We start from the raw sequence: 72,089 nt of genomic DNA, 5'->3' as shown, positions 1-72,089 counted from the left end.
TCACCTGCATCATCTCATTTTATCTTATAAATAACCCTGTGAACTAAGTGTCATGATTTTCATCTTTATGCTTGAGAAAACCGAGGGTTAGAGGAGTAATTAACAGGAGAGGGGCACCTGGGTGGCTCAGTCAGTTAAGCGTCTGCCTTCGGCTCAGGTCCTGGGTCGAGTCCCGCATCAGGCTCCCTGCTCAGTGGGGAGCCTGCTTCTCCTTCTCCATCTGCCTCTCCACCAGCTCTTGCTCTCTCTCTCTCAAATAAATAAATAAAATCTTTTTAAAAAGTAAACAAAGAAGTAATTAACAGGAGAATCCACACCAGGTTGTGTCTGACCATGCTGCCTTTCTTTGACTCCTCCAATAAATGTCAATCTATGGCCACAAGTTCCCACAAAGGGCTTTTTTGGAGCAATCTCTGCCAAGCGTAGCCTAGGTTTCAATAATGTTTTTCCCTCCAGAACAATTCTATGGTCCCTGACATCTCTTAAAGGCTTTAAGAGCTCACCTGAGGTCTCTTGGGGGACCTGGAATGACGGTGGGGGCTACGAGTGGACAAGGCAGTGCGGTGCCCCAAGCAACTAAGCTACAGCTTCCCTGGGCTTCAGAGGACCCTGTATCCTTGTTATCTCACTGTTTCTCTGCAGCTCACACCTGCAGCACCCTCTCCTATGTCCTCTTAGAGCCCATAAGTTGCCCTCCAGCCATCCTAGGTATTCCATTCCTCAAAGCCTCTCTTGCTTCTGTATTGCTCAGCACATCTCAGCCAGCAGTTGGGAAAGCAATCACTTACTGCGAAGTGCTATCTCCCTGAGAGAATTTCCCATATGGGAAACAGCCAGTGGAGAGGGGTCTTCCTTAATCACACCAAACCTGTTCTTTCATCCGTGGGCAGAGAGCTTTCAGACTCAAAGCAACATCTCCACTTCTTCTTCCTCTAATAACTTCCCGGTCTAGGGCAGAAGCTTTTCTATCATCAGTGGTCAATGAGTTTACAATCGTGCCTGCCCATGGAAGAGAGGCAGCAGCCTTGCCTCACCTTGACAGGGCAAAGTAATCCCCATTACAGTTAGATAGACGGTAGTAGTTGCAAGCTAGTATACAGATTTGCCTGTATCTGAATCCAACCTGCACAGTTCGCTAGCTGTGGTACCTTGGGCAAATTACTTACCTTCCCTGTGACTGGGTGTATGCATCTTTAAATAAGGTAACTAGTATATATGGAATGGCAATGAGAATTAAAACTTCTAGATATTTAAAGTGCTTAGAACAGTTCCTAGTGCACACAAAAGCAATATAAGGATTAGATATTTAGATATTAGAATTTTTAAAATTAGATATGGATTAGATATTTAGATATTAGAATTTTTAAAATTACCTACTTTTAAAAGTATCTGCTCTATACTAGGTTCTTACATCTAAAATTCAGATGCCATCTAGAGTTATACTGACCCTTCAGATGCACATAATAAGTGACTTAGATCTACCTTTCCATGGATTAGAGAAAAAATTAGTAACCTTCCCAAGAGTTCTTTGAATTCCCAAGGGTACTTTACATTTCTTGATTAGCTCAGGCTCTAAACACCAGCTTCTTCAGAATTATTCTGTGTGGGATTGTTTTGTTGTTCTGCAATAAATTGCGTGACTGTGTCCCACAAATGTTTAACTCAAATTAATATCCCCCAAACGTATCAATGCATTCATGTGTGTAGCAACCTTTACTGAACCTTTGGGGAAAGACAGGGTTTACATTACAACAACCCAATCAATTTTAAATTCAGTGTCAGTCATCCCTGATTTTTTCCTTATAAGGTCTTTGACCATGTCCACATGTTCGGATCGGGCCTCCTGCCAGGTTCCTTAATCCTGTTCTCTCATCCTTTTCCCTACTATCTCTTCTCGTCCAGCTTTCACCCCCAGATTGCCTCAGACTCCAAATTCCTCTTGTTTCATTATGCAGACAAACCCACTGGGCTCTCTCCAGCCCATGACTTTTTTTAAAACCTGGCTAAACTTCTGCCATACAAAGCCCTTGCTGAAGATGTGACATTATCCTTTTTGAGAACTTCATTAAATTATTGGTCAAAGATTAAATTCATCCTTGCTCTGCATTTCTATGAGGATGGGAAACAGAGAGACGATGGTTAGTCAATGTGCATTATCTCAATTAGTTCTCACAGCAATGCTGCAAGGTAGGTCTGACTTTCCCTATTTTATAACTAGAAAAACTGAGGAACATGCCCATGGTCAGGTAGCCAGAAAGGGTGAGCAGAGTCAAGATCACATAAGTCTGGCTTGGAATCCTTTGCTGTTTTTACACCACACTGCCTCATATGTTGTGCTAGGCCTTGGGAATCTGAAGGGTTCCAAGGTAACGGCAGAGATCAGAGGAGCCAAATGCAGCTCCTTCCTGGGCCCTTCATCTTGGACAGGATGATCTTGGCTGCCATCTTGGCAAGTGTCCATGATACACTGCCTAGACCTGAGCCCAGGCTTCCAGGTGGGATCTGACAAGCACACAGGACAGCAGGACCCTCCACTTCATTCTTTACCCTGGATTTCTAGTGATACAACCTGAGGTCCCTTTGGCTCCTTGAACCTACATTTCATTGCTGATTCATTCTGAATTTTCAGCCAACAGAAATGCCTAAAACAGGGGCGCCTTGGTGGCTCAAATGGTTAAGGTCTGCTTTTGGCTAAGATCAAGATCTCCAGGTCCTGGGATGGAGCCCCATGTTGGGCTACCAGCTCAGCAGGGAGTCTGCTTCTCCCTCTCCCCCTGCATCTCCCCCTGCTTGTGCGCTCTCTGTCTCTCTCTCTCAAATGACTAAATAAAACCTTTAAAAAAAATGCCTAAAACAAAATTCTTCCTTGAGGTCTTCTAGGGTGAATCCTTGTTTTACCACTTCCTGTGAGAACTCGGACAATTCACCTCTTTTTTAGGCCCCAGTTTCCACAATTTCTCTAAAAAAGACAATAATTTTATTTACCTTATAAAGTTGTTAGAAGAATTAAATGAATTAATGCATGCAAAGTGCTAACCCAGTACTTGAAACACTGTAAACTTCAATAAATATTAGCTGTGATAATAATAATAATTATAAACACCTATCCTCTCTCCCACCTCCAGAAAAATCTTATCTGTGCATTGCTGCATCTCCCCCATCTCCACACAAGCCTGCATACATGAGCATGCGCACGTTATTGGAAGGCACCCTCCTAAAGAAGGAGGCCTGGCCTTAGAAACCCTGGATTCAATTTAATCACATGCTAGCTGTGTCTCCAGATGTTCAATCTCTCTTAGCTACAGTTTCTTCCTGTGCAAAATGGAAACCATAATTTTGTACTCACTTAACTCACAGATTCGTCATAAAGATTACATAAAGTAGAAATGTAAAGAAGCTTGGCATTTATTGATACCTTATTTCCATTCTGCTGATAAAATATGTCAGTAGATTTTTTTAACTAAGTGCAGGATTTTATACTAATCCCCAAACATACAGATTCATTTAGGATTTATCAGATTAATATCATTCTTTTTAAAAAAGATTTTATTTATTTATTTATTTATTTATTTATTTATTTATTTATTTATTTATGGGGGGGAGAGGGAGAGAAAGAATCTCAAGCAGACTCACGCTGAGCATGGAGCCTGACTTGGGGCACAAGCCCACTACCCTGATATCATGACCCGAATGGAGATCAAGCATTGGACACCCAACTGACTGAGCTATCCAGGTGCCCCCAGATTAACATCATTCTAAGTGATTTCTCTATATTCTGCCTTCACATTTTTTTCTCATGTGATGCATTTATTCTCATGTTTTAAATGAAAGCACTGGAACCCTATCCCCACTAGTCACAAATTTTCTTTTATTATTCAGAACAAATCTGCACCAACTGGCTGCCTGATACACTGTGCTGGGGGCAATGGCCGACTCGAAGAAATATAATTTGGGGTGGGTGCCCTCAAGTCTACTAGTATATTGGAGAAAAAACTTCATACTTAATCTTAAATGTTAATGTCTTGAAATGGTTACAAAACCTTTCAAAGAAATCTCAAAGTGTCCCATCAAGGAACAATCTTGTATCTTTGATGGTGATTCTCTTCAACAGTCTTCCCTCCTGGCTCTATTAAATGGAGGAGACATGACATTGTGGAACTGAAAATCTTAGGATCCATCACCTAACTTTAATACTGAAGGTCCTGGGGGATCATCCAGACGAACCCCTACATCTAACAGGAAAAGGTGCAGTGATCCTGAGAAAGCAAAGGACTTAATCCAAATCACTCCAATCGGTGGCAGAACCTGGGCGAACCCAGGCTGGCCTTGACTCGTTCGGGGTTGTTACAAAACGGTAGGAATCTAAGTGGGAAGAGAGTGGGACAGGCCACAGGCAGAAGAGGTACATTTTGCACACATCTGGTTCTCATACCTCCTCCTAGACCTTGTTTCCTCCCCCTCAATGGGTGGAACGTCAGGGGGAGAACCCCTGGAGAAGAGATAACAGGACCCCTGAAAAGCGTCACCGGGGGTTGTGTGGCTGGGCCCTCACAACCTTGCCAGACGGGAGAGTGGTTTCTGAGCGTACGGAAGCCCTTCCCTCCCCCCAGCGCCGCCGCGCTCGCCCGGCCCGGTGCCCGACAGTAACCCCGAGGCCCCCTGCAGCCTCGGCGATCTCCAATGTAGCCATTTGGGAAGAGAAAAAAAATAGAGAACGTGCTCCTTTTCTCTTTAAACCTGGTAGTTAGGTCGGGGCCCCTCCCTTGCTGAAATAAGAACTTGAACTTTGCGCCCACGTGGCTTTTCCGCGAGCGTGCGCTCCCTTCGGCAGCCCGGGGCTCCTTTCCTAACCGCCTTTTGGGGGAAGAGGATGTGGGAAGATGGCATCACTGAATAGGGGCCAGCTGTGGGAGAAGGGGGGGGTGAAGTCAACCGATGGGGAAAGGGGTAACGAGAAGTAATGGGGCGTCCGAGACGTAGAGATGTGTGGGGGTGACTGCTCAGGGTGCCATGGTCGCCCCGGCGGGCCTGAGATTGTGCCCAGCCCCACCAGACCCAGAAATTAGGGCACATCCGCAAGGCCCACACCCTTTATTTCAGAGGATAACCGAAACCACCAAAAAATAACCGCTCTGGACTTGGACGACCCGCCGGAGCCTCGAGCGAGCTATGCGCAGGCGCACACGGCTCAGCGTCTGCCCTCGAGTTACCCTGCGCCGCTGGCCGGGCGAACTAGGTGAAAGGTAACTAGCAGGCACTGCTCCGGGCGACAGCCAAAGCGCGCGTGCGCGGTTGGGCGGGTGCGGGCCCTGGCAGCTCGCTCCGACTTCCCCAAGTTTCTCCAAGTCTGCACTTCAGCGAGCGGTGGGAGTGACGCGGCAGGGAAGGGGCAGTGCAGGAGGCGCTGGGGTGGGGGACAGGGGCAGACTTGGAAAATTATTGTCCCTCAGTCCTCCATGGGAGGTCCCGGGATGATGCGGGGAGAGAACCACTTACTGAGTGCCATTTGTGTGCCCGACTAGGTGCGGGGCGTGTCACTGCGTTAATTCTGGCAACCCTCTGAAAGAGGCTATATGGCCTCACATTTACGGAAGAGAAACCGAGGCGCTGCGGTTTCATGTAACTTGCCCAAGGTCATTCAGTCTATAAAGGGCAGTTTCCACAAATGGTCCCTGATACGAGATTTGTTTGCTTTGCCCTAGTGCTAATAACTGACATGTACAGTGCATTTTACAAGGCACCTCTTAGCCATTATTCAGTCTTTACCTGAAAGCCACACGTTAAGTAATATTACTATCTCTCTTTTGTAGATGGACAAACTGAGACTCAATGAAGTTGTTCTAAGATCACACATAGACTAGCAGAGTTGAGATTTTATGCTTCACTTTAGAGGGATCAAGAAAGATCAGGTCCCTCCACCTCCTATCCCATAGAACAAGCTCGAGGGGATGAGTGGCCCAGGACATGAGGAAGACAAAGATGTTCTCATCACTGCAGGTTTCCTTTGATTGTAGGTTTCCATTACACAATTACAAAGTGACCACTCCTTCTAGGAGATATTTGAGTTGTTAGCTCATTGAGGGCAGGGACAGAGTGCCCTGCTCATAGTTTGTTGAACTTGTTTGTTGGTGAGTTTATAACTAAATGAACACATAATCAACCTCAGACTACCCCAGGGGGAAGCGGCAACTGTGTCTGGCACTGGGTGAAGTGATTACTTTCTTGTGACTTTTCCCCGATGAGGGCTCTTGCATTCATTCAGCAAACATCCTTAGCACCCACTCTATTGTGCGCTGAACTGGAAAACAAGATGGGAGCTTTAAAAGGCAGGAATGCCTTGCGTCTCCTGAAAACTCCATTCTGAGTCCTAGACATCTGGGAGTTTGCCCACCTCCATGCATGTGAAAGCCACAGGGTCTCCTGTGAGGGCAAGAAATACACTAGTCAGGGAGGGGCGTGGGACCAAATCACACTCCTCCCTCCCTCGGTGCCCAAGCTATTCCTCAGAATCACAAAACAAAATCAGCTCTGCTCCTCTCCTGAGGAGCCCTTGGAAATGGGCAACTACCAAAAGGGAAATGCAAGGGAAGCAGAAAAAGCTGCAGAGCGGCGGATCAGCCCCCTCCCACCCTCATCTCCTTCCAAGAATCCCTTCTTCCCTTGAGTGTCCAGTCAGGGAATTGGAATGTCACTGCCTGTGCCCCAAGACTCTGCTGCTGCTCAGGCTGATAAAGACAAAGGCTGCAATTGGACTGTCTTTGCCCGAATGTAACCCTCCCTGCCTTGTAGCCTCCCTGAGGTGACCAGGGGAGATCACGTGCTGCCCGAAACTATCAAGATGCTTCTGCAAGCTGCCTGCCTAGTGGTGTTGGCAGAAAGAAAGCTGCTTAGGTACTAACACTATCAATCTGTTGAGAGTCCCCGTGCTGACACACTGGGCGTTCTGATACATACTTTTACTTGAGTTCCCATAGGATCCCCCACAGCCCTATGCAGTAAGTCTTGCGATCCCCATTTTGTAAAGGATAAAACCTAGGCTCCTGAAGGGGTGATTTTCCCACATCACACACCAAGTAAAAGGACTGGCTAAAACTCAACACTCACTGCTCTATGTGTTTAGAACCCAGCACCCCAGTGGGGCAGGTACTTGGAGCTGGCTGGGAAACTGTCCCTAGGATACTTACCTTCTTCCCTAATTATCCCAGAGACATTTCAGTAAAAATGTAGAACAAGTGAAATTCCATGCCTTATACAAAGTTAAATAATAAGTGACCTGATAGAGGAATGAATGAATGGATAGATGAAGGTGGAGAATGAGATGTGACTAAAGTGCCTGGAATTGCGGTCAGCACATAGTAGACACTCAATAAATATTTCCTCAATGAATCTGTAAAAGAGAAAGAAGAAATAAAAATATAAAGAATGGAAGAATTTCAGTGTGAGTTGCTGATATTTTAGGAAAACAATTTCCCAACCTGAAGCTCACAGATAAAGTTTATAGTCCTGTTGGAATTTTAAAAGCTCCTTATTGAATTATCGCTGAAAAGTTTACTGGCCCCAGAAGGTTATCAGTAAATACACAAAAAGTGGATGCAGTTAAGCCCTGGTCCACAATCCCCTTCCTATTGAATTACCTCTTATGGTGCTTCTTGGGTGTGATTTGTGCTGCTGGTTTTTATCAGTTGGAAAGGCCTTTCATTCCATTCACTAAGTGCTAGTACATACTCTTTATGAAGCACTACGTATGTTACAAAGTGCATAAGATATGGTCCTTGCTCCCAAGTGAGGAAAACATGAGATTTGGAGTCAAACATCCTCGGTCTGAGTCCCTGCTCTTCTCAGGTGTGTACTTCTGCATATTATTTAACCTCAGCCATCCTCAGCTTTCCCATATGTAAAAGGGGCATAAAATGACCTCACAGATAGCAAGAAAATTTAATAATATACAAAGAAGGAGGAATTAATATGAGGCAAATGCTATTAGTTTAACTTTATTCAGAGAGAACATGGGGAATGTGGTGCCAGGCACCAAACCTAGCTCTCTTCAGGGAAGGGGAACCGAAACCTTAAGACCTAAGAAGGATTTTGGACTGGAGGCTGTCCAGGCAGCATGGAGCATGGAGGAGCAGAGTCTTACTGACCAGGAACACTGTAGGAACTAGGTAAGTGCCTCTTGGGCCTTAGCCTTGGGCCACATTTCTATTGAGATATGGATATGTCACTTGAATCTGATGGCTGCAGAAAGGAGCATCCCAGAGAAGCTGAATCCTACGAGAACTCTGCTGCCATTTCCCTGAACGCATGGCAGCCAGCATTTGTTCAATCTCTGCTGGATGCTAGACCCTAAGAATTCAGAGCAGGCCTGATACAAATATAAAATTTGTAAACACAGAATGACCTGAAGGTTTAAGAGGGCAGAAACCTAGCCCACTGGGGAACGAGAAATTCCCGAGGAGGTAGCCTTTGGCTGAGACATGAAGGATGGGGCAGATTTTGCCTATGAGAGGAAAAAAGAAAACAGGTTTATACCTTTTGACAAACAAGTAAACAAAAACAAGCAGAATTCCACTTTAGCCACACTAAATGTTTTCTTTGATTTAGTCACAGAATTTAGAGGGAAAGGAAGAAAGCATGAGGATATGCATCTTGGTCATCTTGGAAGGCAAGGGAGTAGTTAAGGCTTTACAGCTTTGACTTGTTTACCAGCTCTGTGGCCTTGGCTCATTACCTTCTCTCGAGCCTGTAGCCTTGTTGATAAAATAAGAACTCTCATACCTAACTGTCGGCATTGTTGTGGGGCTTAGACGAGATGGTGAAGGTAAAGTATCCACTACCATACATACCAAGAACTTGATAAACTCTGGAGAAATGGCAACTTCTTTCTCCTCCACCACCAGATGGAAGGTCAGGGCTGAACTCCTTTATTTGCATTTAGCCACACAGCCTCTTTGAAAACAACAGGCTCAAGAAACACTTCCAGACATCCTCCTAAACTCAGAAATGTCTGCTTTCTCTTTATCCGTAGAAAAACTTGTGTAAATGTCCATCCCTCGGGAACGTAGCAACTCTGTTAATTAAGCATAACCCTATTCTGTCTGAAGACAGTAATTACCCTTCTCCATAGATGTCCTGCCTTGAGAATTCCTCTGCTCCAGGGCTAACCTGTCAGAGCCCAGCCCCCTTCGGGTGGAGATGCAGAAGGGCTGGGATCTCAGAATCTGTCCACAGAGGACAAACTCTGGTCCCCCTGGAAAGTTGTCGTAAATAATTAGTGTGAGTCCTGTTTCTTTCCCTAGCCTCATGGTGGTTCCAAGGACAACAATACAGAGGAAAGCCAAGTCTCTGAGGAATTTCCTGAATAATCCAAAATGCTCAAGTGTCAAGGAATTTCCCCACACAGCATCCAAGTCTAACCCATTCTGAATTTTGTCCCACTTCACACTTGAATACACTGTAGTAGGTACACAGAAAATTTTAATTCCCAGTTGTTGTTTTTCTTTTCCAGAGTTAAGTCACTGGGAAAAACTGTCAAGGCTATAAAAAAGAAACAGGAAGTTTAAATTCCACCTAAATTCATCTCAGTAGCTTTATGTTCCTCTGGGGGAACCAGCGGCCAGTCATTTCAGGAGCTTAGAAGGGGACCCAGGTGACTGGGATCCTAACCCTGTTTCTACCTCTAAGCCGACTCGCAGCCTAAGCTAAGTTATGTCCGTTCTCCGAATCTCATTTCCCACACCTGTCAATTTAAAGGTTGGCACTAGTCAACTTTTAGGTTCCTTTCCAATTATCAGTCACCTCTGATAAGTATTCATCCCCGAATTTTTGTTCATTCAGGTAAGTTCATGGTTTGCTTTGTTGCAATAATGATGTCATAATATAGTTTCAAGTTTATTTCTATGGCAGAATTTATTTATTTACTTATTTTTTGAGGGGGGGAGGGGCAGAAGGAGAGGGAAAGGGACAATCTTAAGCAGGCTCCATACCCAGTACAGAACCCAACACGAGGCTCTATCTCACAACCCTGAGACCATGACCTGAGCCAAAACTGAGAGTCAGACACTTAACTGACTGAGCCACCCAGATGCCCCATTGCAGAATTTATTTTAAAATCACTATCGGTTACTTTAGTCTAATAAGGATAGACTTTATTAAGGGTGTCACAGGGTTACTTAAATGTCTCAGTTATTCTTTAGTGCATTTCCTAGAGGAGGTTATATGCTATACTGACATTGATAATTTGGTATCCAAATTGTGGAGATATTCCTTACAGATATCAAGGGGCTTCTGTTATTCCAAATGAAATGGAATTTTTTTTAAGATTTTATTTTTCATTTGAGAGAGAGAGGCAGAGAGAGCACAAGCGGGGGAGGGGCAGAGGAGGAGGGAGAATCAGACTCCCCACTGAGCTGGGAGCCAGACATGGGGCTTGATCCCAGGACCTGGAGATCACAACTTGAGCCAAAGGCAGATGCTCAACCATCTGAGCCAACCAGGTGCCCCTGAAATGGAATTAAATATTCGATGCTTTCAGTGTGCACAGAACCCAGGACAGTGAGCGCTTCTGAGGTCCCCATCCTATGTCCATTTCACACCACATGATCTGGATGCATTTGTGACCTTTATGAACAGGCTTCTAATTAGCCTGATAAATGTTTGCACAGTCCCACAGTCTAGAAGTTCCAGGTTCCAGTGCCAGGTCTGGCCCTGAGTAGCTGGGAGTCCTCACGCAACTCACTTCTCTGGGTTTCAAGTTCCTCCCCTCCCTTCAAAGGATAAGTTTATTCACAAATAGCAATTACCAACCTGGGATCCTAGAACCTTATTGGAATTTGAAGGTAGTAATGAGTATTCACAAGCTAAAATACTTTCAATATTTTATTAATAACCTTATATAGATTTAGGTTTGACAGGATAAGAAAGGGGGCCCTTTTCTTTGTTTGGACTGTGATGATGCAGAAATCCTCACAACTCTTCCAGGTATATACTGTTGTTATGAATTTACAGATAAGGAAACTGAGGCACAGAGAGTTAAGCAATTTGCTCAAGGTTACACAGCTAGTTAGTGGTAGAAGGAAGATTAAACCCAGGTAATCTGATTCCAGAATCAATAACCACACTGCTTACTGCTAATTCTAATTATGTCATACTAATTAGGAGCTCTGACTGGCAACAGTTATGTCTTTAATAGAAAAAATTAAATATTATTAATTAATAATTAAATACAGTTTGGTATGCAAACATTTTCCAGAACCTGAAGTATTCAGAAAAAAAGCACTTTCAAATGTTTGAAAAGAATGGAAATGTTTGACCAGCACTGAATTAGATAATACCCAAGTTCCCTTCTGGTTCTAATGTCTCTGAGACTGAGGAGGAAATATGGACATTAAAGAAAAACAACTCCATAAAACATCACTCAGACTGGAGCATTTATATCCCAAGAGTAATCAAAACACTATTTCTTTGTTAAATGGTGCAGACAAGTTTAATTTTAAAAACCAGTAATCAAATGAGAGTCAGTGGACTTGACTATTAAGAAATTTTAAAGTCAAAAGCAAAAGGGCCTTAGAACTGCAATTTCATGGTTGATTTTTACCACATTAGTATTATGCTGGAGAATAATCACATAGAGTTCTTACATAGTGCTTATCAAAACATCTGACCTGCTTTATAAACATTCTCCTCATTCCCCACAGCAATTCTGCAAGTTTGGTGATCAGGATAAATACAGTCAACTTAGAGTACTTAATAGTAAGAAAAGGAGAAAAAAGAGAGAGAGAGAGAGAGAAAGAGAGCCAAAGGCAGGATCTGCCTTGTATCTCTCTCTCAGCCATTTCTAGCATAAAGCTGGCACATGACAGAAGCTCAGTCAACATTTGTCCAATGGCTGAAAAATTCACTACGGGGCTACTAGATCCTGACAAAATCTCTATTCAGCTGCCCTGTGTCTGTAATGTAAGTTTAATATAATATAATGCCAACCAATGCAATTAATCTTAAATAGCTGTATGTAGTGCAGTGTAATTGAGGCTAAGGTCAACAACTTTTTAAAAACTCTGTGACCATGGAATATTACTCAGCCATCAGAAAGGATGAATACCCACCATTTATATTGACATGGATGGAAATGGAGGGGATTATGCTGAGTGAAATAAGTCAGGCAGAGAAAGACGATTATCATATGTGGAACATAAGGAATAGCACAGAGGATCATAGGGGAAGGGAGGGAAAACTGAATGGGAAGAAATCAGAGAGGGAGACAAACCATAAGAGACTCTGGACTCCAGGAACCAAACTGAGGGTTACAGAAGGGAGGGGGTGGGAGGATGGGGTAACCAGGTGATGGGTATTAAAAAAATTTTTTTTCAAAGGTTTTATAAAAAAATAAAATAAAAAAATATAAACTCTGTGACCTTAGGAGCTATAATCTTATAATTATATTCCGAGTTTACTTTATCTTCTCATCAGTTCTAATCCTTGCCTTGCTCAAAGTTTGTATTATATTTTGCACATGTATAATGAGTCATGTTCTTATCCTGACATTCTTGATAAAATAGAGAGGATCTGAAGTCAAGTTGTGAATTAACGTTTTTTATTCAGAGGTAGGTGAATGACTTCTGGTAACCCTGACTGATTTTAACATTGGGAGCAACCCCACCCTCCAATTCATTGCGCAATGGGGGAAGTGGTTTGCTGGGCAGGCCTACACAAAAAAGGCAAAAACTGTATTGTACATTAAATGTGTGAGTCATATCCCTTGCTTCCTGCTCAAGAAGAATTGTATCTTAAATAAGTGATGGAATGCATGGGCCAGACACTGTTGCAGTTTCAGAGGTGAATAAGATGCAGTTCCAGCAATCATATGACTGGGGGCTGCATGAGGAAGCTGGAGGGTAAGCCAAAAAGAAAAAAAAAATGCTCACAAATAACTATGATTCAAGGCAGAATGTGATGAGAACACTCAATTCCCATAGAGAGAAAAATTATTTCTAGTTAGAGGATCAAAAGATTTCATAAGAGATATGTCAATAGAACTGGAATTCCCCATTCTATAAGAATCTCTTGAGCTTTGCTATTCCCGAGACTCTGTACCTGGCACTGGGGATTCAGAGATAAAACCAGCACATTTGTGCTCATGGAAAAGCCTTCAGTCTAGCCAGGAAAGAGAAACTTGTGAAAAGAAAAGTCTCAACCCACCCTGGCAAAAGTTCTTTTAGGAAAAAGAAGAAAAAGCCACTGGAGCACAGAGGACTAAGCAACTGGTTCTGCCTGGGGACTGTGTCACAAAAAAAGGGGGTAAATAAGAGTTTGTAAGAGAACGGACATATGACTCACATAGTGAAGCAGGTGCTTTGCCTGAGGCCTTACACGCATCCATGTCCTTGATTCTCACAATAACCCCTGAGGCACTTACTATTTTCCCCACTTTACGGATGGAAAAACTACAGCTGAGTTTCAGTAAATTGAACATTGCCTAAAGTCATACAACGGGTAAGCAAAGAAGCAATGAAAATTGAACTCTGGGCTTTGATAGCTATCTCCAACTGCCCAAAAGAAAAGGGAAGAAAGCTAGAAGTACAAAGGAATTTGTTTTAATAGCTTGATCACAGGCCAGGAAGCAGAACAGCCAAGATCTTCTTGGGAAAATAAGACAGGGCAGCTTTTCCAGAGTGTAGGCTTCCTAATAATTCAGAATATAGTTGTACCAGAATATGGAAACCCTTCCTTGAGACTGGATGTTTGTTTCCAACATTGTGCCATTAAAAGGAGCTAATAGCACTAACACAGAAAATGGGGACAGGAAGTAATGGGGAAGATGAAGGTGGCTTTTTAGATGTAGTAAAAAACAAGACCTCCCTCTGAAGAGGTCGGTGGGCATTTAAAGTAATTAAGCTTGGTAGGAAGCCAGAATATTTTAAAGATATTGATAAGAAATTTTTTTTACATGTTGCTGTCCAGTTTTCCCAACACCATTTGTTGAAAAGACTGTCTTTTTCCCATTGGATATTCTTTCCTGCTTTATCAAAGACTGATTGATCACATGGTTGTCAGTTCATTTCTGGGTTTTCTATTATGTTCCATTGATCTATGTGTCTATTTTTGTGCCAGCATCATACTGTTTTCATGACTACAGCTTTGTAATATAATTTGAAGTCTGGAACTGTGATGCCACCAGCTTTGCTTTTTTTTTTCAAGGTTGCTTTGCTATTTGGGACCTTCTGTGGTTCCATACAAATTTTAGGATTGTTTATTCTAGCTCTGTGAACAATGCTGTTGGTATTTTGATAGGGATTGCATTGAACGTGTAGATTGCTTTGGGTAGTATAGACATTTTAAGAATTTTTGTTCTTCTAATCCATGACCATGGAATGTCTTTCCATTTCTGTGTGTTGTCTTTAATTTCTTTCATCAGTGTTTTACAGTTTTCAGAGTACATGTGTTTCACCTCTTTGGTTAGGTTTATTCCTAAGTATCTTATGGTTTTTGGTGCAGTTGTAAATGGGATTGATTCCTTGATTTCTCTCTCTACTGCTTCATTATTGGTGTAGAGAAATGCAACAGATTTCTGTATGTTGATTTTGTATCCTGCAAGTTTACTGAATTCGTGTATCAGTTCTAGCAACTTTTTGGTGGAGTCTTTTGGGTTTTCTGTGTAGAGTATAATGTCATCTGCAAATAGTAAAAGTTTTACTTCTTCCTTGCTGACTTGGATGCCTTTTATTTCATTTTGTTATCTGATTGCTGAGGCTAGGACTTTCGGTACGATATTGAATAGAACTGGTGAGAGTGGATATCCCTGTCATGTGAAAAGCTCTCAGTTTTTCCCCATTGAGGATGATATTAGCTGTGGGTTTTTCATATATGGCCTTTATCATGTTGAGGTATAACCCTACTTTGTTGAGGGTTTTTATCACGAACAGATCTTGTACTTTGTCAAATGCTTTTCCTGCATCTATTGAAAGGATCATATGGTTCTTATCCTATCTTTTATTAATGTGGTGTATCACACTGATTGATTTGCAACAAGCAAAAGAATGAAACTGGACCACTTTCTTCCCCTATACACAAAAATAAATTCGAAATGGATTAAAGACCAGGGTGCCTGGGTGGCTCAGTCAGTTCAGTGCCCGGCTCTTTTTTTTTTTTTTTTTTAAGATTTTATTTATTTATTTGACAGATAGAGACAGCCAGCGAGAGAGGGAACACAAGCAGGGGGAGTGGGAGAGGAAGAAGCAGGCTCCTAGCGGAGAAGCCTGATGTGGGGCTCGATCCCATAACTCTGGGATCACGCCCTGAGCCGAAGGCAGATGCTTAACCGCTGTGCCACCCAGCACCCAGGTGCCCCCAGTGCCCGACTCCTGATCTCAGCTCAGGTTTTGATCTCAGGGCCATGAGTTCAAGCCCTGTGTTGGAGCCTACTTAAAAAAAAATGGAGTAAAGACCTAAATATGAGACAGGAAACCATGAAAATCCTAAAGGAGAACATAGGCAGTAACCCCTTTGACATCAGCCATAGCAACCTCTTACTAGATATGTCTCCTGAGGTAAGGGAAACAAAACCAAAAATAAATTATTCGGACATCATCAAAATAAAAAAACTTCTGCACAGTGAAGGAAACAATCAATAAAACTAAAAGGCAATCTATGGAATGGGAGAAGATATTTGCAAATGACATATCTGATAAAGGGTCAGTATCCAAAGTATATAAAGAACTGATACAACTCAACACCCAAAAAATGAATAATCGAGTTAAAATGGGCAGAAGACATGAATGGACATTTTCCCAAAGACATACAGATGGCCAACAGACACATGAAAAGATGCTCAACATCACTGATTATCAGAGAGATACAAATCAAAACTATGAGATATCACCTCACACCTGTCACAATGGCTAAAATCAACAACACAAGAAACAATAGGTGTTGGTGAGGAAGTGGAGAGAGGGGAACTTTCTTGCACTGCTAGTTGGAATGAAACTGGTACAGCCACTCTGGAAAACAGTATGGAGTTAAAAAGTTAAAAATAGAACTGCCTTACAATCCAGCAATTGCACTACTAGGAATTTATCCAAAGAATACAAAAATACTAATTCAAAAGGATACATGCACCCTAATGTTCATATCAACATTATCCACAATAGACAAATTATGGAACCAGCCCAAAGTCCAACAACCAAGGAATGGATAAAGAAGATGTGGTATATATCTACAATGGACTGTTACTCAGCCATAAAAAAGAATGAAATCTTGCCATCTGCAAAGATGTGGATGGCTAGAGAGTATTATGTTAAGCGAAATAAGTCAATCGGAGAAAGAAGACTTCTATGTGATTTCACTCATATGTGGAATTTAAGAAACAAAACAAATGATCATGGGGAAAAAAAGAGAGAGGCAAACCAAGAAACAGACTCTTAACTATAGAGAGCAAACTGATGATCACCAGAAGGGAGGACGGTGGGGGGATGGGTTAAATAAGTGATGGGCCTTAAGGAGTGCACTTGCTGTGAGAAGCACCAGGTATTGTATGTAAGTGCTGAGTCACTAAACTGTACATCTGAAACTAACATTACACTATATATTAAGTAACTAGAATTTAAATTGAAACTTTAAATAAATAAATAAATAAATTTAGATTTTAGAAAGCTAATTTCAGGTATATGCTATATATTACGTAACACCCCTACCCAGTAAGGTCTGGAGCAGCTCCCCATAATCAAACACACTATTTCTGCAGTGAAATATATGCATATTCATACCAAGTGAGAGAAATAAAGACAATAGTTTCACATCATTTCATGTCTAACACCTTGCTGCCAAATAAAAATGATTTTTTTTTAATTTTCAGACCTTTGGGTATTTCAGAATTGCAGATTCTGTGGTCCTGAATTTGAGCCCATTTTCAGGTACAAATGTTAAAAGTTCAAGTCAAAAAGCCATCTATTATAATAGTGTAAAGCAAATGTGTTCAAGTACATCAACCTGTGAGTACAAATGTGGTCACATTATCATTCATACCTAATATTCACCAGCCCCAAAGCCATTTATAGTCCAGTGGGATTTCTAGTACAATAGAAAACTCCTCAGATACTTCTGGAAACTCCCAAGGTGGGCAGAGAGTATCCACAGCACCATTCTAGGGACTTACTAGTACAGTAGCTGAGTCAGGAATTTTCAGCTAGAATGAGCATGCAGATGCCCTCCTCTGAGATGACCTGCTGTCCTAATCTGCAACTGTTCTATGTTCCTGGAATGAGAGCCCATTCCCAACACCCTTGTCTTCCCTTCTTCCTCACTGCCAGGCCTGGCAATGGATTCTAACCAACAATGCTTTTGTGAAATGAGAAGTAAAATGTGATCCCTTCCTGTGATAAGCACTGTGAGAGGATGGCTCACACATGAATGACTTCTAAAGTATTACAGAGCTTGCTACAAGGACTCTTCCAGCTTGTCCTCACAATCCCTTTTTTCTACAAATTGTACTCATGGTTCAGGATAGATTATTTAGTGTATTCTTTTCCTGTTGTTGCTATAACAACAACCAACCACTAACTTAGTGGCTTAAAGCAATACAAACTATCGTCTTATAATTCTAGAGGTCAGAATTTGAGACGGCTCTTATGAGCTAAAACCAAGGTGTCCACAGGGCTTTGCTCCTTTCTAGAGGCTCTAGAGGAGAATATTTCTTTGCCTTTTCCACCAGCTAGAGGCTCTCTTCATTCCTTGGCTCATGGTTCCTTCTTCCATTTTCAAAGCACATCACTCCAACCTCTGTTTCCATTGTCCCATCTCCTCTCTCTGACGTCAGCCTTCATGCCTCCCTAAGAAATCTTGGATTTCATATTCCTCTCTCTCATTAATCTTCCCATGTTGATATCCTTAATTTAGTCACATCTGCAAAGTCTCTTTTGCCACATAAGGTAATTACATTTGCAGGTGCTGAGGACTGACATGTGAACATCTTTGGAAGGTCATTATACTGACTGCCACATGCTGTACCTAGAACCATCCTTCATGCACCCTCTCTGCTAGCCTACCTTGCCTCCCTAGACTAGACTCTCCCCCAGCAGGCACCATGCACCCTACAATCTCCCCTTTAATTAGTCTACCTTTCTACCCGTCACCATCTCCAATTTATCAGAAATATGTAGTTGAACTTAGGAAAGAGAACAACATAATTTCCCAGTTAAATCTTTTCAAATTTTATTAGGATCCTCTTCAAGTTTCCTTTGATTCGCATCATGTTTTTACATTTGATGGGATGAATGAGGACCCTTGGCTCTCTCAAACAACAACGCAGAAAAGACACTTTTATTTTGTCAAACACTTTCCAATTTTCAACTGACCCTCCTGATCCAATTCTCAACTGACAAAAACCTAATTAAACATATAAGGCAAGATTTTATTTCCATTTTACAGTTAAGAAAACTGAGGCTCTGAAACATCAAGTCCTTTGATCAAGACTATATTGCAGGATAAATATATATATCAAGACGTTATCCTCTCCATCAAGTCACAAGGAGCCAAAAGAAAAAAGAAAATCACCCCAAAAAAGGTCAAATTATGGAAATATAAAATATAATATGCATATGTGTGCTTATATTTTTATTGTACATGTAACACAGTCATGATAGCTTTAAGACAATAGGAAAATTGGAGAAGTGTGACCTCTCAGGGCCCTCTTCCTTCCCCCAGTTTGTCTTTCCTCCTCCTCCTCCCAGACCCACAACCATTTTCTAGCCCTAGAACCTTTCCCTCATCTTGTTCTTGATTACTGAGAATCCTTTAGAAAAGCTCTGTCCAACAGCAATATTATGTGAGCCACATATATAATTTTAATTTTTCCTGTCCCACATTTTAAAAAGTGAAAATAAGCAGGTAAAACTGATTTCGGTAATGTATTTTTAACCCAATATATCCAAAGAATTATCAATTCAACACATAATCAATAGTAAAATTGCTAATGAAATACTTATATTCTCTTTTCATTCTAAGTCCTCATTCAAAATCCAATGTATATTTTATATTTACAGCATATAAGTTGAGCTAGCTGCACTTCAAATGCTCAATAGCCACATGTAGCTAATGGCTACCATATTAGATACTGCAGTTCTAGGACCCAACACACTGCAATTGTACCTCTTTTGTCTGTTTCAATCTGACTTTTACTCTGACCTTTCCAGTTAAAACTCTAGTTGCCTTTTATCCAGTTATGGAATGAATAAGTTATGGGAATTAAAGGCACAACATAGGGAATATAGTCAATGATATCGTAATAGCGCTGTGTGGTAACAGATGGTAGCTACGCTTCCGATGAGCATAGTGTAATGCACAGAGGAGTTGAGTCACTATATTGTACACCTGAAACTAATGTAACACTGTGTGTCAACTATACTCAAATAAAAAAAAAATTTAACTCTAGTTGCCGTTTATCTAAGACATCTACTAGTGGCTCTAACAAAAGTAATGTAATAAGCGTGTGTTTATAATCTTCTCTTTGGATAAAAGAACTGTGTTCTTTTCCATTTAGTTTCTCCATCTTTCTTGGCTAAGCCAGTTCCTGTGTTTCGAGATGCAGAATCTATAGAATGGGTAGAGATGTACGACTAAGAAGCAGAGAAAGAAATTAACAAGATCTCAAGTTGAATTATTTAAGAGCTGGGATATAATGTGAAGGGACATAAAACAGACCTTGAGGACATTAGGCTAAGTGACATAAACCAGTCACAGAAGGACAAATACTGCATGATTCTATTTATATGAGGTATCTAAAGTAGTCAGATTCATAGAAGAGAGTAGAATAGTGATTGTCAGGGGAAACTGAGTAGTTACTGTTGGTAAAGCTTGAATTATACAAAATGAAAAAGTTCTAGAGATATGCTGTACAACATTATAGTTAACAATAATGGTCTGTATGCTTAAAAACTGTTGGTGGGAATGCAAGCTGGTACAGCCACTTTGGAAAACAGTGTGGAGGTCCCTTAAAAAGTTAAAAATTGGGCTACCCTATGACCCAGCAATTGCACTACTGGGTATTTACCCCAAAGATACAGACGTAGTGAAGAGAAGGGCCATATGCACCACAATGTTCATAGCAGCATTGTCCACAATAGCTAAATTGTGGAAGAAGCCGAGATGCCCTTCAACAGATGACTGGATTAAGAAGATGTGGTCCATATATACAATGGAATATGACTCAGCCATCAGAAAGAACAATTACCCAACATTTGCAGCAACATGGATGGGACTGGAGGAGATTATGCTAAGTGAAATAAGTCAAGCAGAGAAAGACAATTATCATATGGTTTCACTCATTTATGGAACATAAGAAATAGCAGGGATATCGGTAGGAGAAGGAAGGGAAGAATGAAGGGGGGATAAACAGAGGGGGGAATGAACCACAAGAGACTATGGACTCTGGGAAACAAACTGAGGGCTTCAGAGGGGAGGGGGAGGGGGGATTGGGATAGGCCAGCAATGGGTATTAAGGAGGGCACATATTGCATGGAGCACTGGGTGTTATATGCAAATAATGAATCATGGAACATTACATCAAAAACTAAGGATATACTGTATGGTGACTAACATAACATAATAAAAAATTATTATTAAAAAAAGGTATTGGCTACTGCCATATAACTAGTGAGTAAAGGATCTAGAATAGAAACCCACCCAAAAAAAATTTTTTTAAAGATTTTATTTATTTATTTGACAGACAGAGAGACAGCCAGCAAGAGAAGGAATGCAGGCAGGGCGAGTGGGAGAGGAAGAAGCAGGCTCCCAGCGGAGGAGCCTGATGTGGGGCTCGATCCAGGAACCCTGGGATCACGCCCTGAGCCAAAGACAGATGCTTAACGACTGAGCCACCCAGGTGCCCCCCCCAAAAAAATTGTTAAGAGAGTAGATCTTGTTATGTGTGTAAGTGGGTATTTTGGTTTTTTGTGGGGTTTTTTTTTTTTTCTCTTTATCTCAACTAGGAGAAAGAAGAGGAGAAAATGGAGCCAGGGATAAAGGAGGAATATGAGAGGCTGCCATGTGAGAAACTCCAGAGCAGATTCAGGGTATAACAGAACTGGGGCTGGTGGAAGTTGTTGAGAAGTGCAATTCACAGCTAGGAACAGGATCTCCTTCAATATTCCATAATAGACGTGGGTAAAAAATAGAATTCATTTTAAAAAAGATTTTATTGATTTATTTGACAGAGAGAGAGGGAGAGAGAAAAAACACAAGCAGGGGGAGTGGGAGAGGGAGAAGCAAATTCCATACTGAGCAGGGAGCCTGATGCGGTGCTCGATCCCAGGACCCTGAGATCATGACCTGGGCCGAAGGGAGACACCCAACCAACTGAGCCACTGAGGCACCCCTAGAATTCATTTTTAATAGCTTTTAGAGGAACTCTTGTTTATTCTTCAAGTGACAGAATGAGTTGCATGGACTTCAGGGATTTATAGGATTACCTATATTATGTCCTATTCTAGAATTAGCATGGTATAATGCAGGGGGGAGTAGAGATCCTGAGTCAAACTGTATAGGCTGTAAGCGCCTCTGACTCTTACTAGCTCTGTGACCTTGAGCGAGTATTTGGGCCTCTGTTTCTTCAACTAAAAGCTGGAGGAATCATAATATCTACCATAAAAGGCTGTTAGGAGTACTTAATATGAATGAGATCAGGGGCGCCTGGGTGGCTCAGCTGGTTAAGTGTCCAATTCTTGACTTCAGCTCAGGTCATGATCTCAGGGTTGTGGGATCAAGTCCTGTGTCAGGCCCCATGCTGGGCATGGAGCCTGCTTAAGATTCTCTTTCTTTCCCCCTAGCCCTCTGCCCCTCCCCCTCCACACTCTCTCTCTCTCTCCCCCTCTCTAAAAAGAAAGAAAGAAAGAAAGAAAGAAAGAAAGAAAGAAAGAAAGAAAGAAAGAAAGAAAGAAAGAAGGAAGGAAGGAAGGAAGGAAGGAAGGAAGGAAGGAAGAAAGAAAGAAAGAAAGAAAGAAAGAAAGAAAGAAAGAAAGAAAGAGAAAGAAAGAAAAATGTATATATATGAATGAGATTATATGCATGAAAGCACCTATAGACGATCTGACACTTAATAGCTTTTCAATAATTATAATTCCCTTTAGAATAAACTCACACCAGGGAACCTGTTAGGGTTGCAAGATTCCAAATTACGGACATCGTTTTGAGGCTTAAGGAAAAGGAGTATCTCATCTTCTTCCAAAAAATGGGAGCAAAAGATAGCTCAAGTGCTCTAAATTTTGCAATCTCGCCCTGTAGTTTAAGCTCCTAAAGCTTTTAAGATTAAAAGTTCCTTTGTGAATATTAAAATTCCAAGAACTACCACACAATCCAGCAATTGCACTACTAGGCATTTACCCAAAAGATACAAGCATACAGATTCGAAGGGGTACATGCATCCCACTGTTTATAGCAGCATTATCAACAATCGCCAAACTATGGAGAGAGCCCAAATGTCTATCCACTGATAAATGGATAAAGAAGATGTGGTGTGTAGAATATTACTCAGCCATCAAAAAGAATGAAACCTTGCCATTTGCAACGATGTGGATGGAGCCACAGTGTATTATGCTAAGTGAAATAAGTCAGTCAGAGAAAGACAACTACCGTATAATTTCACTCATATGTGGAATTTAAGAAACAAAACAGATGAACATATGGGAAGGGGAAAAAAGGAGAAAAAAAGAAGAGAGGGAAACAAACCATAAGAGACTCATAATGATAGAGAACAAACTGAGGGTTAATGGAGGGAGATGGGTAGGGGGTGGGCTAGATGGGTGATGGGCATTAAGGAGGGCACTTGTGATGAGCACTTGGTGTTGTATATAAGTGATGAATCGCTGAATTCTACTCCTGAAACCAGTATTACACTGTATGTTAACTAACTAGAATTTAAATAAAAATTAAAGAAAATTTTTTAAAAATTAAAATTCCAATGAGTTATATTTTTTCATCCAATAGATTGGCAAAGAGTGAAAGACTAATAACACATTGTAGCCAAGAGTGTATAAAAATACTCACCTTCATACATTGCTGTAGGCAATACAACACAGCACAACTTTTGTGTAGGGTAATTTGATAAGGTCTATCAAAAATTTTAAAGGTACATATCCCTTTAATGACAAGTTTATTTCTAGTAACTTAGCATATAGATATACCCTCACATGTTTAAAGGATATATGCATAAGGATATTTATTGCAGCATTGTTTATAATACCAAAACAACACAGGCTTCCTATAAAGAAGCTTGTTAGTCAAACTGAAACTGGTAAAACAATATATGACACATCCAGACAATGGATTTTATGCAACATTTAACAAGAATGAGGCAATTTTGTGTATATCAAGGTAGAAAGGTCTCCAAAATATATTGTTTTTAAAGTCAAAGTGCGGGGTCCCTGGGTGTCTCAGTAAGTTAGGCGCCAACTCTTGATTTCAGCTCAGGTCATGATCTCAGGGTCATGAGATCGAACCTTGTGTCAGGCTCGGGGCTCAGCGTGGAGTCTACTTGTCCCTCTCCCTCTACTCCTCCCCCCGGCCCCCTCTCTACTCACTCTTTCTCTCTCTTTCAAATAAACAAACAAACAAACAAACAAATAAAAAAATACTTTCTTTAAAAAAATCAAAGCACTATGCATGAATACGAAGATACCATTTATGGATGTGGGGGGGGGAATACACATGTATGTATTCCAAACTGCATAGACAATCTCTGAAAGCACACACCAGCAACAAGTTAAGCCAGTGGTCTCTCTGGAGAGAAAAACTTGGCAGACAGCAAATTGGGGCAGGGTGTGGGGGGACTTTTCACTCACTATAACTTTGGAATTTTTACCCTGTATATGATTTACCTATTCAAAGAAAAAGATAACATTAAAAAAAAAACAGTATGGAACAATATACAATTTGGAGTGAAAGAGCTGGTTTCAAGCTGTTATTTGGTGCCAGGATGGTCTTAAACAAGTGATTTTCCCTCTCCAAGTGTTTGTTTCTTTGGGGAAATATAGGGATACTATAACATTGTTGGGAGAACACTTGAGATATTGGATATGAGAATGCTTATAGTAAAATGTTTCCATTTGTCTAAATATAAGGCATGGGAAAACCCAGCTGTCACCAGATCTAGGAATTACTCAGACTAGAACTGAGTCTCACACCTTGGGTTGATGTCACAAAAGGTCTTAGAAGTTTAAGATCAAAACACAGGCTACAGTAGTGGTTCCAAACCCTGCTACATATTGAAATCAAATGGGGAGCTTTGTGAAAAGTTCGGTCTCCCACCCACTCAGATTAAGGGGTCTGCAGTACAGCTGCTCCTTTAGGTGATAGGAGCATGCACCAAGGTCTCAGAACCACTAGTCGAGTGGAAGAATCTTTACACAGTTAGTTATGCAATGGAGGTTCATGCCTAGGTCTTGCCCAGGCTGTGTGACTTTGAGCAAGTTAATTCACTTCTCTGGACCTCAGTACCCTCATCAGTGTAAATGGCAAGTTAAACGTCTATATCTTTTTACTAGCTGTAATCTCTGAAGAACTTTATGTTTTGAATGTCCTGTGATTCTCATTCTAGTCAGTTTGTGTCACCTATGAAGAAATCCCTGTCCAGGAGAGTTGGGGGACTAGAGAGGGTCAGAGAGTATGTATTAGTGGTGTAAGGAGAAATGATTCTAAGATTCAGTCCTGACAACGAGGACAGTGCCAGGTAACTGGAGATGCTATTTTGACACACAGTACAAGTATCTATGAACCATTCTGGCACTAGATGGAACTTTGTATTTCAATTCACCTGAACCTGATTCTGTCTAGAACCCTTAACAGGTGGGCAATCTTACTAAATATCATGGATCAACCTCCACTGTGCATTCTTGGTTAATGATCAAATATTTAAGAGTCTGGCTCTGAAACTAAACTGCTTACAGATACTACGCCATTGACTAATTCATTCATTTAGTTAATACTTAATATCCAAATATTTGGTGAGCACTTACAATTTTCCAACTACCTGTGTCCATATTTGCAAGGAATTATATGTGTAAGTAATTTATTTCATCAAGAAGTGAATAATGTAGATATAGACGTAGATAATAATGTAGATAAGTGATACAAAAAAAGTTATTAAACGCATCACTAATTATCAAGGAAATGTACATCAAAACCACCATGAAATATACGTCCACCAGTTAGAATAGCAATTATCAAAAAGACAAGAAATAACAAAGTGCTATCAAGGATGTAGAGAAAAGGGAACCTCTGTGCACTATTGGTGGAAATGTAAATTGAGGCAACCACGTCAATGGAGGTTCCTCAAAAAATTAAAAACAGAACTACCATATGATCCAGCAATTCCACTTCTGGCTATTTATCTGAAGAAAACAAAAAGACTACTCAAAAAGGTATATGCATCCCCATGTTCATTGCAGCATTATTTATAATAGCCAAGATATGGAAACAACCAAAGTGTCCATTGATGGATGAATGGATAAAGAAAACATGGAAGGATATATACAATACGATACTATTTAGCCCTAAAAAAGAATAAAATCTTGCTATTTGTTACAACATGGATGGACCTTGAAGGATTATGCTAAGTAAAATAAGTCAGACAGAGAAAGGCAAATACTGTATAATCTCACTTGGTGGTGAAATCCACACCACCACTCCCCTACAAAAAACAAGCTCATAAATGGGGAGTGGGCAAAAATGGGTAAAGGGGGTCAAAAAGTACAAATTTCCAGTTATAAAATAAATAATTATGGGGATGTAATGTATATAGCATGGTGTCTATAGTTAATAATACTGTACTGTGCATTATAAATTGAGAGTAGATCTTAAAAGTTTTCATCACAAGAAAAATCTTTGTAATTATATACGATGACAGATGTTAACTGGGCTTACTGGGGTGATCATTTTGCAATATATACAAATATTGAATCATTATATTGTCCATCTGAAACTAATATAAAGATATATGTCAATTATACCTCAACTAAAACAATTTTTTTGAAAAGAAGTAAAATAATGCTGAGATGTATTTGGCCGGTCCTCCTTGGGAGAACCATTGCTTTTGAGAAAGAAAAGAAAAGAAAAAAGAAAAAAGAAAAAAGAAAAAAGAAAAGAAAAGAAAAGAAAAGAAAAGAAAAGAAAAGAAAAGAAAGAAAAAAGAGAAGAAAGAAACAGAGGGAGGGAGGGAGTTAGGAAGGAAAGAGAGAGAGAGAGAGAGAACGAACAAATGAACGAACGAAGAAACCTATAACTATATGGGGAGGATTAAAAAGAAGCCTGCAGCTTCTAACTAAAACCAGGAGTTCAAACAATGTCCTTGAGCTCCCCATCTCTTCCAGCTCCCAGCTCTGCTTGTCTCTGCCATTGGCCACATTCTCTCCTACAGCAGAAAGCTTCACAATGGCTTCCAGCCACTGGTGCTTACACCAGCCATACAGCTCACACCTCAGAGGAAGACTCTTTTGTCTCTCCCAATAGCTCCAAGAAAAAAAAGCTCCAGTCTGGGTCACGTGCCTGCCTCTGAACCAATCGGTCTAGCCATCAAGAGGGAATAGTCTGACTTGCCAGACTTGGGGCTGGGTTGAGCTTAGCCCCACTTACACAGCGTGGAAAGGGACAACAGAAATGCTGTGTCAGGCTTTAATAGTCAGACTGGGTGAGGAAGAGGAGGCAGATAAGGGATAGCAGCTTTGGTATGAAAAAAGCAGGCAGGCTGCGTCCACCAGGCTGGGAGTAGAGGAATTAAAACGGAGCAGCCCAGGGCCTGAAAATTGGTCTCGGAGCTGAATGAAAAGACCACTGTGGTTCCACAGCAACCTTAAGTATCACCAACTTTAAATTCAGCAGATGGTCTCCTGGAGCATCTAAAATGTGGCCCAGAACAAAGCCGTGGACCAATATGCGCAGCTGCAGGGAGGCACCCAGCAGTCTTTCTTGAAGGTGACAGATGCACTCTCCTGTTTTGCTTCAGACCCTGAGTCCTAACCACTATTTGCCATCACCTAAACCATTGACAGCTTCTCAAAATCTCCCCCTGTCCAACACATCTGAAGGAAATGATACACTTCTAGCTGTAAAGTAGTTATTATATCAGTGATTTGGGAGGGAGAAGATGGTGAGATTTTTCAGAAGGAAAAGGCATGCCCCAGGCTGCTGTAGCAGGGACATAAGGATGCTGAGGAGAGGGAAGAGAAAATTACATTTTTAAACTCCCCGTAGGTGATTCTGCTACAGTCCTCCCTCTCCCCTATGTTGCAACTAAGAATCACGATGGTTCTAAATACAGACTATTAACCCTGTGGGTCATCTCCTATGACTCTACCCATCTAGTCCTGGCAATTGTCGATAAGGCAGCCACTCATAACACAATCTAAATCTCAATACATCCAAAATATACAGCAGAGACACCTGCAAACAAGATGTTCAATTTCTTAACACTTTTGGAAATTAGCTCTAAAAGAAATGGAAATAATCCATACAGAAAGCTTTTAGAGAAAAGATTTTCATTACGGATTTACATATAATAATGAAAAAAATGAAGCAGACTAAATGCCTAGGGAGGAAATGATGAAGCTGCCACACTGATGGAACACTAGCCATGCATCAGGCTCTGTGCCCATCAGCACGTGTAGCCCATGGAATTCTCACAATGGTCCAGTGACCTTGGTATTGTTTTTATCTGATGCATTCATTGTTTTACAATTAGGAATTCAAGGCACATGGTAGCAAATACATATTGCAGTTTTATGTAGTGATTAAATGTAATAACCATGAAGAGATTTTAATAACAGAAAAATTATTAGGTAGTGGTATTAAGGAGGAAAATTAATAGATGATATGGTATCAATTATATATAATATATACTAAAAAAGGACTTGAAAACATATTAAAATGCGACCAATGGCTGTCCTTGGATGGTGAATATCTTCTTCTTTGTAATTTTCTATATTCTCTAAACTGCCCATAATGAGCATGATTGATTTTTTATTGATTTTTAATACTAGTAAAAATAAAACAAATTGATTGTTTAAAAGGTAACTTTGGGGCCCCTGGGTGGCTCAGTTGGTTAAGCATCCGGCTCTTTGATTTGGCTCAGGTCATGATGTCATGGATTTTGAGATCAGCCGGCGAAGGGCTCTCTGCTCAGTGGGGAGTGTGCTTGGAAGATTCTTTCCCTCTGTGCCTCCCTTTAAAGCTTTAATAAAAGTTTTAAATTTGAACCTTTAAAAAGTTAAACATATGCACTATTTACAATTTTAAAAACTAAATACAACTTGAATATCAATCAACAGGAGAGTAGGTAGATAAGTCTGGTATACCAATACAACACAATTGTGTCCCTACATAGATTGGAGTACAAAAACTATTAGTTTTTCACATCTATAGATGAATTACCAAGGCATAAGGAAAAGAATGTACATGAAAGGTAACTTCATGTACACTAAAGCATTACAGGGGATTTCCCTGGGTGAGTGGAATTGTGGATTTTGTTTTTTGCAGTTTTTTTACTTATAATATTCATTGTTTTCAAGAAAATGAAAAATAATAAAAGAAATCTATTTAAAATATAAAAATATGGGGGGAAAGAGCCACTTTAGGCTCTATAAATTCAAATAATTCATTGAAAGCATTTTGGGTTTTCTTCCCAACCTTTTTGCCACCCAATTCTTTGTAACTTAAAATAATAAACCATTATCAGTTTTGCCTCATGGAAAGTCATCTCTTGCAGCATTGTAAGCCACAAACAGCAGGAAGTCACATTCACCAAGCTGTGCATTTACAAAATGCGGAAAGTCAGGAGTCCGTGTGAGCAACAGCCCTGGTCTGCAGAACGTTTCACCAGTGCATCATAAATGTTAAATGTGGGTGGTATAACTGAAGACAAAGAAACCTTCAAGTCTTTTGAAAGAGAAGAGTTTTCAACTTTCAGAAGCCAACATAGAGGATTTAAAAGATTAAATAAATAGGATTCCAGAAACAGAATTTTCCATAAGATCTCCGCATTCCCAGCCAGAGAGGTGCGGTTTCTGTGGCACAGGAAAGGGCAGACCTAGGACCACACAGCCTTATCATTTATACCACCAAGAAACAGACAGATTTTCCTCCTTCCCTCTCTTCTCAATATGATTCTCTTGGCCCGAGACTGAAAAGTCATATCTTTCACTTAGATTATTGCTATGTCCTCTTCACTTGTCTCAACACTACCACTCTTTCCTCCCTCTAATCTTTTCATCACAGAAAAGCCAAAGTGATTATTTAAAAACATAAATAAGACCATTTCACCCCCTGCTTAAACCTTTGACGACTGTCCCATTCCATGGTGAATAAAATGCAGATTCCCGTCCACGGTCTGGGAAATCCTGCAGGGTCAGAGCTGCCTTCTCTCCACCCTCATCCTGGGCCAGTCTGACCTCCCCAGCTTCCCTGCAGCCACACTGGAGTTTTTCTGCTTCTGCAAGTATGCCAAGGTTTTCCCTACTACAAGAGCCTTTTTTTTTTTTTTTTTTTTAAGATTTTATTTGACACAGTGGAGGAGGGCACAGCTGGTTTACAAGAGCCTTTAAACCAACTGTGGCCTCTGCTGGAAGAACTCTCCCTTCTCTTTTTATGGTTTCAGCTAACTGTCAGCTCCGTTGAAAGGCCTTTCTATCACCGATCTGAGCAGCTCTCCTCCTGCCTCTGCCCCCAATACTCTCTACCATGGCAGCCAATTGTTTCCTTCATAGCACTTGTCACAATTGGTAATTATGCATTTCTACTTTTGTTTACTTTTTATCATCTGTCATCCAGAGTGTAAGACTCATACTGTATTGTATTACTTCCCAATGTAACTCTAGAATAATGCCTGGCACTTAGTAGGTCTTCCTGGAAAAAGCAAACAATTTGTTGAATATATGAACTAGCTCAATTCTGCTGCATATTCATCATGTGTCCTTGCACAGTTGACTTCTCTACAACTCAGTTTCTTCCTCCCTACAATGAGAATGCTCGTTACCTATCTAAAGAAAAATGCTTGTGAAATGGCTGGCACAGTAGCTGCACAGAGCAGGCTCTCCTCCAATTACAGCTCTCACAGTGAAGGTTACTACAGGCTGGGCAGTTAGTAGAGAAATCCTATTTTCATCTTGTGAACTGATAGGCAGTGTTTGTTCTTCTAACTGGTGATATAAATAAAGCACAGTGCCAGGCACAGAATGGATGCTTAGTAAGTATCTGATGATGAATCAACTTGTAAGATAAAGCTTTGGAATCTGAGCCTTTAAAAAGTTCACCATACACACTATTTACAATTTTAAAAATTAAATACAACTTGAATGTCAATCAACAGGAGTGGGTAGATAAGTCTGGTATACCAATACAACACAATTGTGTCCCTACATAGATTGGAGTACAAAAACTATTAGTTTTTCAAATCTATAGATGAAATTACCAAGGCATAAGGAAAAGAAGAAACTTAACAATAAACAAGTGAATTTGCTTAGAGAAAACAACTACGCTTTTGTACTGATATGTCCAGATTGGTCAGGAATTACCTTCAGATTTACAAAGGGAGCTTCGGTAAAATAAGCATTATCCTAAGAATCAAGTCCTGGCTTCTCTCATTCTGATTCTGGCATTGAGTAGCTTACTGGACGCTGGCATCTCTCTCAGCCTCATTTTGTAAAATGAAAGGCTTCGACTAGATGATCCCTAAGGTTTTGCTAATTTTAGCATCCTGAGAGTTCGATACTTCATTCACCATTCATAGCCCTCATTGTCAACCATAATTTCCTAACTAATAATGATGACTTAGCTACACTGCTTAACCTCATGAAATAATCATTGATACTCTATCTTATGGTGGAAGAACCCAACTGGGGTCCATAAATGTGGCAAATGGGGTATTACTGTACCACCTTAATTCTTTACAATCCATAATTCATGTTTGCAAACTACAGCATGAGCTCAAATGATTCTGTGTGTAATTTAGACAACCAAATTCAGAAATCTTAAATTTTCCAGGTTGATACTCTACAGGATAGTAACTCACCAAATAACTGCCAATTCTTACCAGTGACATTACATGATAATCTTCTTACCCCTAAAATGTAGTAACAATTAACCAAGTACTCAAATCACAACTTAAAACTTGTAGCAGTATAGAACACAGTGTCAGTGTCAGCTAGGCTTGGGTTCAAAACCCAGCTCAACCCTTAATTGCTAAGATCATAGGAAAGTCCCTTAACTCCATGAACTACTGTTTCCTGTGGAATGAGAGTAAGAATGTTTCCCTCAAAGGGCTATTAGGATAGAATAGGGGCACCTGGGTGGCTCAGTCATTTAAGTGTCTGACTCTTGATTTAGGCTCAGGTCACGATCTCAGGGTCCTGAGATCGAGCCCCATGTCAGGCTCTGTGCTCAGTGGGAAGTCTGAGATTCTCTCTCTCCCTCTCCTTCTGCCCCTCCTTCCTCCCATGCTCTATTCTCTCTCTCTAAAATAATAAATAAATAAATTTTCAAAAGGGGGGGCTGTTGGAATTACATTAAATGACATCTATAAAACACCAGCCTTTTTGCCTAGTATGCAGTTTCCTTTTCCTATTGAAAACTGGGCTCTCTTCATTTGGGAAGGGCAGAAGGAAGCTCAGAGTAATAGTGGCATTATTCCTGCCTCAAGCCAACTCCAAAGACCAATGCCCAAGCAGTCAGCATTTCCTGGTCCTAAATCATAGCATAAAACCATAGTTGGTTCACACCCATGCTTAATGAACAGCCATTCATCTTTCTAACATTTGTGAGCACTTACTCTATTCCAATCACTAACCTGGCTGCTGGAGTCCGAAACAGGAGTAAGATACATTCTTTAATGAAGTTATGGGTCAGTGAGGGAATACAAGAAAGAAAAGAAAAGAAAAGAAAAGAAAAGAAAAGAAAAGAAAAGAAAAGAAAAGAAAAGAAAAGAAAAGAAAAGAAAAGAAAAGAAAAGAAACGAAACGAAACGAAAAGAAAAGAAAAGAAAAGAAAAGAAAAAATTGCAGCATGATGGAGAGTATAAATGGAGGTATGAGAACACTAAATCCTGCCTAAGTATTTGAGAAAGGCCTCATGGAGGAAGGGACATTAAACTGCCTCTTTGAGGATAAACAGGAGTTCACTGCATAGAGAAGAGAATTCTAAGCAGAGAAATTATGTTCTCAAGGCCACAAAAGCTCTAATGACTAAAATTGGGTGTGGGGTAGAATAGTGGCATGTAGAATGCTGGGAAACTGGTACAGTGTCTATATTGAGGCATACTGTGTCTTTGAAATAATTACTCCAAAAGTAGGGTATTTCCAGAATAGGAGCAGAAAGAAGGAACTACACCAGATAATTGCAGTAATTTGGCCAAAGAAAAGGTCTGACCTTAAGCACTGGCAGTAGGAATGGAGAGAGGAAACAGATTCAAGAATCGTCTAAGAGAACAAAAAGGATTTGTATCTGACTCTATTGTGGTTGCCTGTTTGCTTCTTTTGCTGAACTGAGCTGCTTATATTCAGGGCCATATCTTAATCACCTTTGTCTCCTGCTATGGCACAGTATCTAGCAGTTGTACATAATAAATGATAAGTAAATGTCTACTGAGTCAATGAGAAGGAACTATGAAGATGGCTACAGATTTTTTAGCTTACATATATTTGGATGGCTGATTGAACTAGGAGAGTAAAATATAAGAGGAAGAACAGCTTGGGATAGAGATCGGACTTGAGTCTAATTCGGGACATCATAAGTATGAGGTAACTGTGGGACAACTAAGTAGCAGGTGGATACATAGGGTTGGGACTCTGGAAACGCTAGAAAGTTGGCTTGGGAAGTATGGGAGAGGAAGATGCTCAGGGAATAGGGCAGAAAAATCAGATCTCCCATGCACAGATGGAAATTTGAGCCTCTCTTAAAAGACTTTCCAAGCTCTTCTCTTTCTTCACTACCTACCTGTGCTCTTCCCCCTTCCCTCATCTGGGTAGCATCTCAACCCTCCTTGAGTGCCAGCAGATTAAAATTCCCCATGTAGATCTCAGGGGAAACACTCCAGTTACTTCTGCAAGGCTTCTATAACTCCCTCTTCTTGTTCACCATCCAGTCACTAGAAAGTCCAGATATGACAGAAGGCTGAGATCCATACCTTCCACCATCCCTCTCCATCCTTAGCACTCCCACAGTTTTCCAGTTGAGTAAGAAACTCTCAAAGGGTAACATAAGAAAGAGAACTGGGAACCCTGGTTTTACAAGAATAGAAATCATAATTTGTCCAGAAAAGCAATATATACACTATAAAAATTCCTATACAAAGGCACGAAAACTGATGTTTAATGGCAACAACAATAAAAGGGTAACAGATCATCAATGACCCACTACTCCACTCTTCCTGATAAATCAAAACTTAGCCTCCCACTTCAAGCACTTTCAAAGATCTCAACTTTTGTAGAAAAAGTGGGACGATTTAACCTTGTCAGTTACAGGTTCCCACATGATTCTCTAGCTCATAAAAATAATATGACCTTACATTTAGCACAGGCCATTTTATTTCAGCAAAAATCAAATTGCTTTAATAAATTTATTTCACTGCACATCAAACCATCCCCTGCTGGTAAAGAGAAGGCATAGGTGGTTATTTCTAATTTCATTAGACCTAGCCACAGAGTTATCAAATGGTGGTCCAAGGCTGCAGTTCAAGACAGCACAAGATTAATATCTCAAAATTCAAATCAGAGGCCGAATACCTAGTTCAGTAGTTTGCCCACGAAGCCAGGCTGCCTTTCTCTCTTCCAGGGTTCCTATGCAACTATCACCCCACAAAAATCATCATAAAGAGTCTTTTGATTAGAAGAAAGAAAGAGGGGTACCTGGTTAGCTCAGTCGGTTAAGCCACCGACTCTTGATTTCAGATCAGGTCATGATCTCAGGGTCATGGGATTGAGCCCCGTGCTGGGCAATGTGCTCAGCAGGGAGTCTGTTGAGATTCTCCCTCTCCCTCTCCCTCTGCCCTTCCCCCTGCTCATGCTCTTCTCTCTCTCAAATAAATAAATCTTTTTAAAAAAAGGAAGAAAGAAAAAAAAAGACCCTTTAAGAATCTTTTTTTTAGCAGGGGGGAGGGGCAGAAGGAGAGGGAGAGAAGAATCTTAAGCAGGCTCCATGCCCAGTGCAGAGCCCCACACAGAGCCCCACACAGAGCCCCACACGGAGCCCTACACAGGGCTGACAGAGGGCCTAATCTCACAACCCTGAGATCACGACCTGAGCTGAAATTAAGAATTGGTCACTTAACTGACTGAGCCACCCAGGCACGCCAACTCTTTAAGAATCTTAAAGAAAGATGGGGCGCCTGGGTGGCTCAGTCATTAAGTGTCTGCCTTCAGCTCAGGTCATGATCCCAGGGTCCTGGGATCGGGCTCCCTGCTTGGCGGGAAGCCTGCTTCTCCCTCCCCCAATCCCCCTGCTTGTGTTCCCTCTCTCACTGTCTCTCTCTCTGTCAAATAAATAAAATCTTAAAAAAAAAAAATCTTTAAGAAAGAAAGGGGATTTAAATATCTGTGATTAGGAAACAAGGCCCATACAGGTTAAGTGATTTGCCTAAAGTCATACAGATCTTGGGAAGCAGGGCTAGGTATAAGCACAGAACTTTTCATTCATTTTGCAAAAACTGTGGCTCTTACTATTTTCATAAAAATCATGACAATTCTTAACATTTATGAAGTATGTATTAAACTGCTAAACATTTGTTCTAAGCATTTCCAAGCATTAATTTTTTAATCCTATGATTATACTTATTCTGCTGGTGAAGATACTGAGTATTAAAATACGTTAAATAATTTACTTAGAGCTACATAGCTAGGCAAGTAAAGGGGCCAGAATTTGAATCCAGGTCTGTATGACTAAGTCCCAAGTCCTCACCACTATGCAATGTTGCCCACAGTGTCACAGAATTACAGAATTTGAAGAACCTTATTGATCAGCCTTCTCAATCCCCTACTGCATTCATGAACAACCCTCCACGTAATGCCTAAGAAGGCACCTAATGTTATTTTAGGGCAACTGAAACTCACTTCCCTGAGTCTTCAGCTCACTAGTGTAAGCTCTGGATAATAATGGAGCGTCCCCATTTTTTAGGGCAACTGAAACTCACTTCCCTGAGTCTTCAGCTCACTAGTGTAAGCTCTGGATAATAATGGAGTGTCCCCAAAGGACTTTAGAAAGAACAAGGAAGAAAAGAGATGGCAACTCCAAGGACAGCAAGTTAAATTTATGTGATCATACGCAGACAGATGCAACCTCTCTGGTTTTATGTCTCTCTGATCTCATGGAGATATTAATCTAGCAACAATTCAAAGAAGGTATTCCAATGTGGATGGATAGTTGAAATCCTCAGGATCAGGAAGTATGTATCAGCTGGTTCCTGTGCCATGAACAATCCACAAACCCTGAAGGAACATCCAGGAACATCTCAGCAGTGGGTGTCAGTAACAGTTTTCTAGTCACTTCCTGAAGAGAATGTATGAATGCAACCTCCAAAAGCTCCAAAATTCACCAATTGATAGGATATTTTTTGAAAGACATCTGGCTTAATGTGAAAGTTAACTAAAACCTGCTGATGGGACTATGAAGGCTCTCTGGTGGCTTATCATTACAAGATCCAATGAAAACCCCAACTCATTCTCCCCTTTTGCTCTTTAATCTTTAGAGCTGTTAATGTGCCCATCATGGGGCTTAAAACAATACTCAGAGTGTGTATAAATGTGTAATAGCACATTTCAGACCTAACAACACTGGGATTGGGAATTAAAATTAGTCTTTTTCCAGTTTGGGTGTGAGGGTCTTTGAAGAGTTTTATCTAAAATAGAGTAATAGCAGGGTGCCTGGCTGGCTTAGTTGGTAGAGCATGTGACTCTTGATCTCAGGGTCATGAGCTAAAGCCCCACACTGGGCACAGAGCTTACAAACAAAAAAATAAGTTACAATAAATGCTCGTATGTTAAAGCTAAATTGATTTCTTAATGATTAGAGTTTCTGTTGAAGATGTTTTGGAAATATTTGTGATGGTCACACATTCTGAATGCAATTAATGCCACTGAATTATATGCTTAGATAATTAAAAATGGTTAAAATGACAAATTTTATGTTATATATATTTTACCACAATTTAAAAAAATAAACAATGCAATATTCTAAAAACCAGTGAATTGTATGCTTTAAGGTGATAAATTATATAGTATGTGAATTGTAACTCAATTAAGCTGCTTTAAAAAACCCAAATGGGGGGCGCCTGGGTGGCTCAGTCAGTTAAGCATCTGTTTTCAGCTCAGGTCATGATCCCAGGGTCCTGGGATTGAGCCCCACATCAGGCTCCCAGCTCAGCGGGGAGCCTGCTTCTCCTTCTCCCTCTGCTGCTCACGCTGCTTGTGCTCTCTTACTCTCTCTGTCAAATAAATAAATATTTATTTAAAAAAATGGAACCTCAGAAATGATTTAGTCTCAGAGCTCATTTTATAACTGAAGAAATAAAGGCCCAGAGAGGGGAAGGGAATCTACAAAGGTGGTACACATTTTTTCATGTTAAAAATACTTCATTTTAATTTTACATTATGTGCATTTTCCACAATAAAAAATACTTTAACTTGTATTTTATAACAGATAGACTTGCAGAAATTCACCGCATCTTCATAAATCTTAATGAATAATATTATAAAATATGACTAAGATTTGCTTGATCCCCCAGACTGCTGGAAGATGTCTTAAATAGGAAATACCTCAATAACTTCTAATAGTGAGCCGTAAGACCACTTGAATTCCAAGACAAGGCAAGAATTCTCAGATTCCTGAGAGAAGAGGAAAACATGCCCACTCACCCCCCGACTGATACCCTCCTTTTGAAGCCTTCACGAAAGATCCCTGAGGTCTTGGCCTCCAAGTCTTTGTCAGTGAGTGTCACTAGTCCCCAAATAGTGTTGAACAAAAAGATGCTCAGTCACATCCCATGAACAACTTATACATTGATGGTTAGTCAGAAAATAAAGAGCTTCTGAGCCAAGTAAAGAGCAAAGCACACTTCCTCAATAATTCAAGCTAAAAAAAGAGGAATTGTCACATAGGAAAGTAAAATGGAAAGTTTAACAAAAATTCTTGAGCCCAATAATTCTTAACAGTGGTGTCCCAGTATACTTAGGTATAGAGGTTGTTACTAAAAATTAAAATACCAATGTTTGAAAATCATTTCTTTTCTTAAAAAAGATAATTCCTATGTAATCAATATAAAGCTAAGGTCACCTCATGGCTCAGCCTTTGCAAAATGTTGCATTCAACAATCTAATATAAACAGGACAGGATGAAAGTGTATATTTACCTTTGCTCTCTCCCCAAACCCACATAAATTGATATTAAAGAATAAAAAAGTTTTTAAAAACCTCCTCAAGAATATAAATTTTAAAAAGAGGGGGAGGCACCTGGGTAGCTCAGTCAATTGACCGTCCAAATCTTGATTTCAGCTCAGGTCAAATCTCATGGGTCCTGAAATAGAGCCCCACATGGAGCCCACATGGGGCTTCTCGCTCAGTGGGGAATCTGCTTGAAGATTCTCTCCCTATGCCCCTCCCCCCACTCTCTCTCTAAAATAAATAAGTAAATCTTTAAAACACACACACAAGAATAAAGACAATGGGAAAAAATAAGGATGAAAGAAACCACTGAATTTTGGGGAAATAAAAAGCAAATAGAGATGCTTTTTCCTCGGTGACTTAGCAAACCAGGCAAAGTTGCAAAGTTACTGAAGAAAGAGGTATTGATAACATGTGACCTGATTTTCTAATACCTTTTTTCACAGAGAAGTCCCAGGACTTGAAAACATTAGGCATAGCAGTAGGGACTGGTTCTAAATATGTATGCAACCTCCACTTTCTCTTAGAATGTAGAAAGCTATTTAAAAAAAAAGAAGAAAGACCTTCCCACCCTTTTTAAAAGCCAGATAATCTTTTAAAAAATAACATTTTTTGAGTTTATCAAATAGCTCAGGTCAGAAGGCAACTGAGTAAGATAAATTCCAAACAAACTCCTCCGAGGAGAAATAAGACACATAAACCATTTGCTTTTGCAGAGAACGAAAAAAGGGAAGAAGTGGTGGTTGCCACATAAACAGGTTAAAAAAAAAATCAACCCAAATATTAATGACTTGTTAAAGGGCAAACGAGAGATAGCATGTCAGCTTGGAACAGTTGGAGGTCCCAGACACAAAGGGAGTTAGTACTCACTCACGGTCTCTTCTTCAAGGGCCTCTACCAGGTTATGTTGTTAATGGACTCTTTCAATCTGGAAACTCTTATTCTTCAGCTCTAGAAATTTTTCTTCTATTATGTCTTTCATATTTTCCTTCCATCAGTTTTCTCTGTTTGCTCATCCTAAGTATCAGACTTCCAGGAATGATTTTTTAATTTTATCATTATTGTATTTTTCCATTTCTTTATCTTCTTTTCCATCCTATTCTCAAAAGATTTTTTTCCAATGTGATCTTTAATATTTTCTCTTGAATTTCAGTTTCAGTCTGCAGGAAAGGCCTGCTGCTATGTTAACCACAGCAGGCCTTATGTTGCTATCTCTAGGAGGTTTCGAGGAGGCTCCTGGAAATGGCCTCTGGTATGTACTCCATGCTACTAAATGATAATGTTTTGTGTGCCTGGGGCACTGAATTCTGTTCTACCAGCCTGCCTAGATTGTTTGTGCAAACAATGTGATTTAGGGTGAACACCTGCTTTCCTTCTGAGAGTTTAGAACTTCAATAATTGTGGCTGGTTGCACAAACAAACTTTTCTTAAATAACCAGCAATAAAAATCCAAGACTCTGAGTCTTAAAAGGCCTTATATGGGCAAAAACATTGCACGAGTTCTTCCTATATTTCACTGCTGAAGGCCAAAGCATGTTCTGTGTGAAAACCCCACACTACACAGAGGGAAAACTTTGGAAACCTGCATACTCTGCCTGATATGTCTTTCCCTTGCTGATGCTGCCATGTATTCCTTTGCTGTAATAAACAATAGCTGTAATTACAACTGCCTCTAATTCTGAGTCCTTTTAGAGAATCAATGAATGCATGGGTAGTTTTGAGAACCCTCCAAAATTTCAGCTACCACATTTTTTTTTTTAAACATATCTGTGTGTTCTGCTTTGTTCTCTGATTGTACCTCTTTTTAAAAAAAAAAAAACTGCTCTTGTTTAAGGGATATAATGTCTTCTCTTCTCTCTTGGAGAATTTTAATTCTAAACTTTGTAGGTATTGCCCCATCTACTCTCTTTCTTTTCCCCTTCTACTTGGTCTCTCTTTTTAATTTTGGATGCTTTCCTTAAAAATTTCGTGTTGCTTGATTGTCCAATCAAAGCTAATGATGGGGAGCTAAAAAGCTGATGGAAACTGTGTTTGCATGGCTAAGGCTTGTTAAATGACTGTTGGGCAAACTGGCTTTCTTCACGGGGGGTATCAGTATACACAAGTCTTTCACCTGGAAACAGTTTTTCCAGAAAAGAATCTTTTAATTTTCTCCATATGACATGCACACAGGGCTGCTGGATTTTTATGAGTATAGTAGATAACGGTTTTCAAAATTTGGTGTACATCTGGAGATATGTATATGGGCCTCTTGCTCTGGTGCCAAAAAGTATTTGCAGTGGGCTTAGCCCATAGGTGTCTGCCCACCAACTCCCAGCTCCTGATAGGTAGACCCCTCCTGCTTCCTCCTCCTTCATTCCACCTGTGTTTGGCGCATACCCCTATAGCATTTTTGTGGCCCCAGGGATTATCTGCTTTCTACTCTATTTACAGGCTGTATGCCTCCTCTCCAGAGCTGTCTCCCACTCTCATCACTGTCAGGTTATGGAACAGGATGCAGTCTCCTCTGCTTCCCCCATTCTCTGCTTCCCTCAAAATAAGCCCCATTTTTCCTAAGTACACTGCTAATCAAGTCAGGAAAACAAAAGAATGACCAACATAATAAATGTGAGACCAGGACAGAGATTTCTGAACTCTTACAAGTTCTGGAAACTGTTGCCCTTGATTTTTGGTTCCCAATTCTACAGGCCCCATTCTTGCCTTGCTGCCTCCCCACCCCATACATACTGTATTGTAAAAATAAAAGTTAAAAAATAATAATAACCTCTTTTCTTATTATACAAGTAATGTAAGGTTATAGTAGAAAAAAACATTCCCCATTCCCCACCACATGCATATACTCAAATGGAAATTTAAGTCACCCATAATCCTTCTACCCACTATTGTTAACATTTTGTTGTATTTCTTTTCAGGCTTTCTTCTATTTAAGAATGTTGACTTACCGACATATATAATACATATTTTGCAAAACTGGGATTTGTACTGTGCACATTTTGCTTTGTTACTGCCCTTTTTGCTTAATAAATAATGACCACCTGGGGCCCCTGTGTGGTTCCATCAGTTGCGTGTATGACTCTTGATTTCGGCTCATGTCAAGATCTCAGGGTCATGAGATTTGAACCCCAGGTTGGGCTCTGTGCTCAGCAGAGGGATTATCTCCCTCTGCCCTCTCCCCCACTCACTCATGCACTCTCCCTCTCTCAAATAAATAAGTAAAATATTTTAAAAAATAAATAAGTAAATGGGGTGCCTAGGTGGCTCAGTTTGTTAAACATCTGCCTTTGGCTAAGGTCATGACGTCAGGGTCCTGGGATCAAGCCCTGCATCAGGCTCCTTGCTAAGCAGGGAGTCTACTTCTCCCTCTCCCTCTGCCCTTCCCCCCCTGCTCATGTGTGCACACTCTCTCTCTCTCTATCTCTCTCATATAAATAAATAAAACCTTAAAATAAATAAACAAAACAAACAAACAAATAATGGCCACCTTTCTAGGTAAAGTTCATTAAAGTTCATTTTAATTATATGGATTTACCATAACTTATTTAACTAATACCATATTGATGGACATTTAGGTTGTTTTCAATCGTATGCTATTGTAAATATTGCAGGGGGTGGCACACTTCCATAAATGTCTGCATATTTGTCTGATGTTAAGCTTAGCCACAGAAGTCTAAAAGTCTAAAACAGGCGTACTAATTTATCCCTCACCAACAGTGGTCTCTTTAGCTGCATCATTACTAACACTACATATGAGCATCCTTTTTCGTTTCTGATCACCTGTTAGGCAAAAATTATATTTTCTTTGTATTTGCATTTCTTTGATACTATGTTTCCACATGTTTATTGGTCACTTGTTTTTCTTTGTGACTTGCTTGTTCTTGTCCATTTTTCTTTTAGGATGGTCAGCTTCTTTTATTCTCTTGTAACAGTTCTTTCTGTACTAAATATATTGACTTTTAGTCTGAATGTGAATTTCCCCCAATTTATCACTTTCCCTTTTACATGCTTATGATACTTCCAGACATTAGAAGATAGAGACTTTTCCTAATCAAATCTGTCCATCTTTCCCTTTATAGTTTCTGCTTGTGGTGTGCATTCTCCACTCCCTCCTACTCCTGCCAAAATATTTGCCAACATTTTTTCTAGTACTTTTATCCTTTTGTTTGTTTACATTTAAATGTTTAATCCACCTGAATTTACTCTAGTATATGGTGTGTGTATTAGTCAAGGATGTCCAGAGAAATGGAACCAACAGGGTATGTGTGTGTATGTGGTGTATGTGCATGTGTAGAGACGCAGAGAAAGATTTATTTTAAGGAACTGGCTCATGCAATCGTTGGGCTGGCAAGTCCAAAATCTGCAGAGCAAGCCGGCACCTGCAGACCCAGGGCAGAGTTGATGTTGCAGCTTGAGTCCCGAGGCTGCCTGCTGGCTGAATTCCCTCTTCCCCAGGGAACCTCGGTCTTTTTTCCTCTTAAGGCTGTCTTTAAGAGAGGTCCACCCACATTATGGAGAGTAATCTCCTTTATTCTGAGTCTACAGATTTAAATATTAATCTCATCTAAAAACTACCTTCACAGAGACACCAAACTGGTAGTTGACCAAATATCGGGGTACTGTGGCCCAGCCACACTGACAAATAAAATTAACCACCACAGGCAGTATGACTCAGGAATCCAATGTTATCTTTGCCCTACTCTTTCTGAAAGTGGGCCCCACGAAGCCCTGATTCCTTCAGGTTCTCTTCTGTTATTCTGAGGGGCTAAAAGCAGATGTTCAACAAATCTCCTTCTCTCTGAGAGCAGCCTTCCCTTCTCTAGAGCATGCGGATGTTTTTTCAGGCCCCAAGGTCTCAAATGACAAATAAAGAAGAGCAGTGGGTGTGATCCAGGGTTCTCTTGTCTCTGAAAGTGGGGAGTTTGAACCATAGCAGATAAAAGGCATGCCTCATCCTGATATCTGCGGGGATCTTTGCCCATAACACTTCCTCTGCAGGAACAGCCACAAAAACATTAAGTTTCTGCTTTGCTTCACGCTCTAGCAAGCCCTCTAACCCTTGTTTCTCAACTACAGAGCTGAGTCTAAGAGCTCTAAAGCTTCCTAGTCAGGACATTGTAAGGACATGTAGACCACAGTGAAAAGTTCTGCCTAGACATGGAACATCATCATCATTATTATTAATAAGCACCAGCTATAAGTACTATGACAGCTTCAGATCAAAGTTTCACACACAGGCAAGACTGTCATACAATAAGGATTCTAAGTTTCTAAGTGCTTCACACCTACTTTGTGATCAAAACAGAACAGTCATTTTATACACACACACACACACACACACACACACTATTAATAAATCCAGATACCCCTTTAAAGGTAATTAATCAAGTCTGAATTTCCTTCAGACTCTGTGATCACACTGAAGATTCACACCCTGGTCTGTCTGCTCCAGATCCCCAGGGTTTTACACCCTTTGCCTTGGCAGGAATTTGTATGTGAGGCCTGTCTTAACTCTGAGCGTGAAGGATCACCAGTGAAGCATCATCTCTGCATTTTGGGGGGTGTTAAATGCCAACTCCCATTACATGGGGACCAGAATGGACTCAGGGACATTGGTAGCATGCCAGGCTGCCAGTCTTCCCGTCAGGCAACTCAGCCAACCTGCAACAAACACTGCCTGGTCTAGCTATTTAGAACTGAATAATTGGCACAGACATAAATGCCTGCTGACTTGCATTTGGTGCCCCTATTTGAATTTTAATTCTTTCATTATACCACAGAGCATCCTTTTAAAAGGCCCAGATCTTCTCATAATAATTAGACTCTTCCTGAAGTAACAGAAAAGCTGAATTATTCTTCGTGCCTCTCTGCTCTGGTTGCATTTAAATAAGGTGGTACTCACTTTCTGAGTCAATTAGAAGAAAAGAGATAAGTAAGGCTCAACTCCCTTTTTCAGAAGTGCAGGCAACAATTCTAAAAATGCCTCCTGCTGGTAGCCTCGGTGTGCCTTCCTGGGTGCCACAGGAGGGGAACCTTGAAAATTCTGACTTTTAGTGTGGACTTCCTAGGCACTGACAGCCCTGGGAGACCCTGGCAGGTTGTGGCAGTGTGGTCTGTACGTGCCATGATAAAGAGTTTTGTTGCTGCTTCAATGCATTCATAAGCCCTTATTCAGACAGCAGGTGACTAGAGGGGAAAGGAATCTGTTCAGTGTATTTTTTTTTTAAATCCTTTGGAAAGCTGGCTCTAAGGAGCCAGGCTACACAGAAACATTTTATGTCATTGTGATTCTTAGCAGGCTGACACAGAGTAACAGAGAGCCAGAATAATGTGTTTTATATAAGCCATTTATTCATTCATTCATTTTTTATTCATTAATTCTTTCACCGAGTGCCTCTGTTATGTACCAGGCTCTGAGTAGGATCCAGCCCCTGTCCTCAATGAGTTGAAGTGACTGTATGGGGAGTGGTTGGTGAGGGTGGAAAGGACAGGTCAGAGAAGTGAGACAAGTAAATACGTTGGTAATTCAATGTGATAATTCCTAAAACAGTGGTGGGTAGAAGCACCAAAATTCAGATGGGGAAAAACTTATTAGGAAAGGTGACCAAAAAGGGTGAGAAGGAAAGGAAAGACTTTACAGAGGAGAGGAAAGTTTAGCTAAGTCCTGAATATGAGTAAGACCTCATGAGGCAGATGAAGAAGTAGGCAGAAGAGAAGGGAGGGCATTCAAGTCATATACAAAAAAATGTACAAAATTGAAGGGGCATAAAATAACATTGTGTATGCAGGCTATTATAGGTTGGTATGGCTAAACATGGGGAACATGGGGAAGAGGGCAGCTAAACTGGGACTAGAGAGGTAGTCAGGGGCCAGATCTACAAGGATTTGTACTACCATGGAACATATATCTCTAAAGCAATGTGTTCAATTAGCTGTACCCTGGAACTTGGGGTCACACTTGGCACAAAACATGGCTACCTACACGTATCCCTCATTAAGGCCTATGGGCCAAGCAGATCATTGTTTGACCTGGTTAATATGCTAGTAAAGTATGAACTGTCACAGGCCCAGGGCCAATGCCCTGCAGCAGCCACTGGGGATCTGCTTTCTTACCACTATCCATCCGTTAATTGGTATCCACTGGATACAGTTATGCAGCCACCGCATGATATCTGTGTCCAGCCCATCTTTCCACGCCTTGCCTTCAACAATGTCACAAGAGACATGCCTTGCTGTCATCTGGATATTCTGTGCTCACTCCACATCCCTGCTCAGCCATTCTAATGGCTTTAATCAAAAAAGGAAATTAGATTACTCTGCATGACCTGTTTTACTGAAACACTACTGGCTTAGAGAGACTGCTGCTTAATTTGTAAGCGCTCATAAGCCATTAGTAGAATAATCTTTTATGGAATTTTGCCTAGGACTGGTGCCAAACTCACGAATTCCTAGTTGGTGGAAGTGAGGAAGAAAAAATTAATTGAATTTCCTAAAAATCAGGACATTTGCCCATCCTCAGTCCTCCACAATGATTCCTTTTTCTATGAGTCCCTCAGCTTCTCAACAGTGGTTCTACAGTCACACCAGCAAATCTCCCAATAGGACCAAATTGGTTTGGTCCAGGAGACGTGGACTCTTTTAGGACAGGTCCTACCCCATTTCCCCTCCCAGGGGCTTTAGTCTGTTTCATTAGTTTGCCCCAGTCTTTTTAGTCAGAATAGCTTTGTCCTTAGCAGAGAAGAAACAGAAAAACTGGAGTCAACCATTAATCTTTCTGGTTCTTTCTTTTGCTCTGTTGCTTGAACAGCTGTTATGTGTTCTTGGTGACTATAAATTTTTTTAAACTGTGGCTGGCTCAGAGCATTAACTCTCATATTCCATACATTTTGTTTCAATGTTTAACATTCTCCAACATTTAAAGTGCATAGGACAAGCGCTTCCAAAGAGACAATTGATGATCCCTGAAACCAAACATTTGAACTCAGTCTGAGTCACAAGAGGGATTTAGTGCTTTGCGAATTCTCTCAGAGGTTATACATCAGGAGGAAATCTACAGGGGCAAGAACCTTGCAAATCAGCCTTGACAGGAGAGAGCCTTTGAACTCATCCACTTCTGTACAATTCCACTTCGATATGTCTCCTTTGTATTAATTGCGTATAAAGATAAATTTAGAGATAAAAAGACAGATTAGCTCTATGAACCTCAGTCTCATAATTCATAAAATGAACAATTCTAGTAAGATGCCTTCTAAGATCCCTTTCAATTGGAAAGTTCCACAGCCCCAGAAAACTGAAGGGAAGAAGAGAATTAGAATTCATGGAAGGTTTATTATAGACTAGGCATTGCACTAGACTCAACATCTGTGACCTCATTTAACGCAGACAATAATCTTATTGGCCCTATTTGGCAGATAAGGAAGCTGAAGTTTATAGATTTATGTAGCTTATCTAAGACCACAGAACTATTAATCCTAGAAGGGGTGAGAAAGAATTCAAATATTAATCCACTCACATCATTCTCAACTGGGTTGATCTTGCCCCACAGGGGATATTTTGCAATGTCTGGAGATATTTTTGGTGGTCACACCAAGGAGACTGTTACCGGCATCCGATGGGTAAAGGACAGAGGTGCTGCTAAACAGCCTACAATGCACTGACAGCCCCCAAAGCAAGGAATTATCTGGCCCAAACTGTCAGTGTGCTGAGATTGGAAAACTTTATATAGCAGACCCAAGTGATTTGCAAATAATCTAATTCACTTTTTGAATTCAGAAAATATTAATTAGTCATTGCTACACACAAAGTTTTCTATCTAAAGACCCCCCAGCCACAGAGAAGAACAAACACATATCCCCAAAAGTGATGTGGCTATTGTCCAAGTTTGAGAATTTTGCACCATATTCCATAATAGGTCCACAATTATATAACAGAAAACATACTTTTTGAAGGCTTTCCTCCCAAATCTTTGCATAAAATCCTGGAAGATATACCATGCTTATCCTATGGTTTCATATACCTACTGACCTGTCACTCATATGCCATGTGTATGGGAGTCCCACCTTGAAAAGCATGGCTTTGGGTGGTAAGAGGGAATAAACTGTCTATTGACAAAACTATCCATCTCCTAAAGGTCTCTGACAGCAAAAATTATAGCTCTAAAGGTAACAGTATTATAAAAAGAGAGAAGAGATAAGTGAATGGGATATGAGGAAAGACCTCACAATCATCTACTTGGGCCATTTCATTTTAGGGATATGGAAGCCAAAATCTAGAAAGATCAAATCACTTGCCAAAAGCAAGTAATGGGCAGACTCAAATATCACACAGCACTTAACACTAATGAAAAAATTACTTTTTGAGCAAACAAAAAAATCAGCCCAGACTAGAAGCCTGGTGTCCATTATGGCAGACCCTGTCCATTCCTATCCAATAGCCACTTCCACACACCTCTTCCTTGATACAGAACTCAGATTCTTGATCAGGTATTTAGCAGAAAGCAAAATACTTAGAAAAGGTAGGATTAACCCTCCTCTAGGTGACAAATCATCTAAGTCAGTCATGGTAATCTCATTCCTATTGGTTGGTGACTGGTTTAGGGGAGAACCCATTACATAGCTATGGCCAGTGAGACTTTTAAAAGCGAGTACCTTTATGGAAAGACTCTGCTTTGCTGTCATACCCAATCCCACTCTGAAAGCAGTCTTGAAAGGATAAGATGCCTGAAAATATCTAGGGCAGCCATTTTGTCAACCTGGGGCCAAAAATCCAATACTCTGTAGCTACAGAATAAAAAGATACAAAATCCTGGGTCTGTGATAACATGGAAATACTCAAGCCGACTTGGAACTGCTTACTTCCTGTCTTCTTGATAAATGACATAACAAATATCTGTAAGATGTAAGGCACTGCTACTTAAGGTTTCTATTATTTGCAGTCAAACACATCCTAACCAGTACAGCCTGGTACCTGGTTCCTAGTACCTGCCACCTGGTAATGTAGAGATTTCAGGGATGTCTTCTTGCTCTATTTAATCTCTCAAAGTTCAGTTCCAACATTACTCCTACTTCCCCTAATGCAAGTTAATCATTCTCCACTTGTTTACTCGTTGAGGACACAATAAAGAAACTCAGGCATGGAATACAATTTGGACTGGATGGACTATAAGGCTATACAAACAATGAGCTTCTCTAACAGCAAGATAGTTTACGGTAGTTATTAAGTGTCAAATTTGGAGTCAGACTGTCAGGGTTCAAAGAGCTGCTCTAACCCTGACTAGCTGTGGGACCTTGGGATACTTCAGCTTCCATTTCCTCATTGGTAAAATTGATAATTTGTAAATGAAGTATCTGTGTGTAAAGCACCTAGAAGGATGCTTGGCACAAAATAAAGGCTTACTATATATTTGTAAAAATAACTGTGCTGCCACTGTATAACCTTTACTTTGAGGTAACTAGTTGCGTCAAATAGAAGAAGGAGATTTCTGTTGCTTGCAGCCAAACTATCACAGAGAAATGGTATATGATTTGTGGATTTTTGTTGCAAACAAAACCATTTGACCCAGTTTAAGCCAAAAAGAGAGTTATTAAAGGCTATTAGGAAACTCTCAGAATTCCTGGGAGGGCTAAATGTTATGTCTACAGGAATAACCCCCAAATCACACCACAGAGCTGCCCCCGGGAGACACAACTGCCGCAGCACTGGGCAAAGACCCCGAGCACACCTCATCAACACAAGCAGAGGGGCAGGGACTGCAGACCATCTGTAACACTTCTGCTTCCGACTCATTCGGGAACTGCATCCACCTGTGACCACCATCATCCAAGCGGATTTTGTGGCACCCCTTCCTTGTGTCACTAGGCTCCAAAAGAATTCTTATCTGATCAGTGGAGTTAGATTCCTGTGTCTAGCTCCCGACTGTAAGGGAGGCTGGCAAGTTTCTGGCCTTTCCCTTGGGTTGGCATGGTGGGGAATTCTCCAAACCAGGTAAGTATTTAATTTAAGGATGGCTAGAGTTTTAAAGAATAAAATTAGTTTAAACATCATCCTGATGTTGTCAAGAAGAAGTAAGGGAAAGGGAGATACAATTTGGGAGGTCCACCATTTACTCAGTTACCCAGGCAAGAAACTTCATTCCCACCTGGTGTCCTCTTACCTCTTATGTTAAGTCCTCCCACTTTTACTCTTGAACTCTCTCTAGTGTCTGATCCCTCTCCCCAGCCCCTGTGCCATGGTCTAGGTCCTAGACTGCTGAAACAGCCTCCTCACTGGTCTCCTCACCTCCAGTCTGATTCCTCACATTGCTCCAAAAATGATGTTTGTGAAACACATGTCTGATCACATCACACTGCTATTCATTTCTCACAGGACAGTATGCAAAAAACTTCATTACCAGACCATGCCCATTTTTCCAGCTCCACCTCCTGTCATACACATGCTAGTGTAGAGGCCACATACCCCAGCCACAGGGAACTTACCAGAATCCATTATGTTTTTTGTTCAGATGGCTTTCTTTCTGTTTCCTTTGCCTAGAGTTCATCTCTCCCTATGAATTTCTCCTTTTCACTAATAACTGGGTTAAATGTCATTTCCTCTCTTCTCAGAGAGAATGTGGGACTCGTTTCTCTATGTATTCACATTTTGCATGTAAGTCCCCTGTAACGTATCTCGAGGAGTGCTTCTGGCTTGATTCTGTGGATGTTCCTTCTCTAGATCATGAGCATCTTAGGGGCACGGGTCTTTTTTCAGCACTCACTGAGCTCTCACTGTTTGGAGGAATGGATGACAGTTGGAGTGTCTAACCACACCGGTAGCAACTTGGATTCAATCTGACCTTCCTTCATAAAGTATTCTAGGTTTTTGATGGGGGAGGGAGGGATGAGTTTAATTGTAATAAACGACTTAAATTAGTTAGGTTTGATGTTATTTGAATTAAACGATCCATTAGAAATAGAGGATTGGTAGATCAACAGAGTAATAAAAGGATCCCTTTCAGAATATTCTAGTTTTAGGACAGAGGCTTTAGAAACCTGACTTTTCAACCTACTCTTTTTATGCAAACACAGAATCAATGACCTTAACATTTTAGAAAAACTATTGTGCTGAGTGACATTTTTAATACTTCATTGTGTCAGCAGCTGGACATGTGCCCATTACCAGGAAGCAACCTACCTAAGCAGCTCTGTAAAGTGCTTTGAGTTTGAGAGAACAAACTTCTAGTGTGCAGGGTTAGGACAATTAGAATTAAGATTGTGTTCGCCTTAATGCTCAGGACCCACATGAGTGATTTTTGCTTATCGTGTTCACAGATGTACCCCCAAGTGCCTAGAGTAGTGCCTGGTGCATAGTAGGCCCTCAGCAAATATTTACTGAATGAGTGAATGAATTAGTCAAGATTGAGACTTTCTCTAAATCCATTAAACTTAACACAACTTTACAATCCACTGAAACTCGGGTATAGAATTTCCAAGATTAGGAGGAACTAAAAGAAGAGTGATAGGGGTTGGTTTAGTAGTAGTTCTGCTGGTCAGAGAAGGCCACTCTAAGGAGGGCCCATATGAGCAGAGATCTGAATGATAGGATGGAGGGAGGCACAAGTGTCTAGAAGAAGAGTGTCCAGCTTCCCCCCACCACCCTGCCCCAACTGCTGGCCCAGCAGCTAAATTAAGACACAAAAGTGCATCTTATTCTTACTTCCACAGCTCCCCTTGGAGATTTGCTTTACTGTCTAATATAATTCAGATACCAGGGGGAAGTTGATGCTCCTCCAATTAAGTTGGTCTCAGAGTCCCCACTCAATTCCCTGCAGCAGTTCAAAGGCCTCCCTGAGATGCCCTGGCTCCTCAGGGGCTTCCAACATTCCAAGGGTCTCTCCTGGATCTTGTTTCCACACCTGTGGTCTCCAAGAAGACCCACGTGTTCAACAAAGTCCCTTCTATAACGCCACTCTCCTCAGAGGCACACTCGCACAAACCTACTCACAGTAATTCGTGAATATTGATAGACTTTACTAAAGATTGAGAGGTTGGGGGGAAAGGAGGTTGAAGAGGTTTGCTTCACTTAAAAATGAACAAACAAACTTGACATTAAATATGTGGCCTCTCATTGCTGGAGGGGAAAGGGATGGGTGGATAAGGTAACTAGGTGATGGACACTAAGGAGGGCATGTAATGTAATGAACACTGGGTATTACATAAGACTGATGAATCAATGAACTCTACCTCTGAAACTAATACTACACTATATGTTAATTAATTGAATTTAAATTTAAAAAATACAAATAAATAAAAAATATGTGGCTTCTTTATTTCAAATGCCTTTTGGGGACCCACCAGAGGGGACTGTCCACGGCTGTCACCCCACAGGATCCTTTACACCATCTCCCCAGTTTCTCTCAGTCCCCCCGACCCCTCACAACCCATTTCTTTCTCTATCCCTCACTTCCTCATTCCTCCTGTCTCTTTGCTTTTAGAACTGAAAGAACAAATTCTTCTCCTTGTCTCATGCAAAACGGTTTGGCCAGTATCTTTTACAGTCTTGGTTCCTGATCTCTGAACCTCACATTCCACCCAGGCATATTCTCAAGGCATTTCTAGAAAAGTGTCACCCAGGAGCAAACTCATAGTGTCAGCTGTTTGATACATTTTTTTACTTTATTACACCAAGGAATTAGAGTATCAGTTCTACTATGAGGATAAACAGAAAGGAGCACCCAAGTCAGTCTTGGAGGAGGTGTTGAGAGGAAGACTTTGCAGAGGAGGTGATGCCTGAAGCAGGACGAGCGAAGAGGGCAAGAAGAGAAATGGCACAACTCACGGAGCTTGGCAAACTTAGCATTTGATAGAGCAGAACATGCATGTGGGGAGCTGAAGCTAGAGGGGGTGGCAAGGGCCAACCCAAGAAGTTTAATGCCTCGGCTAAAGGGTTTTATTGCATTCAGAGAGCAATGGGAGCCAGTGAAGGATTTAAGGTTAACACAAATAGATTTATACTTCTTTTCCTTTCTAAATATCACTGCAAGGACCCCACTGAGGATGGATACTGGAGGAGGGGACAGAGCCTGGAGACAGAATGTCTGTGGACTGGGAAGGAAGACACTGCACACAAGCTGGCGACCGAGCCGGCAGTGAGTGGAGAGGCTGCAAGATCACAGTGAGGACTCCAGCATCAGAAACACAGCAGGTTTCCAGCTGGGCAGCTGACAGATGGTGTGGCCATCCTCCGGGAGGTGGGGCTCAGAAAGAACCACAGCCAGGTTTGGGGCAGCTGATAAACCAATTTCATCTAGTCCTCCCATGCTGCCCCCCACATCAGGTGGTGACTTAACGTGCTCCCAGCCTACAGGACACGTGTCCTTGCCACCCCTGCCAACTGCAGGAGGAACCACCATCTCCTCTCCACACAGCCTTCCAGCTGGGCTCCAGTTGCAGCTAGGCTTCTTCAGAGCACTTCCTCTCCTGGCTGGTAGCCGGTGGCCTCCCCTCAGAGAGAGAAGGCTGGAGCAGCTGAGTTGAGGCAAGAGAGCACAGAAGGGCCTGTGAGAAACTCTCGGCTGCTTAATGGCCTAGATTTTTAGATTCTCTATCCACAACCTAGTGGTGGGAGAGAATAGCTACTTCAGACCTGTGCTTCAAAAGATTTCATATAATGCACATGGAAGTGATTCTGTAAAATGTAAAATCCTGTAGGGAGTGAAGGAAACTAATATTTGTGGCTATATGAACTGAGATTCTCCACCCGCTGCCAACTCCTCTCAAGGGAGATCTGACGATTTTTGTGGAAGTTGCAATCATCTGCATTGACTCAGAGTCCCTCTGTAGTGAAAATAGGCCCTGAGAGAAGAATGGACCATTACCATGATAATGTCAAGGTTAATGTTTCACAGCATGTAGGGTCAAAGGCACTTTAACTGGAGGAATTTCATTATACTGGACTGTATGATCTTTTTAAGAAAAATAATTCTTGTACAGACATTTGCCTGTCAGAAGGAAAGTGGGCTTAGTTATCACCGACAGAGAGAAACCAAACTGAAGTCCAGTTCCCACCCTCCCCTATCCACTGCCAGGAAGCCTATCCTGTCACCCACCCATGCTGCTCCCTTTGGCATTAGCAGAAGCCTGGGCAGAGAAGACATCCGTTTGCCTCCAGAGGCAGCTTGTGGTGCACAGGCTGCAAGACATGAGGGACAAGGTACTGGGACTCTGTCATGTAGGGAAGAATAGAGTGTCTGGAGGAAGAAGACACAGGGGAGTAGGTGGAGGACAAGTGAAGGTTGGGGGAATGTTGGGGGGAACAAGGGATCACCAGGTATGACCTCCTTCAAAGACCTAAACAGTGAAACTTGTCCCCAACCCTGATGCAATTCAAGGGATGACTAAGCCAGAGTCCCAAACCTCTGTCATCCATCCTGATGCTCTTTGCAAGAATTTATACATCCTTTAGGAGGGAATAGCTCAAACCTCCAGAAGATCTCAATGAAGATCCTGTTTTAGAAAGCTGGGCCTCACCTGTACCTAATCTCCTGGCAGAAGCTTCCCTGCTGCCCTTGGGGATCTTAAGGCAGAAAAGATTAAGGAGCAGCAAATGCCAGTTCCAGCCAGGAGACATTGAGCCAGTCTCCTTATTCCCCTACATCCTTGCCCCTGTTTGGTGCAAGACATATAGGCAGGAAGGCTCTCACCCTGTCTACCCAGGATAGTCCAACACACTCCCTTTAAGGATAACGAAACAGAGAAAGAGCCCGCATGAGCACCATCTCATCCAGACAGTGCAAGAGGGAGCAAGAGGTCAAGGCCACAATCTATGTACGGAACCTTCCGGCCACACTGGCAGTGTACACATCTGCTAAGCAGGAGAGCCAGCCTGACATATTTGCCCCTTTCCAGACTGGGTTAACTCTGGTCCCCTTCCTCCTAAAGCTCCTTCCCCACCCTCCCACATACCGCACACATACACGCACACACACACACACACACACACACACACATACACACACACCATACATATAAACACACATGTGTATGTATAGCTCCCACCGCTACCTCTACCCACAACACCAAGTTCCAACCCAATAACTGGAAATGGCCTTCACTGAGGAAACCTGACTCTCCCTAACACCATCCCTGGCTCTGGCCCTGTGCTGGCTCATGGAAGGGGAGACCATGAGCTGCCCTGCCCAGAGGAGTTCTCAATGTGGTAAGAAGACAGTTCTAGAGGCATGTGACAGTGACCTGTTCTCACAAAGCATCTCAGTTCTGGAGTTCTGGAACTCCTCCACAAAGACCCAACAGTCCTCTCCACTCCATCCTGGGAAGTAGGCACCTGGGAAGAGGGAATGCTCCCAGGTAGCAAAGAGGGTACACAGGGAGCATTCGGGGGAGAGGAAGTAAAGAGAATATCCCTAACACCTGATTATCTCCATTCCACTAGGACCCTCAAGCTCCCCTCCCCCTGCCCAGCTGCCTGCTGTCCTAGGTGTCAATGAGGGCTCAGGCACTGAAGACAGTCAGTGTGGCTGGAGGAAACCCACAGGGTGACCGCTAGTAACCCAGCTGCACGTGCTGGTGGCCAGCTGCCAGTCGGCTTCCTCCCAGAGGCTTCCAGCTGGTAGCAGCTCTGAAATCAGACAAGCAATGGCTCCTACGTTGTCCCAAGAGGATGATAAGTCTAGGCCCTACACCCCAAACTGGCTTTTAACACCCCACCTAGATAACGAACTAAGCCCAAGCAGTACTTCCTAAAGGCCTCGGGGTCTCAGGCCAGCTGGTGCGTCTAGACTAGAAAAAACAACATGCAAAGCTTACTCACCCCTGGCTGAAGCAGACAGAACAACAGTTCACAAAGCAGTTTCTATTCCGTCGTGTCATTTCATCACTTCATCTGCCTAACAACAACCTAGTGCCAACTCTGACACTAGGCACGCCACTCAGCCACCCTCTGCCTCAGTGGCCATCTTTGCAACATGAGGAGAATAAAAACAACTATGTCACTTTCTAGCTCTGTGTCCTTGGCCATGTATTCAACCTGATTGTGCTTCAATTATTCTCATTTATCAAATGGGGTTAAAAACAGAACCTAATTCATGGGATAGTTGGGGAAATTAAATAAGTTACCTCAGTTAATAAATTAAACAAGTTAAAACAATGGCTGGACTGCATAGAAGTGCTCAGCAAACGCTAGCAACTGTTATTATTTCTGTTATTATTAATCGTAGGATTGTTATGAGGACTAATAAATAACAGCAGTGTCTGTTGCATACTGACCACGTTTCTGGCACCAGGCTCAGTGTTCTACAGGAATTACCTTGTGGATAATGCTGAGTGCACTAACACACAGAGAGCCCTCAGGATATGGCAGTCACTATCATAATTCACCCTCTCCCCATTCTACAGAGGAGGAAATTGCTCAGAGGTTTAATGACTTGCCCAGGGCTACAAAGGAAATAAGTAGGAGCACTCTGACTTAAATTCAGGTCTTCTGGGAAATAGATCTCCAAGATCCTACAACCCTCACCTCCTCCTACCTGGTCCTGGACATTTGCTCTCTAGCTAAAACTGGCTTCCCTCCAGGAAAGCTGCCAGAGGACACATCTGCTACTCAGCTGGAAGGCTCCTGGGCTGCTCTGCACACAACTGCTATCAGCGCCTCCACCTCCCTTCATGGTTTTTCCCCTTCAAGAGCCAAGGGCCAGGCTCTAGCAGGCACACATACATGCAAGAGAATGAGATGGGGTTGTGAACGCTCCCAGAAAACAGACCTAACCCCAATTCCAGCTCTGGCTGTACACCCAAATGTCCCTCTGCTGAGATTCTATGGTAGAGCCCACCAGAAAAGAGCTCTGAGTCCTCCCTAAATTGAGCAAAACCAGTCCACAACCAGCAGCAGCCAGCTGAGGGATGACAGGAGTTTCCCCGCATGTTACATCTCAAAGGCAATGTTTCACTAAAGACATGACTTCCAGACGTGGGCAAGTTACTTCCCCTCTCTAGGCCACAGTGTCTTGGTCCATCATATTGAAGGACTAGGACCCATCTAGTCGGGTCCTTGAGAGAGCAAGTGTCAGAGCACAGGGCCTGGCACCCAGTACCACAAGCAGGAAGGAAGTTAGCACACAGTATGCATTGCACAAATGCTCACTGAAAAGCTGAAATCTGACAGCCCAGCACACCAGGGTGGTACATAGTAAAGGGAGCATGAACACCATGGCGTAGAGAATATGGGGATGTATGACTTCAACCTCCACTGAAGAATTAAAGCATGTGCCCAATGCAGGCATCTCTGACCTAGAAAACAACACTCTTCTGAGACTTTTCAAAACCCTACTCACCACAAAAGGTAGAGAAGCTATGTGGCAGACAACACAAGATGGCAGCCATAAGGAGATGTGAGCAGTGACGTGACAAAGCAGCAACGGAGCCATCTTTACATCTGTTATCCAAGTATTCACGGCATGAGCTGGTCTTTGTTCAGGAACAGGCACGCACTGAGAAGAACCCAGAAGAGCTGTGGTGGGCCGGGACTGCCATGTATCTGCTCACAAGAGGCAATTGTTAAGTTTTCAGAACTTTTGCAAACTGGTTGTTAAACGTTATTAAAAATTGTATAAACTGGGGCACCTGGCTGCTCTGGCAGAAGAGCATGTAACTCTTGATCTCGGGGTTCTGAGTTTGAGCCCCATGTTAGGTGTAGAGATTACAAAAACAAAACAAAAAACAATTGTATAGAGTTATGTAAATTATATTAAAAGCAATGAAAATAAACCCTCAAAACGCATCACTTTCTAACTGTTTCATTATCTTTTACTACCTTCTATACTCTTGAGGTTATTTTCATCAATGATATCTGTATGAAGAAAATACTCTATCATAGTGCGCTACTGCAGATTTCTTCCCAAGCCCACCTTCAGTGATAACACGTTTTAATTTGAAATCAGCCAGAGAGTATTTACACCACAGAAATGGTGCAAACCTCCAAATCATGATCCTCTCCCTGCCCTAGAGAGCCAAGTGTTAGACATTTACCAGCATATCACTGACAAACAGCCTCCCCACTGTTCCAATGCCTCCAAGGGAATGGGATTTTTGTGAGACTCTGAGTCATGCTGTGTTTAATGCTTAGTTGTATTTTCTCTGTTAATTAAATCTCTTTCCACAACTTTGTATTAAGAGTGCTTACAAGGCATCTCATGAAGCTAACAGTCCCATGAGTACTAAAAGTGCACATTTCCACATGACTTTTATGATATAGGGGTGCTTCATGAAGCACTATGAAGTGCTATTAAAATGAAGTTACACAGGAAGACACCAAAAAAAGAAGATAAACTTAGAGCCTTTCCTTGTCCTTCCTTAATACTCCTGCAAGTGTTCAGTTCAATAAACAGTTATTCCATCATGACCGCAGTCAAGGCATTAGGCATGAGGAGAAGGGAGAAGAAGGAATACGCATAGTCCTCTTTTCAGGAAACTTGCAGCTAGGTGAGGGGAGTGTTCTCCCTCTCCATCAGACTGAGGCCTATGCTGATGTCCCTATTTTAAATCATACCTCCCCGCCCCCCACCAGCACATCTAATCTCCCTCACTCCCATAACACTTGTCACTTTCTAGAAAACTACATAATTTATCTATCATGATTGAATTCACTGTCTTTCTTCCCCCTCTAGAATGTAAGCCCACAAGAGCAAGGACTTTGGTTTGGTTTGTTCTAGTGTCTCACACATGGTAGGCCATCAAGAAGTATTTTTTTATATTTATACCTAATTACGGGAAACCCAACTAAGTCAAGTTCTAATTCCTTTCTTTCCTCCTTTCCTTCTTTGAGAGAGAGAGAAAAAGAGTGCAAGCAGGGGTTGGGGGCAGAGGGAGAGGGAGAGAGATCTTAAGCAGGCTCCACGCCCAGTGGGAGGTCCATCTCAAAACCCTGGGATCATGACCTGAGCCGAAATCAAGAGTCGGACGCTTAACACCTGGGCACCCAAATTCTAATTTCTGCTCCACCACTTACTATGTGACTCTAGGCAAGTCTCTATACCTCTCTGAGTTTCAGGTTCTCCTCCCTAAACTACAGGATTTGGATAAGACTACATCTAATTTGGGTAATGCAAGATCCAAAATTCAATGAGTCTCTACTAGATGCGCCAATTAAGGCATGTCTGCTACACCCATAGACACTTCTAGAGGAAACTGTCTTTCTGCAGCCCCCAGCTCCAGGCAGCCATGCTCTAAATTCCACCTTGAGGCCATCTGGCTTCCTTCAAACCCTCAACTCCTCCCTCCTGCCATACCAGCATGAGAGCCTGACCCCAATGCAGCCAGAGGCTTATCATATGGCCCAGGAAAGAGATCTGCCCAGATAGGGAAGACTGGACCAACCCATTCTACTCCTAAGAATTTAAATAGGTACATACAGATAGAATCAGGCAGTATACAAAAGCTTAAAGGTCACAAGTTTGAAACTGGAGAGGCCATGATAAGCCATAAATGAACCAAGTTAAAAGTCAGCAAAAAACATGAGGTAGAGAAAAGACACAGAGTATACAGAAAAGAATTCAGTTTGTAGAAAGAAGACAAGTAGACAAAGAGAAGCAGACCTAAGGGACAATGTGTGTGGCATTTCCTGGAAAGCACTTTAAAGAGAACTAATGTTCATTTAGCTCCCACTGCCTGCCAGGCACTATGCTAAGTGTACCTCACTTTTAGGTGGGTATCATGCCCATTTTGAGATAATAAGTTTTCAAGGAGTTTTTAAGAAAGTGATTTTTTGTTTCTTCTTTCCCATTGAGAACCCTGAAATTCCACTGTAATTCTCCTCTTGGAGTTCCAGTTTTGATCCCAAGCTCCAGCCTGAAAAGAAAATATGGGGAACTCCTCAATAATATTCTTCCCTCTTCTAGTCTCTAGGAGCCCAGAAAAGACTAAAAGCTGGCAACAAATTTAGCCTGATGAACCCAAACACAGCTGAGAAGTTCCCGGGACACTTTGGAGATTTCAGGGACCTATCACCCAGGGCCCACTTGAAGTCTAGGCCTGGGAGGGATGATCTGATGCTGTGACTGCAAAACATACAGACAAGGTGACTCAATCCGACCAAATGTAATTCTCAGTGAGCTGTCACTCTATTCTGCAGCAGATGAATACCTCTTTGACATTAAAATGCCTGTGACTCTTCCCTATGCCTTACGTGCCCACAGACCACCAATATAGGCCAGGACGGAAGTTTGAGAAAAAAATTAAAGAACTAGTGACATGACTCTGACTATCCGCAAAAGACAAGAAAGCACACCCTTCCATATGCCCCCAAAGTGGGAAGAACTGGGTATGGCTGAGTAATTCTACTACAGCCAGTATCACAGTATGTGGCATTACCATATGATTACTTTCTTACTTCAAAATTCATGTAAATCCAACAGACCAAGTTTACATTAAGCTAGGAGGAAGGCCCTACAACTTGTATAACTACTCATCAGAGGACTCCATCCCCACTTCTCCCATACCCTCAATGCCATCCCCATTGAGGCTCAGTTCACCAGTTTGGCCTTATGTCCATGGCCCTTCTTAGTCAGTATTGCTCTGCTGTCCTGCCTGATCTTCTGGGCTCCACCTGCAAGCATGAGCCCTGCCCCGAAAGGAAACCTGTAGGACTGGAGGCATCATATCTTGTCCAGCTTTTGTTAGTTCTCCTTAAGACCAGTCAATCCATGTATTTAGCAGTGAAATTATCTTGGACCCTCAACTTCTAAGGGGCCAAGGGATCAAACAATCCACAGTTGCAATAAATTTACTGCTGAAGGTACAAGCTGTCCTAAAGAAGTGACTGGGTAGCAGAGAAGGATTATGTACAAAGATGCTTATTGCAGCACTGTTTATAATAGCAAAACATTGGGAATAACCTAAATGTCCAGCAAAGGAGAATGTTTATAAATATGAATCATCTACCAATGGATATACTGGTTCTGCCTGCCAAGTTCATCAGAATAAAAAGAAAAGACAGGCTCAGATAATTCATTGTGGTGGATTAAACTGGGAGCTTGCCTATCACCGTGGGCCTCAGCGTGACTTGCTCTCATTTTCTTTGCCTTGCAATTATACTTTCCCCAGTGGATTCCCCCACTGGCTCATCTTAGAGCCATTCTATAGTGAACATTTCTACTGGGCAGCCTATATATGGGTGGACAACCTTTGCCACTGCATTGGTCCCCAATCCAATCAGCTGTGTTTAGGGGAACAGCTAGTGCTCCTCCCAAGAAGGTTGCTCTGATCTCAAATGAATCTCCCTTCAGTCTGTCTAACTCAATGGAATATTATGCAGTTTTCAAAAATGGTATTTACCAAAGGTTTTTAAATACCTGGGGAAATATGTAGGAAATATGATAAAGTTTTAAAATGTTATAAAATTTAATCTATAGTCTAACACATGCTACAACATGGATGAATCTTGAAGCCAGTATGCTGAGTGAAATAAACCAGTCACAAAAGAACAAATAACGTATGATTCCACTCATATGAGATAGCTAGAATAGTCAAAATCATAAAGACAGAAAATAGAATGGTATTTGCGAGGGGCTGGGGGGGGCAGGTAATGAGTACTTATTATTTAATGGGTCTAGGGTTTCAGTTTGGCAAAATGAAAAAAGTTCTGGAGATGAGTAGCTGTGATGGTTGCACAACAACGTGAATATACTTAATACCACTGAACTGTATGCTTAAAAATGGTTAAATGGTAAATGCATTATATCTATTTTACCACAATTTTTAAAACTGAATCTATAGTATTATCTCAAGTGTGTGTGTGTGTCTGTCTGTCTGTCTGTGTGTGTAGGCCCAGTGATCCACCTTTGGTAATAGAGAAAAGATGCTAGTTTCTTCCCAAATGTTCTTCTTTTAGCTAGCACAGAGATTGGCAAACTGTGGCCCTGCTGCCAAATCTAGCCTCCCATCCATTTTTCTAAATAAAGTTTTACTGGAACACAGTCATGTCCATCATTCACATATTATCTGTGCCTGCTCTTATGCTACAGTGGCAGAGATGAGTAGAGAGACAGTATTGTCTAGAAAGCCTAACATATCTACTATCTGGTGCTTTATAGAAAAAGTTTGTCAGCTCCTCTTTTAGTGCATTGAGAGCCCATATGGAGGCCAGAAGAATGCTCAAAACTTTACTGTGGGTTCCAAGTCTTCTATTTCAAACAAAACAGAGTCCAAAAGCCTTGAGATTCCAGAGTTGGCATCTCTTCTCTATTCGTTTGTTCTCCGACTTCTCAACAGGCTCAAACCTTCATTCTAGGCTCTCAGGACACTCTATGAGGCTACCCTGGACTCTACAGGTGAAGGAGACAAAAGGAAAAGAGACTCTTGTGGTGGATCTGATTTGTTCTCTTCCTGGAGTTGCATTGCCCAAGACCTTCTTCAGTTGCCCAAAACTTGGAATATACTAAGAAGAGGGGGAAAGGACATCACATCACACTTGCAAACATAGATCAAGTTTAGCAATCTGGAAGGGTGTGTACCAACAAATTCACTGTGATATCTTTGAGTTGTGGGATTTTGGATAATTTTAAAATTCTCTATAAATTTTTATATTTTAGGGTTTGTTACAATGAGCAAGTACTGCTTTTATAATCAGAAAAAAATAAGTTATTTCCATATTTTGAAAGTTACTTAAAAAATAAACAGAAGCATGGCAGGTTGAGACCCAGGGAGAATCACATGGGAGACGTTTCAGCAGGGTCAAAAATCTGGGTAAAAATTAGCCAATCTCAGTTTGTTTTCAGAAAGAGCTGAAATCTGGCAAGCTCAATATTTTCATGGCATGTTAGCCACATGGCTCAGAAATTTCATTTGTCCTGGCACTCTCTGGTCCCCTGAGAATTCCTGTGCCTTGCAGGCCTTTATTTATAAGCAGCCTCTAAGCAGCCATATACCTTTTTTCTGTTTGGCTACAGGTTCTCTTTTCAAAGACCACAGACACTGGTTCTACAGAGCTGAAAAAGTCTAGACAAACCTGGGTTGGACATAGGCTCTGCTACTTAGCTGAACTTAGACCAATTACTAAACCTACCATCTCTAAAAGGGAAGTAATCCTACCTTTGGGAAAAGAAGAAATTGTCCACTCTTCTGCCTGCTTACCTCCCTCTTCTCCCTAGAGGACCAAACACTAAGCTGAATTGTGGACAGTGACTAGATGGGTTCAAGGAGCAAGGCCTTCTCCCATATGGAAGAAGGCACAGCCAACTTGCACTCACTCCTTTGGCTTCCTGGGAAATAGCTGGTCACAGAGGGTAACATCCTACAATTTGGGTTTAAATACAGGGAGAGAAAAAAAGACTTCAATGACCTTGCCTTGCCTACAGCACAGAGGCTTGTACTAGGTTTTTGACACAAGGCTAGATGTTTTGTTCATATTATAGAATCAAGACATGCTTCTTACAAAATTTGAGAGAATGTTACCTTAATCCATTAAACTCCACCACCACTCCTTCCAATACCTCACAGAGGACTAAATGAAAAAAAATGGGATAAAGAAGCTCATAAAAAGCCAGGCGCATAGCAAAAGCTTATTATCAAGGAAATTTTTCTTTCTCCTCTTCTTCCTTCTCTTCCTCCCTCCATCCTTCTCCTCTTCCTTCATTCTGATTTTAGGGCCCTTCTTCTAATCACCACACCATCTCTCATACTGAATTATAAACATCAAATTTACTAGCCTTTGAATGCCTAGGAGGACAAAAGCATATTTTTCTTATTCACCATTTAATTTCCAGAACCAAGCACAACGCCCAGTATAGAGTAGCTATGCATTTGACAATTTGAAAGGATGAATAAATGGAAAAAATAATGACTCATCACCCTGATTCTCTCCACCTGTTCCTCCCATACTATTTCCTATCCCAGGTAACAGCAACTCAATCTTTCCAGTTGCACAGGCCAAACATACAGTTATCCTGATATCTCTCCTTCTCTAATAATTTATATCCAATCCATCAATAAATCCAGTTGACTCAAGATATATCCCAAATGCAACCATCCACCTCCACTGTAACCATCACTGACAGGGCCAACATCCCCCCTATAGCCCATTTCTAATACAACAGCTAGGGTAATCCTTTAAAAATATTGCTCGGGGGCACCTGGATGGTGCAGTCAGTTCAGCGCCTGATTCTCGGTTTCATCTCAGATCTGATCTCAGGGTTGTAAGACGGAGCCCCGTGTTGGGCTTTGTGCTCAGTATGGAGCTTGAGCTTTTCTCTCCCTCTTCCTCTGCCCCTCTTCCCTGTGCCCTCTCTCTTACTGAAATAAATAGATAAATCTTTTTAAAAAATACATAAATAAAAATATTGGTCAGGTCAGGTTGCTCCTCTGCTCCAAACACTTCAGTGGTTCCTCATTTCACACAGAGGATGAGCCAAAGTCCAGTTTCAGAGTTCTAGTCTGAAAATCAGCTTTCTAGGACCACTCTAGATACCAAATGTCTTACTTTGGTTTCCCCATAAGAAGCAGAGCCTGCGATAAGACCTGTCAGGGAGCAAGAGTGAGGAGCTAGAGGGAAAGAAACAGAGAAAGGAAAAGCCAAAGTGTTATTGAGTTGGTCACCACTTGGAGCAACCAGAGCTGAATCCTACCAGGACCTTAATCCTACTAGGAGGCATATGGAATGTGACACAGAAGAGAGAAACTGCCTAAGAGTAGGATAGGGATGTGGCATTTATCCATCTGCTTCCATTACCCATTGTCAAAGGTCGCCACATAGGGTGTTAAGGACTTCACACCTTCAGGCTGCACATGGGTGAGTGTCAGGCAGATTTCCATGGGAGTGGGGAGGGAATGCGGAGGCAGAAAGCAAGGGATCCTCAGTGCAGTGGAAGTCAAATGCTGTCAGGTTATACCTGTGCAAAGCTTGCTGCCACAGCAGTTTGACGAAGAATGAGCTAAGTCTGCTAACTTCTTCTATAATGGGCCAGATAGCAAATATTTTAAGCTCTTCAGGTTACATATGATCTCTGTCACATATTCGTGGTCATTTTACAAATCCTTTGAAAAATGTAAAAAAAAATCTGTAGTCTGTGTGTCTTATGAAGGTAGGCCACCCCCTGGCCAAGAGGATCTCCTGAGGGACAGGCCTTCTATGACTACCTTATTTATGAGAACACCTACCCCTCATCCCTCCTGATCTCGCTTCTTGCTTAATTTTTCTTTTTAGCATTTATCACTTTATAAAATGTTATATATAACTTACATATTTATTCAGTTTATTGTTTGGGTGCTTCAATAGAAGATAAGCTCCATGCAGTAGTCCAGCATGAGTGCCTGATTCACAGTAAATTCTCAATATGTTTTGTTAAATAAATTAAAATAATACAGTAGCATTTATGTTTACCACCTTAAAAATGACCAAGTTTTTGACACACATTTTCATACCCTTAAAGGAAAGCAAAGTAGGTACTATTACCCTCATTTTGAAAATAAAGAAAGGTTAAGCAAAAAGACAACATAGAATAGAAGAAAAATTAGGGACTTTGGATCACATAGACCTGGCTTTGAATTCTGACTCTAACACTGTACAATCTTGCATAAGTTGTGTAAGCTCTCTGCAACCAGTTCTTTAGCAGTGAAATGGAAGTGATAATACTTGCTTTACAAGGCTGTGTGAAGATTAAATGAAATATTATATTTGGGGAAATAGTCGTACAATTTAGTACAGAAGTCATAAACTGACAGCACTTGGACATGAGTGTGGGGAGTGAAATCATGTGCCATTTCATAGGAAAGTGACAAAAAAACACCAGTCTGCAAACTCTAGCTCCACCCATAGGGAGAAAAGGCACAAATACAGCTCAGCTGTCACTAGGGCCACCGACAGTACTGCACTCGGACAGAATTTTGTTTGACTGGTTAGTTTGGGTTTATCTACAGGTATGTTAAAAGGCAGTTTCTTTAGGCAACTGTTCAGCTTGGTTGCAATATAAGCTGCTTCTTGATGGCTGTCTTACTCTAGCTTGATGCATTTATTGAACTTCTCTGGCCTGTGTGGACATCTGGAATTCTAGACCCTGGCTTAGTATTAAGAGTTTTTCACAGCAGCCAGACTAAGATCTGAACCTTCTTCTTTTTTTTTAAGATTGTATTTATTTATTTGAGAGAGAGAGAGAGAGAGCGCGGGATTGCAAGAGCAAGGGGCGGGGGAGGGCGGTGGGCGAACAGAGGGAGAAGCAGACAAGCAGACCTCCCACTGAGCAGCGAGTACTGATGCGGGACTCAATCCCAGGATCCTCTGAGCCGAAGGCAGATACTTAACTGACTGAGCCACCCAGGAACCCCAGATCTGAATCATGACACCATATTTATTTAATCTCTTTAGCTTCAGTTTCTTCACTCACATGAAACTGGGGTATTTTTGCCTCCCTAATGCCGTGTGCCCTAAAGTAGAACACTTAAACACCCAGTTTGCAAGACTCCCAGAGTCCAGTCCCTTTCCTGATCTTCCGAAGGGACCCCAGCCTGCAGATGTGAGGATGAAATGAAGAGCCAGTTTGGTTTGTTCTCAGGCTGTGGTTTTTATCTACAACAGTAACCTCAGCATTCCAAAGAGATGCCTCCAATCCCTGCTGCTGCCATTACCAGTGCCAGAATAACCACCCCTCCAGCTTATGGTTGTTAGTCCCTAAAGATGGTCTCCCCAGTGATCCATTGCTTTGGATATTCACTCTCTTCCCTTAAATCTGGGCAGGCCTGGAACTAACTTTTGACCAACAGATATGGCCAAAGTGATGCTGCATGTCTTTCAAAGCGAAGTTACAAGATATGATGAAGTTTCCATCTGACTCTCTTGGAAAATGCATCCTGGGGGCAGTAATAAGCCTTCAGGTTAGAATTCTAATAATTCTGGGACAACCATACTGTGAAAAATGTGAATACGCCCTTTGGAAAAAAAATCAAGCATGGCAGATAGCTGCAGATTTTCTCCTATTCCAGCACCAACTTGCCAAACAGAGAATGAAGAAGCCATTTGGACATCCAACTCACACTTTCAGATGACTCTAGCTGCAACCTCCATCTGACTGCTACTGAATGACAGACGACACATGAAAATTTTCCTAATGAGACCAGAACAATGGAGGTAATAAAATGGCTGTTGTTTTAAGCTACTTTGTCTTGAGGAGATTTGATATGTAGCAATAAATAATGAGTTCAGGATTGTACACGCTGTTGTTGCCTGGCACATGTGATGTCACACGGCTATGGCCAAGCTTCTATCTCCAGTTGTTTCTAGCATCACTGGTAGAAATTCCTGCCCAGAAGACACTGCTCAAAAAACAAGGGAGGATGACTCTTCACTCTGCGTTATACTTGGACAATGTTGCCCAATGACAAAATTGCCTTGGGCTTCCTATGTTATAAATCCTTCAAACTGTTCCTTCGGCCATTTCCCCAGGCCATAAGTTTGCCACCAGCATGGCTGGGTTGGAACAGGTTCTGGGATCCACTTCCAAACAGACTGTATCAAACAAGGTCATAACAGAAAATAGATGGTACTTTCAAATTAGAAAAAAATGGGGACTTAATAAAGAACTATTTACTAGGAGTGGTTATAGAGGACCCACAAGGAATAGTGGAGTAACTCCAGGTTAGTAACCCCAGTGGAACATTACTACTTCTATGTCCATGAGGATGAGAGGAAGAGCAGTTGATGAAACCTGAATAGAGTCATACAGAGAAGGTTACCTTGAAAGGAGCTGTGTCATTCAGCCTAGAAATGCAGTCAACCCAGCAGAATACATATTATTCCTCAAGCTCGTATGAAACATTCACCAAGATAAAACACAGTCTAGGCCATAAAACACATCTCAACAAACTGAAAAGAACAGAAATCATACAATGTCTGCTCTCAGACCATAATGAAATTGAACTAGAAATTAATAACAGAAGGATAACAGGAAAATCCCAAAATATGGGGAGAATAAATAACACACTTTGAAAAAAACACATGGTTCAAACAAGAAATCTCAAGATAAATTTTTCAACATATTTAACGAAATGAAAATGAAAACACAACCTATCAAAAATTATGGGATGCAGTGAAAGTAATGCTTACAGGGAAATCTACAGTATTGAATGCATACATTAGAAAAAAAGAATTATCTAAAATCAATAATCTCAGTTTCTACCTTAGGAAAATAGAAAAAGAAGAGCAAATTAAATCCAAAGTAAGCAGAAGAAAAGAAATAATAAAAAAGAGAGCAGAAATCAATGAAACTGAAAACAGGAAAACAATAGAGAAAATCAATGCAACCAAAAGCTGATGTCCTGAAAGGATCAAAAAAATTAACAAGCCTCTAGCCAGGCTAAGAAAAAAGAGAGAGAGAAAGCACACAAGTTACTAATATCAGAAATGAGAGAGGAGACATCACTCCAAACCTATCGGCATTAAAAAGATAATAAAGGAATACTATGAGCAAATCTATGTCCACAACTTTGATAACCTAGATAAAATGGACCGATTCCTTGAAAGATACAATTTGCCAAAACTCACACAAGAAGAAACAAACAGTTTGAATAGGCCTATATTTATTAAATAAAATGAATTAGCAATTCACAACCTTCCGAAACAAGTATCACCAGGTTCATATAGATTCACTCATAAATTCTACCAAACATTTAAAGAATACATTATTCCAATACTCTATAATCTCTTTCAGAGGACAGAAACAAAGAGTTACTTCCTAACTCATTCAAGGAGGCCACCATTACCCTAATACTAAAACCAGACAAAGATATTACAAGAAAACTACAGAACAGTATCTCTTTTACATCTCTCGAAGATGTAAAAATCTTCAACAAAATATTAGCAAACTGAGTTCAACAATGTATAAAAAGAATTATACACCATGACCAAGTGGGATTTATCCTAGATATGCAAGGCTGATTCAACATCACATCCTTAAAAAGGAAAATCACATGATCTTATCATTAGATGCAGGAGAAGTATTTGACAAAACCAACACCTCTTCATGATAAAAACTTCTCAATAAACTAGAAATACAAGGAACTTCTTCAACTTGACGAAGATATATGCAAAAAACCTATAGGTAACAGCATATTTAATAGTAAAAACTCAAAATATTCCCAAGATCAGGTACAAGGTAAGGATGTCCCCTCTAACCACTCCTTTTCAAAACATACTGTAAGTTCTAGCTAGTGCAATAATACAAGAAAAGGAAATAGGGGCACCTGGATGGCTCAGTCGGTTAAGCATCTGCCTTTGGCCCCGGTCATGATCCCAGGGTCCTGAGATCAAGTCCTGCATGGGGCTCCCTGCTCAGTTGGGAGTCTCCTTCTCCCTCTGCCCCAACCCCCTGCTCATGCTCTCTCTCTCTCACACTCTATCTCTAATAAATAAAATATTTTTAAAAATAATAAAATAAAATTGCACACCTTAAAAAAGCAAACAAAAAAAGAAAAGGAAATAGAAGATATACAAACTGAGAAGAAAGAAATAAAACTGTTTTTGTTTATAGGTGACATAACTGTCTGTACAGAAAATCCAAAAGAATGGAACAAAAAAATCCTGGAATAAAGGTTACAGGATACAAAGTTAATATACATAGGTCAATCACATTTCTATATACCATCAATGAACAAGTGGAATTTGAAATTAAAAACACAATACCAGTTACATTAGTGACCAAAAAATTAATATACTTTGATATATTACAAAATATTCACAAAATCCACATGACGAAAACTGCAAAACTCTGATGAACAAAATAAAAAAACTAACCGATAGAAAGACTCAGTGTTGTCAAGATGTCAGTTCTTCACGACTTGATCTACAGATTCAATGCAAAATCTCAGCAAGTAATTCTGTGGATATCAACAAACTGATTCTGACATTTGTATGGAAAGGCCAGAATAGACAACAAAATATTGAAGAGCATAGTTGAGACTGACAGTATCCAACTTCAAGACTTATCATAGAGCTACAGTAATCAAGACACTGTGGTACTGGCAAAAGAATGGACAAATAGATCAAAAGAACAAAATAGAGATCTCAGAAATACAGACAACTGATCTTTAACAAAGGAGCAAAGACAATATAATGGAGCAAAGACAGTCTTCAACAAATACTGTTGGAACTGGACATGCACATGCTAAAAATAAATCTAAAATGGATCACAAATCTAACCATAAAACCACACAAAACTCTAAAATTCCTAAAAGATAACATAGGAGAAAACCCAGATGATCTTGAGTGTGGCTATGACTTTTTAAATAAAACACCAAAAGTGTGATCCATGAAAGAAATAATTGATAAGCTGGACTTCATCAAAATTAAAAACCGCTCTGAGAAAGACAGTGCCAAGATGATGAGAAGACAAGCTACAGAACAGGAGAAAATATATGCATAAGACATATCTGATAAAGGACTGATATCCAAAATGTATAATGAACTCTTAAAACTCAAGAAAACAATCAGATTTAAAAATGTATCAAAGACCTTAACAGAGACCTCACCAAAGAGTTTCTTACAAAACTAAACCTACTTTTATCATATGATCCAGCAATCACACTCTTCGGTTAATGTACCCAAAGGAGTTAAAAAGATGTCACATAAAAACCTCTTCATGGATGTTTATAGCAGCTATATTCCTTTTTTTTTCCTCCAAATTTTTATTTAAATTCTAGTTAGTTAACATATAGTGTAATATTGGTTTCAGGAGAATTTAGTGATTCATCACTTACATACAACACCCAGTGTTCATCCTAACTAGTGCCCTCCTTAATACCCCCCACCCATCTAGCCCATACCCCACCCACTTCCCTCCATCAACCCTCAGTTTGTTCTCTATCATTTAGTCTCTTATGGTTTTATTCCCTCTCTCTCTCTTTTTTACCTTCCCATATGTTCATCTGTTCTGTTTCCTTAAATGCATATTACTACGTGAAAAAAGCCAATCTGAAAAGTGTACATACTGTATGATTCCAGTAATATAGCATTTGGGACAAGGAAAAAATATGGAAACAGTAAAAAAGATTAGTGGTTGCCAGGGGCTGTGGGGTGGGGTGAAAAAGATGAATAGGTAGAGCATATAGGACAGCAAAAATAATTTGTGTATACCATAATGATGGGTACATGTGATGACAGATTTGTGCAAACCCACAGAATGTACACCAAGAGTGAACCATCATGTAAACTATGCACTTTGGGTGATTATGATGTGTTACTGTAAGTTCACCAATTGTAACAAATGTACCACTGCAGTGGGAAATGTTGATAATGGGGGAGGTTGTGAATGTGAAGAGTCAAGTAGTATACGGGAAGTCTCTGTACCTTCCCTTCAATATTACTGTGAACCTAAAACCGCTCTAATAAAGCCTTAAATTGAAAAAAAAATAGTCCCCTCCCCAAAATAATAATAGCCCCATAGCTCATTGATGTTGTGCTTTGCTTGTTTTACAGTCTTCTTTTCTCTGTGTATTTCATTTTTTATATTTTCTTTTGCTATGTCAAGTTCACTTATCAATTCTTATGCAATATCTAATCTGATATTAATTTCGTCCAGTGTATATTTCATCTCAACTATTATAATTTTCTTTTTTAAGTTTTTGTTTTAATTCCAGTTAATTAACATTCAGTGTTATATTAGTTTCAGGTGTATGATATAGTGATTCAACAATACTACATATCACTCACTGCTCATCATGACAAGTGCACTCCTTAATCCCCATCATGACAAGTGCACTCCTTAATCCCCATCACCTACCCACCTCTCCTCCAGTAACCATCAGTTTGTTCTCTATAATGAAGAGTCTGTTCATGGTTTCTCTCTCTTTCTTCCCTTTGCTCATTTGTTTTGTTTCTTAAATTCCACACATGAGTGAAATTATACGGTATTTATCGTTCCCTGACTGACTTATTTTGTTTAGCATTATACTCTCTACTTCTATCCATGTCGCTGCAGATGGCAAGATTTCATTTGTTTTCATGGCTGAATAATATTCTATTATATATGTATGTAAGTATAACATATTCCATTATATATAATATATACACACACATAATTATATATTATATAATACACACACACACACACACACACACACCTTCATCCATTCATCAACTGATGGGCGCTTGGGCTGCTTCCATATTTTGGCTATTATAAATAATGCTGCTATAAACATAGTGGTGCATGTATTCCTTTCGTGTTTACAATTGCTGGATCATAGGGTAGCTCTATTTTTAACTTTTTGAGAAACCTCCATAGTGTTTCCCACAGTGGCCTCACCAGTTTGCATTCCCACCAACAGTGCAAGACGGTTCCTTTTTCTCCACATCCTTGCCAACACCTGTTGTTTCTTGTGCTGTTGATTTTAACTATTCTGATAGTTGTGAGGTGATACCACATTGTAGTTTTTGATTTGCATTTCCCTGATGATAAGTGATGATGAGCATCTTTTCATGAGGACTGTTGGCTTCAACTCTGATAATCTATATCTCTAGGAGTTTCATTCGGGTATTTTTAAATATATTCAGTATCTCTAATATGATAAATTTTTACTCTGGTTTCTTTAACATATGGAATACAGTTATACTAATTGTTTCAATATCCTTGTCTACTAATTCTATCACCTATGTCATTTCTGGATCAGTTTTTATTGGTTGATTTTTCTCTTCATTATGGGTACTGTTTTCCTGCCTCGTTGCATGTTTGGTGTATTTTTAATGGATGTAGACATTATGAATTTTATTTTGTTGAACAATGGATATTTTTATAGTCCTACAAATATTTTTGAGTTTGGTTCTGGGACATTATTAAATTACTTGGAAGCAGTTTGATTCTTTTGGTTTTGCTTTCAATTTTTGTTGAGCTGGACCAATGCAACATTTATCCTTAGAGTAATATTTCTCCATTACTGAGGCAAAACCATTCTGAGTACTCTATTCAAAGTCCATAAATTATGCTGTTTTCTGCTCTGGCTGACAGAAACAGAAACTAGTAGAATCAGACAGTCTATATCAAAATCTTGGCTCTTCTACTGGCTAACTGTATAATTTTAAACAACTTAATATACTTGGGTCTCAGTTTCTTAGTCTGTAATATCAGGGATCAAAATAAACCACAGATAAGGGCGCCTGGGTGGCTCAGTTGGTTAAGCATCTGACTCTTGGTTTCGGCTCAGGCTGTGATCTCAGGGTTGTGGGATCGAGCCCTGTGTTGGGCTCTGCACTCAGCACAGAGTCTGCTTGTCCCTCTCCCTCTGCTCCTACCCCCACTCTCTCTCTCACTCGCTCTCTCAAATAAATAAATAAAATCTTCTTAAAAATAATTCAGAGATGAATTATCAAGGGCTATTAGTAAAATCCATTTATTCTTCCTTTTATTTTCCTTTCTTCCCAAGAGTGAAACTGTCAATCCCAATTGTGAAGAAGGCTCTGCTTTGTGAGGACACATCTTAAATATTTCTTCTGTACCCTTAAAATACTCATTCTAGCATTATGTCCTACCATTCTTTTCATTTATTCATGCACAGTATTTATATTTCTCACACTAGGTTGATAGAAGATTCAGAAAGTGATATGATATAGTTCTACTCTCATTCAAAATAGAAGGAGTGATAAAAAGCTTCCAGGACAAACAGAAATGAAAAGAATTTGTGATCACAAACCAGCCCTACAAGAAATATTAAAAGGGATCCTCTAAGCAAAGAGAGCCCAACA

Source organism: Ursus americanus, chromosome 18, assembly GCF_024610735.1.
Source record: "Ursus americanus isolate L20-20 chromosome 18, mUrsAme1.1.p, whole genome shotgun sequence".
Taxonomy (NCBI): domain Eukaryota; kingdom Metazoa; phylum Chordata; class Mammalia; order Carnivora; family Ursidae; genus Ursus; species Ursus americanus.
The sequence above is the reverse complement of the archived record's forward strand: the minus strand, read 5'-3'. Positions refer to the sequence as shown.